The 71,592-nt window shown below is 44.6% G+C and overlaps 1 protein-coding gene, 2 long non-coding RNA genes and 1 pseudogene across 6 annotated transcripts; 1 reads left to right on the top strand and 3 right to left on the bottom strand.

Moving 5' to 3' along the window:
- Window positions 1-14,039: 14,039 nt before the first annotated feature.
- On the bottom strand, window positions 14,040-29,546 carry LOC133379824 (uncharacterized). Its single transcript, XR_009761280.1, has 3 exons — window positions 26,114-29,546; window positions 24,492-24,557; window positions 14,040-15,262 (listed from the first exon to the last, which is right to left on the bottom strand). It is a non-coding gene; the product is annotated as an uncharacterized LOC133379824 (long non-coding RNA).
- Window positions 17,918-18,036, bottom strand: LOC133382486 (5S ribosomal RNA; annotated as a pseudogene).
- CBX4 (chromobox 4) lies at window positions 27,554-40,549 on the top strand. Of its 3 annotated transcripts, XM_061615812.1 has the most exons (6): window positions 27,554-29,583; window positions 32,746-32,995; window positions 33,137-33,180; window positions 34,249-34,314; window positions 37,159-37,225; window positions 38,167-40,549. In XM_061615812.1, the coding sequence occupies exons 2-6, from the start codon at window positions 32,927-32,929 to the stop codon at window positions 39,529-39,531; spliced, it is 1,611 nt and encodes a 536-aa protein (XP_061471796.1). In that variant the 5' UTR covers window positions 27,554-29,583; window positions 32,746-32,926; the 3' UTR covers window positions 39,532-40,549. The 3 variants fall into 3 exon arrangements, with proteins under 3 accessions (XP_061471796.1, XP_061471798.1, XP_061471797.1); XM_061615814.1 differs by lacking the exons at window positions 27,554-29,583; window positions 32,746-32,995; window positions 33,137-33,180; window positions 34,249-34,314 and adding an exon at window positions 34,364-34,406; XM_061615813.1 differs by lacking the exons at window positions 27,554-29,583; window positions 32,746-32,995; window positions 33,137-33,180; window positions 34,249-34,314 and adding an exon at window positions 34,642-34,904.
- Window positions 40,550-50,694: 10,145 nt separating this feature from the next.
- LOC133382127 (uncharacterized) lies at window positions 50,695-61,496 on the bottom strand. 2 transcript variants are annotated; one of them, XR_009761804.1, is made up of 5 exons: window positions 61,396-61,496; window positions 56,301-56,429; window positions 53,727-53,814; window positions 53,350-53,428; window positions 50,695-51,829 (listed from the first exon to the last, which is right to left on the bottom strand). It is a non-coding gene; the product is annotated as an uncharacterized LOC133382127 (long non-coding RNA). The 2 variants fall into 2 exon arrangements; XR_009761803.1 differs by lacking the exon at window positions 53,350-53,428.
- Window positions 61,497-71,592: the final 10,096 nt, after the last annotated feature.

The following is a 71,592-nucleotide window of genomic DNA, read 5'->3' on the forward strand; positions in this document are numbered from 1 at the left end:
ACAATGAAACTGAGGTTATCATACTTTGGACACATCATGGGAAGACATGATTCACTAGAAAAGACAATAATGCTGGGAAAAACAGAAGGTAGTAGAAAAAGAGGAAGGCCAAGCAAGAGATGGATTGATTCCATAAAGGAAGTCACAGACCTGAACTTACAAGCTTTGAACAGGGTGGTTCACGATGGATGCTGTTGGAGATTGCTGATTCATAGGGTCGCCATAAGTCGTAGTAGACTTGAAGGCACATAACAACAAAACATATTAAAACAAAACATTTTAAAAAACATTTTTAAAAAAGAGCTTTACAGGGTTGCTGTGAGGATAAAAGACTATAAACCACTTTGGCAAATTTAATATACTATTAGAAAAAGTAGGAAGCTGCAGGGGATGGTTCAGATGAGAATGCAGTTTGCAGAGCCTACATGTAGTATACCACCACCACCCTGCAAACTTGTGCTAGCAGGAAGCCACACTTTGGATTTGTTGAAGGTCTACACGTAAAGTCCAATGTTTGTAGGTCTGAATATCCTGGTTGTGTCCCACATTTTTTTTGTTTTTTTGTTTTTTAGGTTGGGTTTTTTCATGATTCAGACCTGTACCTCCCACTCCTCCCCCAATTCAAAATCAGGGAAAAGCAGGCTGGAGATAGATTTTTTAAAATTTTGATTAATCCTTATTTATCAGCATTACATTTACATACACTCCATCTTTCTTCCAAGGAGCTCAAGATGGCACTCATGGGTCTCTTTATCTCCATGTTATCCTCTCAATAACCCTGTGAGGTAAGTTAGGCTGAGAGACAGTGACTGGTCCAAGGTCACACAATGAGCTTCAATAATGGTGATTTTAACCCTGGTCTCTCAGGTCCTAATCCACATAATTTCACTGCATTTTATTCCACGTTCTGGAAAAAAGATGTGGAAATGAATAAGCTGGAGGAGAGAGAAAATACTATTTCCCCATAACTCTAGAAATGTATGGTTCCCTTGTTAACAGACTTTTGTGTGGCACCTTTAAGGCTAACCAACTCAGGCTGCAATCCTATACATACTTAGCATGAATCCTCTTGGAATTCAGTGGGGGCTTACATCAGAATAATAAATTGTGGCAGGAATTCACACTAGAAAATGTGATAGCAGGGACCCCTTATGAACCAGGATAAGACACTTAGCTGCTAAATGTTAATAAAACTGCAGTGATTAAGTGTCCACTGTTTCTTTGCAAAGGAGGAGGATGGGAGAGAACCAAAACAGACGGAGGCAACACAACTTTTCTCCCAGGAGAGAAGCAACTGTGACAGCAGGGATTCCTTGTTCACCAAACCAAGACACTTGGTCAGCTAAGTTTGTTGTTGTTGTTATGTGCCTTCAAGTCCATTTCGCCTTATGGCCACCCTATGAATCAGCGACCTCCAACAGCATCTGTCGTGAACCACCCTGTTCAGATCTTGTAAGTTCAGGTCTGTGGCTTCCTTTATGAAATCAATCCATCTCTTGTTTGGCCTTCCTCTTTTTCTACTTCCTTCTGTTTTTCACAGCAAAACAGCAATGCTTAAGTGTCAACAATACCTTTGAAAGGGAGGATGGGAAGAAAACCAGAACAACTTGGCCGTGCCCCCGTGACCTTTCATTGGCCATGCACCTCTGAGCTCTTATTGGCCACTCCCCTGTGACCTCTAAGCAGCCCCACCAGGTCTAGTGGGCACCACCTGCCACCGGGAGGCATCTTGTGTAATGAAGGGCATTTAGCTGATGGCTAAATAGGGCAGAATAATTACATACAGTAGCCCCATTGAATCACGAAACATACAGCATTGCTGCCCATAGTGAACAGGTGTTAAAATTTTCTTGCTAGGTGGTCTTTATCCTAATGTTTTACAGACCTTACTCCAGATGGGCTGGCTAGGAATGAAGCTGCTATGGGTGTCTATCCACCTCCTTTCCAACACTCTCCTGTTTCCTTTCAGTCACTGCAAACAAGTAGAACAGAATGGGTTGTGCTATTTAATTGGTTGAGGTACAGTAAGCTCAGTAGCGATTAACCCAATCTCTGCCACATTTCTCTTTAAGAATCACCTACTCCAAAGCAGCAAAGGCCCCAGGCTGTGTGACAAGGGGATGCAAACAATGGGAGAACTGGTTTGAGAAAGGAGTGGATTGATGCATCACATTTGTGAATTGCATATGGGAGGGCAGCATGTGTCTCCTGTCCTCTCTTTCCTTGCCCGCTCCACCCAATCACAATGACCTTCCTGGCAATGGACAGTGTATAAGGAGTTAACCCACCACAATCACAGCCGTGTCTCACTAGTGGAATTGAGCCCTTACCCTCAGTACAAATCATCTGGTAATAGGTTTAGCGTAGCAGCACTGGAGGCCGGGCTAAGCAGCTTGATAGCAGACAGCACCCAAGCAACGACAGCACATGGAGGCAGGCTCCCCGGCTTGTTAACTAAATCTTTCCAAACCATAAAAGGCCCCTGTGTAATCTGCTGAGAGGATAAAAGCCGCAGGGTGGTCGCCAGGCTGGTGACATCGTTTCACAAATGGCCATGCACTGGCATTTCTTTGAGCCTGCCAATGTGGTGCTGGTGAGTGCAGAATCTGAAGAAGGAGCTGGCTGGGTGGGCTGAGACTGCCAGAGGAAAAAGCTGGGGGTGGGGAGGGGAGAGTGGCTGCACTGGCATCTCTGTTCAGGTGCAGAGAGGAAACTCGCAGCCTGACTGTAAAGCAGCCGGCAGCTGGCTTCCCCCTCCCCCCTCTGTCTGCAGGCAGCAAAACCAATGAAAAGTCACCTGTCCCAAGTCAAGTGACTGTACCTAACCTCAAGAAACACTTGGACTGATTGAAGGTGACTGACAGAGGGATTTGATGCTTCCACTTTGGCCATGGCAATGAAAACAGGTGTGTGTGGATGTGCCATGACACTAGCATGTCATCCCGTGCAAGAGAAGTGGGGCAAAGCTATCCAGGCGTGCCACTCATGCCTTAACAAATCTCTAACATCCGTACATTATTCTATTTTGCTGGATATTATAAGTGCTCTGAAGGTCCTGGGAGCGCTGTGACCCAAGGGGCTATTCCGTGACCCTCGCCCGCCTCTCAACTCCTCCCCACTCCCTTTGCAGGTCACAGATGCAACATCTACTTCCCTAGTGCAGCGCGAGATCAGCTAGTGTAGCATAGTGTCTAAGAGCCAGAGGAGCGTATACTAGCATGATACAGCAATTAACAGCCTGAATCATGAACCCAGACCCCCAAATCTCAGCTCACCCATGAACGGTGGCCTTAGTCAAGCTATCATTTCTTTGCCTTGGCCATTTTATCCGTAATGGGGGGGTGGAGGGTGTAATAGTACTGACCTGCTTTACAGGGTTATAATACTTGAATAACTGAGATGATGTATGTGGTGCATTTTCATTATTCAAGAAATGCACTTTATAAATACTAAACATTCATATCACCACAGCCGGTGTATTAGGTGTCTATATGCCCTACACTGGGAACCTGCACTGCACAGGTAGCAAATGGAATCAGGCTGTTAGTCCCTCTGATATCAGTATCATGGCTGTGTTTTACATGTTACAGCAGCCACTCAGAGACTGCAGAGAAAAGGTTCGGCAAGGTGGTGGCTTCACATGGGATGTGACATATCCAAGCAGCTCACAGCATAGGCCAGCTCAGTTGCATGGATTGTCTATATGGCAGTGCGCCATAATCCTGGTGATAACTGGTGCAGGCAAGGGAACTCTCAATGCATAGGGGTGAATCCATGTGGGTGACGGCCTTTCAGATGCTATAGCCCCCATGAAGAGTTACCCCCACATAGAATGTGTGGTTTGCCATAGCGTATTCTTTTAGCAGTTTGTCCTGCCACAGGTCCTCTTCTTGACCCTTGCCCAGTGTGGCTTCCTCAAGTTAGCTGGAGTGAGTTTGCCAGGTGGGCCCAGGGAGTGATGGATGCACCATTATGTAATAGGGTGGTGCTAGCTACACTTAAAGAGGCAGAATCCTAAAGAACCCTTCCCTAGACCTAGAGGTTTATGACAACTACCAGGAACCTCCTGACTATGCCACAACCTATTAAAGTTCAGCTAGCTGGAGTTCAAAGTGGGGCCTTTTTTCTTATGGTGTCCATTTTGTGGAATGAGATGGCTATGCGGATCATATGAGCACCAGTGACAGGGTACTTTCAATAGCTGGCTTACTGTCAAGAAATGCAGGCAGCTGCCTTACACCAGGTCAAACCATTGGCCAGTTCATCTAGCTCAGTATTGTCTACTCTGACTGGCAGTGACTGTCCAGGGGTTCAGGTAGGGGTCTTTCTCAGCTCCGCTTGGAAATGCCAGGGACTGATTGATTGGTAAACCAATTATACCTTGTGTTTTAAGGCTGGGCTTCACAAAGCAGCATACAACATCTTAATGAAGACACAAACATAATTTAAAATAATAATCATTTTTAAAACACAATTTCATAAAAGCAATCTAACTACAGTTTAATTACAAAAGCTAAAGAGCAGCACTTAAAAATAAAACCCAGCACAGCACTTTTAATAACAAGCAAGTTAAATTAAATCAGGTACATAGTGAACCTGGGATCAAACAGACCCGTAGCCAGGGAGGACTAGGAGGCCTCCTCCCCCCACAAATTTCTGCCCCCCGTTTTTAAAACAAAAAATAACGTTTAGTTTATTACAGAAAAAATGTTCTGCCCCTCTCTACTTTTTTTGGTGCCCCCTGCCCTGAACGTTTAGGCTGGCTACGGGCCTGGCACTTTCAGCATACAAAACATGTGCTCTACTACTGAGCTATGATGACCCTTCCTCTAAAAGGTACCACCCAGCTACCACAGACTAGAAGTTGACCCCCTGGCAATGTTTTTATGTAATCATGTGCTATAGTGCATGCAGTGTGTGGTACTGCTCACATGATAGGGCCATCTGCGCTTCTTTCCCCAGTCCTTGTCTACAGATACCTTCCTGGGATGTTACAGCAGAAATTATTATACACAGATTCTGGATAATCTTGAAGGGGTGTGGAGGACCCTGCTCAGATGCATGGTTTTTAAATTTGATTACACATAGCTGATGATCAGAGGTTTTGTAAGGCATGTTGCCCTTTGCATGCCCCCAAATGCACTAATTTTGTAAACACTAAAGCTTGCTTCCTATCACAGATGCTTAGTGAGTGATAAGGATCTTCTCTTTTGTCCCTGGAGAAATAAAAGTCAATGCCTAAAGAAATGTGCATTTATCTATCAGGGTTCTATGAAGGTCAAGCCCCAAACAGTCATGTTTCAGGGGTTGGCAGGGGGCAGAAGCTAGCTGTCAGTCTGATGAAGCCAGACAGGAACCCTGTCCAGGACAGGTGAGAGTCAAATTCCATAAGCAGCAACTGAAGGTCAGAAGGCCCAGAAACTTCATCAGGACCTGCAGTTCCTTTAGGCAAATTGAGGCAATTGCCTCAGGCAGCAGGAGCAGGGTGGAGTAGCACTCTCTTACCTTGTTGGCCAGACTACCCACCCAGCTGTTGCAGGGCTCTCCAATCCCCATGGTTCCCTCTGATGAACAGCGTCCTTCCTCAAAGAGAGGCATTCTGGGCAAGGTAGCCTGGGCGAGTGCCTGCACTGTTGTGGCTTTTACACAGTGGCTAGGAATTCTCTTTTTAAATTAGTTAAAAGTTTAAAGATTGTTTTAAAGTTTTTAACTAAATTTATAAGAACATTTCTAACCATTGCAGAAAAGTGACAGAGACACACTGGGCCACCTCATCCAAAATGCCTGGCTCAGAGGAAATCTATGAGCATTGCTGAAAAGGCTGCCATCTTACATCTAGTTTCTTTTAGTTAGCTCCGTGAAACTCAGTGGGATTTACTTCTGAATGATCAAGTATAGTATACACAACTTTCTGGGATTTGGTGTAGCAAACTGTGTATTTTATTGAGAAGTCTTTGTGAATCCAACAGATAACAGGCAGAAAGAAGGGGGCAGGGAATAACGCTGCAAAACCCGTGCCAGGCATCCCAACTGCATCACAATTCACTGAGCAGCTGATGGGTTCTTTCTTGCGGCTGTCTCTTCTCTCTGTTGTCAGGAGACACTTGTGCAGACCTGTTCTTCTAGGAGAAAATCTTGTAATTACGCTCAGCTGTCAACAAACTGCATCCACTTAAGCGGTAAACACTACTCAATATGCAGTGTTTAGGGCCCAGTCTTCTCTGGACCCCTTCGCCTCTGAATACCACCAAATGCCTCAGTGCTCCTCTTGCATCTCCTTCTAGCAAAAGAAAAGAAAAAAGGTCTAACATTCTCGCTCTCCAAGATCATGGAGATGTGGATCAGCAGAGATGCAGAACTGTTGTCAGCTGGACTGGTGGGGCCAGATATGCATACAATCACAGGCACTCAACACCTTGGGACACACTATCACACACAGACAAATACACACATACCACCACTTTCTCTCTTTGTGCTTAGCCCCCTCCCCCACGTCATCAGAAAATCCGTGCCAATCATCCGAGGAGCAGTGAGGGTGTGATTTTCATCCCCATCCCTATCCTTGTGGGCAGTGGGCCTGGGAAGGGGTGTGGCCTAGGGATGGGGAGGTGGGTGTTGTGTGGCCACATTGAAGGAGCTAACAGAGGCACACAGGCCAGAGGTTTCCCATCCCTGATGTAAAGGAGCGTCTCTGCATTCAAACCATTATCACACCCGGTGGGGTTCCTCCTTAGCCAATGAAATTAGCATTTTCTTTTGTAATATCAATTTCATTACATCACCATCATCATTACCACCCACCACTCAGAGGACAAGGCTTATGGCTTTCTGGCAGCAAATCTGACTACACAGATATTATCTAGTTGTGAACTGAGGTGATGCCTACAGAAATCTGAAACAAGAGCTGTGAAAATGAACCAGGTAGGCTACCTTTCCAGCATGTGGGGAGGGTGGCCTACTCATAGCCCACAACAGCCTACATGCCTTTGTGTGGATAGGCAGGGAAATTACACGGGATTTGCAGAAGTGCCATGGTGGGTTTAGAGAACTGAGTCTGCTTAATGCATGCATACAATTCATGCACACAGTTGAGGCTGCTTAATGCATGCCCTAAGGGGGACTGGGGTGGGGAGAACATGCGAATAGGACTATCCCTATCATTAGATACAGCACATTTGGGTGTTATTAAAAGGTATGACAAGTTTTCATTTTTAAACTTATTATATATTTACTTTGTTCAGAGGGGGGGAACATTGTGTGGATTTTTCACCCCATATGCCAGCATCTCAGGGAAGCCCTGATGCAGACATGCCTTTAGATGTCACAGCACCTTCTGTAGTTTTAATGCCGTCTTCCAAAACAAGTGAAAAATTGCCTTGTGACACCTTAAAGATTAACAGGATCATTGTGGCATAAGCTTTCATGGACTAGAGCCACAAGAGCCATGGTGGGTTGTTCTCAGCTGGGAGGAATATTGCTGAGTATCATCCAACTAATCCAGGCTCAGAGTAGATCCAGTGAAATCAATGAACTTCAGTGAGTCTATTCGGAGTTGACTAACACTGGATATCATCCTAAATCTATCTGTATATACAGGGCTGGCACCAGGCATGACTGGGCCCTTGGGCACCAGCCTGACCTGGGCTTGCAGTGCCCACCCACACATCCCACCTACTTCTTGCATCATCTCACATGAATGATGTGCTTGTATAGGGGAGCCCCTGCCACCATCTTGGTTGATGGCAGGCATATACGCACAGCACGTATGGCGTTCACAGGGACGGAAGAGGTAGGTGGGGCATGTGTGTGGGTTTATTGAAGACCACACTGTTTGTATTGGGGGGTGCTTGGGAGCTCCCTCCCCATGATCTGTGGGAGTGCTATCCTCCCACCCTAAGGAGGGGCCCTTTAGGGGCCCTTAGTCAGGGCCTGACCTGGCCACCCTCTGGTGTTGGCCAGGAGTGTATTCGCCCAGGGTCTCAGGGGGTCTTAGACCCCTTACCTCTTAGGGAGCAGGGTCCCAGCAGGGTCCCTATGTCTACAGCATCCTATGAGTCAATCAGCATGAAAGGAGTGTGTTTGCCACTCAGAAGAGTCTTCTAACATGCTTCCTTGTCCTTTCCTGCTGATTGGCGCTAATCAGAGCAAAAGGAAGTGAGTGAGCCACAGAGAAGACTCCTCTGTCCCTAACACACTCCCCTGTCATGCTGATGAGCTCCTAGGGAAATCCGTCTGTGGGAGAAGACATTAACTAGGATAGAGAAGCAGAAAGCAGCATTCAAACCTTGCCTGATTGTTCTATAATCTTAGAAGGTTACATAATCTTAGAAAGGAGTGTGGCTGTGACTATCATGAAGGGACCCTGTACTTCAGAATATGCCACTACACTACTGGCACCAGTCCTGTCTATATATGCAGATATGTCTATCAGTCCAGCCATATAGAGATTGTAAACAGTGGGGCCATATGGCTATAAGAAATACAATCTGTGACAATTCAAAACAAAGCTTTAATGTATACAAGGTCAGTACAGTGAAAGTCATTGTGCTTACTTTTTATGCTTTGTAAAGCTTACATCAGGGATACGTAACCGCAGGCCTGAGGGCTGGATGTGGCCCTCCAGACCTCTGTATTGGGCCCTCGGAACTCTCTCCAGACTACACCCTCTTCCCAGGTCACACACACCAACAACTTTGCCCTGTGCCTTCCTCGAGTGCTTTTGCTTGACTGGATTGTGTCCTTAAACTGTGATAATCTCCGCCATGCCCCCTCTATGATGAGCTTCTGCCGGGCCTTAAAGACCTGGCTCTTCAGGCAGGCTTTTGGGGTGGGTTAGGTTTTATTATTGTTGTTGAGATTTTTAATATTTTAATGTATTTGTTTTTATTTTGTACGTCACCCAGAGTGGCTGGACAGCCAGCCAGATGGGCGACTAATAAATAAATAAATAAAATAAATAAATAAATAAAGCCCCTTGCTTGATGGATGGAGGACAGAGGGTGTGTGTGTGTGTGTGTGTGTATAAAACCTCTGACTTTCACATATCTGGAATGTAGCCTCCTATCCACACCTGTCCCTCCGCCCATTTTTCCTCCGGCCCTGCCCACCACTGGCATGTCACTTCCCAAAGGTTCCCCATGAGACAATGTGGCCTTTGAGATTAACATGGAATTATCACAAACTGTACCTTCTCCTTTATGTGGTGATCTGGCCTCCCTGTTTACCATTTTTTCACAAGACTTTGTTGTGTTTGCTGCATTAGACCAACACAGCTACTCCTCAGAAAGTTGGTCTTCTCCATTTATCAGTGGCTGGTCAGCAAATTTTCACCATTTTTTACTGAAGAGACTCTCTGTTTCCTCCCCATTTGAAGCATCTGCCTTTCACTCTTAATTTGTGAAGCCATCAAGTGCTGGGTTTGTTCCGTAAAGTGAAGGAGCAAGTTGCATTTCGAAAGGGACAATAATTGCAAGTCAGATGCGTTTGTTCAATACTCTATTGACAGATTTGCCTTGGCAACCCAGAGCAGGGATTCTTTGTGTGCCTCTTACTTTGTGGCATCTAATTGATTTTCATTTTCATGCTCTCGCGCTCTCTTGCTCTCCTTAAATCTACTTCCTCATCCTTTCCTTTCTTGCCTGCATGATATGCGACCCACAGGAAAGTGGTTTATCCCCTACATTTCAAACATGTCTGTGCTTTAGCAGAGGATATGCCAGACAAAGACAGATTGAAGCATTAAACCAAACAAAAGGGTGGGGTTTCCTACCTGTATCTGGGAATGAATAAGGCATGTAAAGATGCACATAGCTGGGAATTCACCCAGAGTGATTAAGTACTAGCTGTTTATAGATCATCTTCAGCCTCTTATAAATTATTTTCTTTTTCGTACATTTTATTTTTAACCCCGTCATTCCTTAGAGCAACTAGTCAGATCACCAGTTTAATATGGATGTGAGGTAGTGAAAATAAATTTTAGAAATTATTTTAGAATAAACCAATTTTCTCCTTTGCTGAACCAGGGCTTATTCCACCCAAAATGTATCCATTTTTGTAACCCATTAATGATATAATTATTGAAATTTTAGATTGATTCACCCACCCTGTTTTCCCAGCATTGTATTATTAGTTAGCCACTGGACTGTGGCTAATCAAGGGTCATGTTTCTTGCAGCTGTGAAATGCTTGGGTACATAAGAAGAGCCGTGCCAGATCAGGCCAAAGGCCCATCTAGTCCACTACCCCGTTCTCACATTGGCTGACCAGATGCCTCTGGGAAGCTCACAAGCAGGACCCAGTGCCAGTGCCAGGCTATTTTGCGCCCTAGGCAAGGCTAACTACTTGCATTGTCTGTTGCATTTTTTACAAGGGTTAAAAAAACTAATCTGTATAAAACGGTGCCTCTCAAAGGTCAGTACTGCGCCCCTCTGAGGTCTGCGCCCTAGGCGGCTGCCTAGTTGGCCTAATGATAGCACCGGCCCTGGCAGGACCTGAGTCAGGAGCAAGATGCCATCTATGCTATATACTTTGGTAACTATAAATTCTCAAAGCCCTGTATAATTTCCACCTCTCAACTAGTGTAATGTAATAACTACTTCATCTGTTTTCTGTCTTGTTATACTTAAGACTGTGTTGTTTTCCTTCTCTGTCTTAAAATTAATTTATTTTTGATGAAGTTGCATGTGTTTGCTACTGAAGATTCAAGAGAATCACTTTAAAGATATTGCCTTTTGTCTGAGTTACTTTTTAAAAAGGTGTTTCATGACCAGTTATGCAGGTGGGAGCCTGCAGAATCTAGGCTGGCATGGACTAAACTGGAATTCTAGGCCCTGAGAGGCTCTGCCTGTGGCTCAACCTCTGTTCTCCCAAATAATTCTGGTGATTGCAACCCAGTTACAAGTCAAGCCAAGCCAGGGCCAGTGCAAGATACCCTGCTTCCTGAGGCAGAGATGCTGCCACTACCCCCATGAACTGTCTCCCTCCTTTTCCTTTTTGCACCAGTATTGGCAGTGCAGATGGCCCAAGGCTCTCCAGGGCATCCCATCAAATAATGTCTCACTCTGATGAAGGACCCTAGGAAATGGAGAATCCTTCCAGAGCAAGGCATTGTGGTTGAGGTAGCCCCGAAGAATGACTGTGCCACTGTTGCTTTTCTGCCAAGGCAACAGCAAATACTATTTAAAGTTTATGAGTTTACTATTGTTAAATTTTAAACTGCATTTGCCATGGGCAAAGCAGCAGAGGTGCAGGTGATCTCTGGGGCCACCTCACTCAGAATGCCTCACTCTGAGGTAGGGCCCTAAATCAGACCAAAGCGTGGGTGGCCCAGCCCCACTGGGGGCCCTGTAAGAGCACTGCTGACTGCTTTCCTGCAGCAGCCATGTTCCTAGAGCGCTAAACAGTGGCAGATGGATTATCAGATCAGAGGATGGCACACAAATCTGCCACCTTCCCAATCCTCCACCTGAGGCACAAGGTGCGAGTGTGGCTAGTGGGGAGGCTGGCCCTGAGCCAAGGGGTTGAGATTCTGCAGTGGTTTGGACTGGGTAAGTATATTCACAAGAGTGGTTCATATATACTAGAGGCAATTCTGCTGCTCCCGTCCACCACATCTTAATTGACTACAACTGGGCAACACCTTTGACAAATGAAGTGTTTATCATCTCCACTCTACAGCCTCCAAAGGACAAGTTTCCATGAACTTCTCCAGATAAGTCCTCTCATTGTTCAGGATAAGGTTCTTCTTGATGTCTCTTGATGGCAGTAAGAGAAGGTGGCTGGATTAAAATGCAAGCAGCTATTCGGATGGTTTAGTTACACATGACAAAAATGCTGCCTACCTGTCCTAACAAAGGTCTGAAGGATGCTATGTTGTGTTAGTGAAAGGAGGAAATAAAATGTAGTCCCTTTCCTATATTTCAGGAGTGGTGATCCTTATTTCTGTAAGGGGTCACATTACCTCAGCAGTAATCTGCCAGGGGCTGCATGCCATTTACCATGGGGTGGGGCCAACCCTTTCCCCCCCTCTCTGCCCTTCTCCCCCACCCAGCAGGCCACAGAGGTTTAAACCAATTGCCACAAAGCAGCTTTCTCTTCTCCCTCCCATCATTCATCAATTTTGCCTCCCCCCGAACTTTTTTTATTTCCTTTCCTCCTCCCTTTGAGCTCCCCTCAGTGCCTCACCCATGTAATTTCATAGTCAAGCTAAACCCCAGCCTTTTCAGAATGGGCCAGATGGATTTGTGTTGGATATTAGGTAGGAATCAAAAATCATCTGCCCATTCCCCCCATCATCACAGTCTAGTACAATCAGCATATTTAGCTTCAACTCCCTCTGTGATGCAGCAAAATATTATGATTTCAGTTTTCCAGAGTAGAAGCGGAGCCTTGATAGGTAAGATATATCCATGCCATTTTTCCTTAAGCCCCAACAAGGCAGATGAGAGAATGACACCAAAGACTCTTGAGCTATAAACATGCATCCTAAGCCACTAGTGGCTAACTCCTCATCTCATCTTTGGTTTTAATTTTGCTGAGCAGCACTGCTACCCAAAAGTAAGACAAAATCTATTTCCTGAAAGAACCTGAAATCTGAACAGGAAGTAAGAGTCACTCCCTGCGAATGAACACATCCCCAATTCATATATTACCCAGAAAGGTAGTACACCTACTGAGAGCCAGTGTGGAGGATGGACCTGAACCTTATAAACTTGGGTCCCAATCTCTGCAAGGACCAAATAAATTTATAGAAAGGCATACGTTCACATCTATGTAGTGGGAGTTATTAGGAACATTATTTTTGGGGGGTGAGTAAGTGCTGATCTGAATACTCAAAAGTTATCTGTGGACTATTAAAAGTGTGATATAAATTATTTTACATTTGCATGCATGGCTGTGACTATCATAAAGGGACTCTGCACTTCTGAATTTGCCACTACACTAACTAATTGGTACCAAATACCTTTCCATAAATATCCCTAGTTTAATCTGATTAACAGTAAAAATATATGCTTGTCTACTCAGAAGTAAGCCCCAATGTGTTCAATTGAACTTATTCCAAGGTAAATATGCAGCCTTTCACTCTATTTAATTAATGATCTGACCCCTGAATATTTGTAATATATTTTCATAGTCTGAATTATGAAGAGGGAAATGCTAAAAAAAACAAAAAAAACCCTATCCTGCTTGTGAATGTGGTATGGTTGTATGGGACCAAACTAATTTGTCTTTTAAAAAACTCTCTCTCTCTCTCTCTCTCTCTCTCTCTCTCTCTCTCTATATATATATATATATAACCAGTTCATAAACCTTCATGATAGAAGGAAGGGAAAGGCAGCATTATAAACCCCATTATAATCATTACTGTCAAATCATGTGCAATCAGTCCAGGAAGAAAAGCCTGATGAATATCCTGCCAAAATCCATATTGTCAGATCTGGCTTTTTAGCAATTTGAACTCTTTGAAATTGAATTATTATAACACTGAATGCCAGTCAGCTCTGTGATGTAGCTTCTGCCTATATACATTTTAATGGTGGGCTGTTTTCACCTAAGGCAGGATTACTATGTGTTATTTTTACAAAGAACCTGAGTAAATTAATTTGTGTGTTTAAGAAGGTATGAAGGCAGCTCAGTGACTGATCGCTTTTATGCTTGGCTGTTTCTAAAGAGGAAATATTGAGCTTTTTGAGATGCAGATGTCCATTGCAAATTCACAGGAATACATATGGGATGCACCTGCAGAAATGTCCTTATGAAGGGGGATGAATACAAACTCTTCTCCCACCCAGCATGCACTTTCCATCCAGATCTGAAGAGCTGGGTGTTTTTGTATTTGCATTTTGCATCTAAGCTTTCTTTCATTTTCTTGTAAACATACTTTACACAGGTAAGGTTATAGGGCATTTCTCTCCTCTGATTGAAACATTAGAAGTTTTACAAACTCATAGAGCATCCATACCAATAAAAATGTAGCATTGCTTAAGGACAGCACTGTTTGTTTTATTTAACACACACACACACCACCATTTCCTCTGTGCGCTCTATATCAGCCGCTATTCACAATGGATAATAATTCTTACATTAAGCCCCTTCAGGCCCCCAGGGAAATCAAAATTGTAATATCAGTTTGCTTTTTATTGGCTCAGCTCTGTGACAGTACAGAGGCAGGGTCTTTGTTCGGCTCCTAGCCAGAGGTATATACAAATGGCGATACCCAGCAAGCCCTTTCCTTGCAAGCTAAGCCAGCACTGCGGTTCCTGCTCTGATCGCAGTTAAAGTGATTGTCCTCCTTGATACAGACAAGCCTTCGACTGCTGGTTCTTTCCTGTTTTAAGTCTTCTAGATCAATGCGATTTGCTGATTTAATAATAGCACCCCCTTCACAAACACATATGTTTTCTCTTCAATATAAATAAAATGTGTTTGACAGCATCTACATTATGGCTTGGGGTGTCAGAAATTATCTCTTATGTTTAAAAGATCCTCACTTATGTTGCAATATACCAGAGCTTCACAGAATATCCTATATTGTAGAAACGCTAGGGCAAGATCCAGCATCACACTGGTGGGTGAGACAAAATTCCCCTTCCTCCTGCAGCACCTCCCCAATCTGCTCCAGAGGGTCTCCTAACTCGTTTTCATGAGCAGCGTGCTATAATTGGATACCACCCCCAAAATGGAATATGATCCAGCCTACCATGCCTAGGACAAAAAAAATTCAAATGGTGTTAGCCCTCCACAAAACCAACAGTGCACATAAAAAATCATATGTTGCTCTTGTAAGACAAAGTGAACTATGAATGTGCACTTCTTCTACGTTACCTTAACTCATCAAAAATCAGATTATGATACAAACTGCTACATTTTACAGAACAGAGTCAGAGGGTGCCTATACTCTATCACTTTCTATAACCTCCAAGACAATCCTATCTATGTTTTCTTGGGACACATGTTCAAGAAGGCTTATTCCCATAAGGTCTTATGTGCATAAGATTGCAGTTTTAGTTGTTAAAAACATATTAATTCAATACCAGGCAATTTGCTACTTTTTAATGATGCCCCAAACCAACTGCTTTCGTGTAGTTCTTAGGGTCAAATACAGATCAATATTGTTTCCCGTGTCATTAAACATACTCATGAACCTGTTGGGCAAAGTCCTCTGGTGAGTTGGATTGTTGAGTCATCAATACACACACAAACACACAACTTTGTTTTTCCTTGTTATCAGATCTTCATGTGACAGTAGCATCCCTGAATGCATGCTGGAAATAAAAAATAAATTAAATCTCAGTCATTTCAAAACAGATGCTGCTGCTGAGAAGCTGCTTTTCTGGGTCCGCAAGAGACCACAGCAGAAAGGAGAAGGAAGGAAAGACCTGTTGCACAAGAGATCCTCTTAATCCAAGCCATTGTGCGTATTTATACAGAACAGGAGTGGCTGGTGCCCATTGGGAATGGTAGGTCAGAAGGCAGGGAGAGCAACAATAGGTGGAGCCAGAGCCAATGACAGGTAGGGCCAGCCCCTGAATGACTGTAAGTAAGAAGGCAGGCAGATGGGTGCTCAGTTAGGGTAGTCTGAATTTTGTGGGGCAGTGCCCCATTAGCTCTAATGAAATAGCCTCCACTGATATAGAGTATATTATACATCATAGCATTTTATAACATCAGTTAAATATTATCTCCACACTGTGCAACGAGTGGTTGAGAATGATTACTGGTTTGCTCAGTCCACAACTTCACTCTCTTTCTTTCTCATAGGGCTAGAACTTATGCGCATCCAATGAAGCTGAAGGTTGGAAGATTCTGGACAGACAAAATAAAGTACTTCACACAGCACATACTTAAACTATGGAATTTGCTCACATAAGAGGCAGTGATGGCCATCAATTTGGATGGCTTTACAAGAGGATTAGACAAATTCATGGAGGATAGGGCTATCAATGGCTGCTAGCCATGATGGCTATGCTCTGCCTCCATAGTTGGAGGTAGTATGCTTCCAACTACCAGTTGCTGGAAACCACAGGAGGGAAAAATGCTCTTTGCACTCAGATCCTTCTTGTGGGCTTCCCAGAGGCAACTGGTTGGCCACCGTGAGAACAGGATGCTTGACTAGATGAGACATTGGCCTGATCCAGCAGGCTACTCTTATGTTCTTTTGTGTGGTTAAGTTGTCCAGATGGATGGGAAACTGTTTATCCCGAATAGGATTGTATTACCCCTTAAAGATCAGATGTGCAACTTGGGAATTCTTGGCTCTGCATTGCCCAGGTAACAGCAATAACCTCAAGTGTTTTTTACCAGCTTAGCTTGATACACCAACTGCACCCACTACTGGAAGACAAGGATTTTGCTACAGTTATTCATATTATGGTTGTTGATTAGACTACCATAATACTCTTTTCATGGGACTTTCCTCAGTGATGGTCTAGAGGCTTCAACTGGAACAGAAAGTAGCTGCCAGCATGCTAACAGGAGTGTTCTTCCACAAACATATACCTGTTCTAAACCAACTACCAATCTCTTTCAAGGTCCGATTCAAGATGCTGTTATTGGCCTCTAAAGTTCTAAATGGAATGGACCCAAAGTATTTCAGGGTCCTGCTTCCATATGTACCCTGGAACATTAAAATATGCTTATCAGGCCCTGATCCATGTTCCATCATTTGGGAAATTTAGATTTGTCAGACAACGGTCAGGATTCTTTTGGGAGTTGCCTCTTACACCCTCAATTCCCTTGAAAAGGTGGGCAGGCAGGCACACTCCCTCCCTCTCTTGTAGAGGGGATAAATATCAATTCAATAAATGTAATAAATATCAATTTATTTTTGTTGTGCCTTTGCTGTTTAATTTTTATCTGGCAATTCTGGAACTTTGGCTTTGTGGCATTGTGTTTGCTGTTTCCCTTTGTTTTTCTAATAGCTGATTACAGCTATTATTTTGTTATAGTTTTATTATTATTTGTGAACAACTCCAAGAACACTGCTGTTGAAAAGTGGTACGAAAATGTTATAAATAAACAAAAAAAATTCCCTCACCATGGGATTCTAGCCCCTGCACAGAGAAGTATGCTTTGTTCTTGAGACACTCAAGATATGTCACTTTGGGACAAAGCAGTTCTATAAGTGTGCCAAAATATTGAAGTGATCCAAACAGTGCAATCCTCAGCATGTTTACTCAGAAGTAAGTCCCACTGAGCTTAATGGGCTTACTCCCTTGTATGAGTATTCAGGAGTGTACTCTGAAACCCTTCCTGGGTCACTAAAAATAAAATAAAAATAAAAAAGCATGCACTATGCTTATGTTTATAATTTATACAGTGCTTTTTAGTGTTGCAAAGTGTTTGATATATGTTATCACAGCCCTGTCAGAATTTTTATCCCTATATTGTACAGGTGTGTGTATATGGGGGGCGGGGACTGACATTGAGACAGTACCTTGAAGTTCACAGCATAGGCAAGATTTGAACCAAGGATTTGTTGTTTCAAAGCTCAGTTGCTTGCTTACTACCACTGCACTAGCTCTCACCTAGATCTGTCTAGATTCCACTTTTGAACTTTCAGCTGGTTAATTTCCAAAGGAACTTTTTCAACAGATCACTCAGCACAGTTTTTTTTATCAACTTTTAAATCTTTATCAAAGGCCTTTATAACTGCTCAGTTTAATAACTTAAAGTTATCGTTTTAAAGATGCTTTTCTACCCAAATTTTTGGAACCAGGTTTGGGCCTTTATGTTTTATTGTACAGAGGTGTCATCCCCACTCCACCCCACCTCTTGTATTCTTGCTGGTGTCATTTGTTCTGGTTTTTTGTTGTCAAGTTGATTACGATTTATGGTGACCCTATGAATCTTTTTGGATATACCCATAGGGTTTTCATGGTAAGACGTATTCAGAGGCGGTTTATCATTGCCTTCCTCTAAGCCTACGGCACCCAGTGTTCCCAGGTGGTCTCCCATCCAACTACTAACCAGGCCTGACCCTGCTTAGCTTCCGAGATTAGATGAGATTGGGTGTGTTCAGGGTAGTATGGCCATTGTGTTCTGCTTTAATGACTACTTTAAAAAAAGTGGTTTAACATGACTGTCATTTGTGCCTTGGTTTTCTTTCATTAGATACCTATTTACTTTAAAAAATAAAAAAGGTGTCCTTTTTCAGCGCACACAGCTTGGAGCAATTTTCCTCCTTTATCCATCACAGCATTAACAAATGCCCCTGAATTCCACAGTTGTTTATGGGTAGGGCCAAGCAATCTTGGCATAACAACCATCATATCCTATAGCTCCTCAGCCTGCATATCTCAAGTCAAGGATTGCATCTTGAATGGTGAAAGGAAACGGGGGCTTTTAAAATGTGCAATAACAGTCTGCTGTTTAGTCCAGTCATTCATTCATTCATTCATTCATTCATTCATATATATATATACATATACATATATATATACATATATATATATATATATATATATATATATATATCCCGCCCTTCCTCCCAGCAGGAGCCCAGGGCGGCAAACAGGAGTGCTAAAAACACTTTAAAACATCATAAAAACAGACCTTAAAATACATTAAAACAAAACAATGTTAAAAACATTTTTAAAAGCTTTAAAAGCATTTTTAAAAGAGTTAAAACATTTTTTAAAAATGCATATTAACAAGCAATTCTAACACAGATGCAGACTGGGATAGGTCTCAACTTAAAAGCCTTGCTGAAAGAGGAAAGTCTTCAAAAGGCGCCGAAAAGATAGCAGAGATGCCGCCTGCCTAATATTCAAGGGGAGGGAATTCCACAGGGTAGGTGCCGCCACACTAAGGGTCCATTTCCTATACTGTGCAGAACAAACTTCATGACAAAATGATATCTGCAGAAGGCCCTCACCTCTGGAGTGCAATGATTGACTGGGTATATAAGGGGTAAGACAGTCTTTCAGGTATTCTGGTCCCGAGTTGTATAGGGCTTTGTACACCAAAACTAGAACCTTGAACTTGGCCTGGTAGCAAATGGGCAGCCAGTGCAATTCTTTCAGCAGCGGGGTGACATGTTGGTGATACCCTGCCCCAGTGAGCAGTCTCGCCGCCGGATTTTGCACTAGCTGCAGCTTCCAGACCAACCTCAAAGGCAGCCCCACATAGAGCGCATTACAGTAATCCAGCCTGGAGGTTACCAGCGTGTGCACAACAGTGGTCAGGCTATTCCAGAGCAGAAACAGCCGCAGCTGTCTTACCAGCTAAAGCTGGTAAAAGGCACTCCTAGCCATGGAGGTCACCTGGGCCTCTAGCGACAAAGATGGATCCAGGAGCCCCTCCAGACTATGGACCTGCTCTTTCAGAGGGAGTACAACCCCATCCAAAGCAGGCAACTGACAAATTATCCAAACTCGGGAACCACCAACCCACAGTGCCTCCGTCTTGCTAGGATTCAGACTCTGTTTATTGGCCCTTATCCAACCCACCACTGTGTATAGGCAGCGGTCCAGGGCTTGCACAGCCTCTCCTGATTCAGATGTTATGGAGAAATAGAGCTGGGTATCACCAGCATACTGCTGACATCTCACCCCAATGCTCCTGATGACTTCTCCCAAGGGCTTCATATAGATGTTAAACAGCATGGGGGACAAGATGGTACCCTGCGGCACCCCACAACACAACTGCCAGGGGGCCAAAAGACAGTCACCCAATGCTATTCTCTGAGAGCGACCCTGGAGATAGGATCAGAACCACTGTAAAACACTGCCTCCAATACCCATCTCACCAAGTCGGCCCAGAAGGAGACCATGGTCAATGGTATCAAAAGCCGCTGAGAGATCAAGTAAGAATATCAGGGTCGCACTCCTGCTGTCCTTCTCCCGATAAAGGTCATCCATCAGGGCAACCAAGGCCGATTCAGTCCCATAACTAGGCCTGAACCCAGACTGGGATGGGGCAAGATAATCTGTTTCATCCAAGAGTACTTGCAATTGCTGCACCACAACCCTCTTAACAGCGGCGTCACTAGCGGGAGTGTGGGGGGGGTGCGGACCTCCGGTGCGTGTCCTCCCAGGGGCATGGATGAGGTGGCTTGGCTTGGGTGCGTGCGCGCACTCGAGGCCAGCCACCCCGTCCAGGCCCCTGGGAGGGCACGGGCCGGAGGGGCACCCAGCCGGAGAAGGCCTGGGAACGCCGGCCCGGGCAACGGTGCGGGGCAGGGCGGCTCTGGGTGTCACCCCCCTCATGGTGACACCCAGGTGCGGGCCGCACCCTCCGCACCCCGGTAGTGACGCCCCTGCCTCTTAATCACCTTCCCTAAAAAGGGGGTATTTGCAACCGGTCGGTAGTTGTCACAACCTAATGGGTCCAGGGTGGGCTTTTTCAGGAGTGGTCAGATCACTGTCTCAAGGCAGCTGGAACCACTCCTTCCCGCAATGATGTGTTGACCAAACCCTGGATCCACTTGGTCAGACCGCCTCGGCAAGCTTTAATAAGCCAAGAAGGGCAAGGGTTGAGAGGACACGTTGCTGGTTGTATCATTGCAAGCACCTTGTCCATTTCATCAGGCCGCATCAACTGAAACTGTTCCCAAGAACTTGCAGCAGACGTTGCACTGGACACCTCATTGGGGACTACAGTAGATGCGGATGGGGCATCAAGACTGCTACGGAGGTGAGCAACTTTTACCTCAAAGCGCCTTGCAAACAATTCACAGTGGACCTCTGAAGGGTCTAAGACTCCATTTCCTGGAGTTGATGTCAACAGACCCCTGACAATATGGAAAAGCTCCACCAGACGGCTACTTGAGGGTGTGATAGAGGCAGAGAAGTGGGCCTTCTTCACCGCCCTCACCGCCACACAGTAGGTATGGTTATGATGTTTTACTCATGCCTGATCAGCCTCACAGCATGTCTTTCGCCACTTGTGCTCTAGCCATTGTCTGTTTCATTGCCCTTAGCTCACTGGTGTATCAAGCTGCAAGCCGGGCTCTACAATGCCGGAGAGGGCACTCGGGGTCAACCGTGTCAAGAGCCCAATGTGCCTCGCTGTTCCAGTGTGACAAGGGCTTCACCTGCTCTATCTACTGGGAACTCCCCCAGGGTATTCAGGAATCCTGTGGATTCCATTAGTCTCTGGGGGCGGACCATCTTAATCTATCCACCACCCCTGTAGGGAAGGATTGGAGCCATAAGTCTAAACTTCACCAGGAAGTGATCTGACCATGACAATGGGGTGACATCCACCACCCCCATCTCCAGACCACCCCTTCCTCCATCTGGAGCAAAAACCAAGTCGAGGGTGTGCCCTGCCCTATGTGTTGGGCCAGTAACAACTTGAGACAGCCCCATGATCATCATGGAGGCCATGAAGTCCCGAGCCGGAACACTAAAAGCAGCCTCAGCATGGACATTGAAATCACCCAGCACTATCGTTCTGGGCTTCTCAAACACCACAGCCAAGATGGCCTCCGCCAGCTCGGTCAGAGAAGCTGCCGGGCAGCAGGGTGGACGATACACCAGCAGCAACCCTAGTTTACTGTCTCCTCACAGCCAGCTCCAAGACAGAGTGGTTTCCTGGTGACAGAGATGGAAGTTCTGTAGACCACAGCAACTCCTCCTCCCCATCCCTGCAGCCTGTGCTGGTGTTGCACCAAGTATCCAGGTGGGCAAAGTTGGGTCAGATCAACTCCTCCAAGCTCACCCACCCAGGTCTCGGTAATGCACACCAAATTGGCACCTTCATCCACAATCAAATCATGGATGGGAGTGGTCTTATTGTGTACCAATCTGGCGTTAAACAACAACACACACAGGCCAGTGGGCACAGCAGATGAGCAATGAGGAACCCATCCATGAGAGGAGTGGCAGCAAGGAACAAGGCGCAGATAGCCTTGCCCTCGTCTTCTATGGTATTCACCATATCCCCATGGCTATATTTCCCTGTGCCCATAATCACTGAAATTGGGGTGGCATCACCCATGTTCCTCCGCACCAATGGCAGAAGAGGGATAAGTTGAATTGCAAGTTGTGCCTAAAAGCTAAAAAGGCTAAATACTGTGTGTGATTTACAAAGAGATCAAAAAAGGAGACTAGGTTAGAGAAAGAAAAGCAGAACAAAAGATAGGAAAGCTATGGCTGAAGAATCAACACTAAAGACTAACGTCCCAAGGCTGGAGAAGGACTATTATGTGGTCTGGAGTCTTCGAATGACTGCACTCCTGGAAGGGGAGAACCTGTATGAAGTCTTAACCGATCCTGAACCCTCGGCAGAGGATGAAACTGCTACAGCATCCTGGAGACATAAACATGCAAAAGTGAAATCTCTTCTTATTTCTGCATTATCAGATGAGGCACTAAATGTTTGCATAGGATGTAAGAATGTGAAGGAAATGTGGCAGAAGCTAGAAATATATGACAGAACATCTAAAAATCATGTAATGTTCCTTTACAAGGAATTGTTTACTCTGAGAGACAGTCTCAATACACATCTATAGAGATTCACAGGACTGCTCCATGAAGTGGAGAGGTGTGGAAGAAAATTTGATGAGATGCAAAAAGCATTACTCCTGATCCATCTCCATGAAAGTAATCAATTAACTGTTTGTGTACTAGAACAGAGAGAGCAGAATTTGAATCAGATTATATCATATTTTAAAGTTCAGGATTATAAAGGCAGACAGGAACAAACTCTGTCTGAGAAATCAAATTTCACTGCAGCCAGGAACAGCAAAGACAGGATAGAGACATGAGTCATTGCCCTAATCCACAAGAGGGCATAGACAAACACAGTAAAAGGTGTTTCATATGCAGATCTCCCAATCACCTTCAAAGTCAGAAAAGCCTGACTTTAAACAAAGGCAAACTGAAAGGAGAAAAACCGATGGGTAGACTAAAGTGAAGGATTCTAGTTACCATGTGTCTGATGAAAGGAAAGATAATTATAAAAACAGATTTTTAATTGATTCAGGATGCACAACTCACCTAATAAAAGAAGATTAGACAAATTAGATCTTTAAAAGAAGATTAGACAAATTCATGGGGGACAGGGCTATCAATGGCTACTAGCTGTGATGGCTGTGCTCTGCCACCCTAGTCAGAGGCAGCATGCTTCTGAAAACCAGTTGCTGGAAGCCTCAGGAGGGGAGAGTGTTCTTGCACTTGGGTCCTGCTTGTGGGCTTCCCCCAGGCACCTGGTTGGCCACTGTGAGAACAGGATGCTGGACTAGATGGGCCACTGGCCTGATCCAGCAGGCTCTTCTTATGTTCTTATGTTCTTATGTTCTTACAGAAAGATGTGAGTGCTGTATAAAGACAAAAGGTGTGAAACCAAAATTTCCTAAGAAAAGTGAAAGGAAACCCCAAAAGCCTCTAGAATTAATTCACACTGACCTTTGTGGGCTAAAGAAAGTGCCATCTCAGGGTGGAAATGTTTACATTCTGACTTTTATACTCAAGGTATACTATACTGCACCTGCTGAGAGAGAAAAGCCAAGTACTTCAAAAATTGAAGGACTATGTTAGAGTTATGTCCAACAAATTTGGCAGAAAGCCACAGATCATAAGATCTGACAATGGAGGAGAATATGTGTCTACGGCTATGCAAGACTTTCTATGTGAGGAAGGCATAGAGCACCAGACTACAGTTGTTTACAATCCGGAACAAAATGGGGTTGCAGAACGCATGAACAGGAGGACCCTTGAACAGATGATTCGTTCCTTGTTGGAAGATGCACAGTTACCACGAAAGTACTGGGGAGAAGCAGTGGTTACTGCCACCTACCTGCAGAACCAACTTCCTGCATCTGCAACCAACAAAACAACATTTGAACTATGGCATGATAGAACACCAAGTGTGTCTCACCTTCATGTATTTGGGTGCAAGGCCTTTGTGCACATCCCAAAACAAAAGAGGTCAAAACTTGACAACACTGCCAAGGAAGTAACATTCACTGGATATTCTTCAACGCAGAAGGGATACCAAGTAATAGATCCCAAAACTGGTGAAGTTGGAGTGTACAGAGCTGTCCACTTTTATGAAGAAAAGTGCACACACTGACCAGAAGGGACGCCACACAAAACAGATGACAGAAAAATGGAAGAAGCCAAGTTATTCTTCCACCACAGAAGGTATGACAATAATACACCTGCAGAGGAAGATGAGGAATCTGAGCCAGAAGAGGCAACTGAGCCAGAAGGGGCAGCCGAAGTGCCAGCACCCAGACGCTCTGAACACACCAACAGAGGTGAACCACCAGAGAGACTTGCTTACCTCATGAGAGATGAACTTCCAGAGCCAGAGACCTGGAAAGAGATTGAAGCCTTACCCAAAGCCAAAGCTGAGAGGTGGAGGCAGGCAGCCAAGAAAGAGCTGGAAGCTCTACACAAAAGTAAAATTTGGACACTGACCAAGCTTCCTCAAGAAAGGAAAGCTGTAGGCTACAAGACAAAATTCTATAAAAGCCAGATGCTAAAGGAAACATTGACAGATACAAGACAAGCAATCAGAAAACATCTGTATATCAGTACTTACCAGGCCAGATGTGATGGTAGCAATGGGATACCTGTGCAGAAAAACCAGCTTGCCAACCAAGAAAGACTGGGAAGCAATCAAGAGAGTGGTGAGATACCGGAAGGGCAATGAAACCATGAAACTGAAGTTAGCAGCTACCCGAGATCCCAAACTAGTAGGATATGCAGATACTCATTGGGCTGAAGACACTACAGATTGAAAATCCACCAGTGGAAACATATTCTATTATGGAAATTCAGTGATCAGCTGGGCAACTAAGAAACAAGAGACTGTAGCACTCTCTTCAACAGAAGCAGAGTATGTGTCAGCTTCTGAAGCAAGCAGACAATTGATGTGGCTGCTTGAACTTGTCAAAGATTTTGGCATCTCTATACCTGGGCCTGTTGTAATGCATGAGGACAACCAAGGATGGAGTCAAAAGGGGTGAGTTCACAAACCAAGTACATAGACATGAAGCACCATTTCATTAGATATACCTTCCACAGAGGACTACTCAAGGAGTATTGTCCAACGGAAGACATGCTGCAGACATGCTTCTCATGAAGGCATTGGGCAAAGTCAGACACTGCAAGCTGCCGTGGGCTCAACCAAACACTCGTTGAGAAGGGGTGTTGGAAGTGGGGCAAGAACAACTCCTGTTCTGGTTTTTTGCTGTTGTTTATGTTCCAGAAGGGAGATAGAGTTAGGGTCCTCCGGATGTCTAGGCTTGACTACCTTTACCTGTGATGCTCTGACTAACTTCCTTCCGTCACAGACTGATATGCTTAAGGAAGCTTATCTGCTCCTCCTCCTTCCACCCTTTCCTTCTTTGACTGTCTGAGAGAGAGGAGACATCTTTGTCTTTGCTCTCTCTTCTGAGCCACAAGGGCAACTCCCACGTCTGGGCATTGTACCTCCAACTTAGTTAGTTAAAACTAGGTATGCCTTTCTATCTGCTATGTATTTCTATAAATAAAGTCGCTTTTCTTAGTTTACTAAAGTCTCAGTGATCTTAATACAGGGTAAAAGCCTGCCACTTAGGTAAATTCACACACACATCTCAGACCATTGACAATCTCTGCTCATTTATACAAATTTACATAACACAAGTAAGCCATCAGACCAGAGCAGCTCTCATATTTAGGCAAGCAGCTGCTGATTTTGACTGGTTCTGTGATACCTGTTCTCTGCAAGCACCCTCTGCAAACTTAAGGGATTCCTGGCATAAACTGTGATGATGGCCACCATGAGACAAATTCATGAAGGATAAAGCTATTAGTGTCTACTAATCTTTATGGCCATAGGCTACCTCAAGGAGCAGAGACAGTATGCCCCTGACTACCAGTTGCTGCCCCTGGGGAACAAGAGTGGGAGAGGGCTGTTTGTGCTCTTATGTTCTGCTTGTGCACTTCCCAGAGGCATCTGGTTGACCATGATGTGAGACAGAAAGCTGGACTAGATAGACCTTTCATCTGGTCCAGTAGGTGTCTTATGTACTTATGGAATGCAGAGCTGAAAACACAGTTGAGGCAAATGGCACCACATACAGAAGTAGGGTGATGGTGGAAAATAATGCTTATGAGTGATCACATTGCAAAGAGCAGGAGGAAAAGGAAATCCCTTGCATGTATGTTTGTATTTACCTGCTATATTTATTAGACTCCCCCAATAACTGTTCTCTGGATGATATGGTCTGAAGGCACATGAGGCCACCAACTTGCTGAAGCTAAGCAGGTTTGGGTTTGGTCAGTGCCAGGATGGGAGACCACCTGGGAACATGTATGCCGCCTTGGGTTCTATGGTGAAAGAAAGGTAGGATATAACTATAATAAATAAATAAATGATATACTGTTCTTTGGGTGTTATACAAAGGAGTATTAAACCCAAGATAAAAATCACAAAACCAATCAATGCGGTGTAAAAGGAGCACTAAGACAATGATAAAAGAAGGCTAAAAAACCCACATTAGTGTTCAGCCTTAAAAAGCACAGAGTTATGCTGCAATCCAGTACACACTTACCTGGAAGTAAGTCCCATTGAACCCAATGGAGCTTACCTCTGACTAGTCATGTACTGGATTGCACTTTAAAACACAAACATTAAAAGCAGAATAGGGATCAAGCCAGGAAGAATAAAAATTATTTTGGCCATCACTGGAAAAACAAAACATTAAAGTAGGCGCCAGGTGAGTCTCACTTGGAAGGATTTTCCAAAAATGTGGGGTCATTGGTGAGAAAGCCTTTCCTTTTGTAGCTACCTGCTCTATCTCAGCTGGGGGGGGGTGTTCAGAGATTTTCGGGAAAGCAGGCAAACCTTGCAGGTACTCGATGTACCTTGATTTTGGAAGGGATCAAGTCATCAAACCAAAGAGTAAGAAATCTGAAGTGGGGAGATTTCTGAACTGCTTTCCATAACATCTCTGTCATGGGTTCTTAGAGCTAGTTCATCTGTGTATCCTTGAGGATGGATGTGTAATTATCATATTATTTCTAGCTGAACGTGGGAATGACCTCAGCGGGGGTTAAAACTATTGAGTCTAAGGCGGTATCAGGAGACACGAAAGTAGTGGCCTGGTGTTTTATCTGCTATGGCTGTTTCGCACATATGAACACATGATCACCCGGATGTTGCAGTAGCGGAGTAGGAAGATCCTGCACGTGTGAACTCCCCCAGTTAGGTATAACCTATATTTCTTTCATTTCATCTCCACGAATTGGCTGAGGGATTCTCCTGCAATTGTTACGGCTGTCTGTCTGTCTCTGACAACAAAAGTAAAAGGAGGCTTTGTTGCCGGGGTAGGCAGGGCAGCGTCTCCCCTTTTTAGTCAGGCGTTGCTCGGGTTAAAAAACCTTGCCTTATTCACTGCGAGAAGTAAGGGATTCGCAGCTCTTCCCTGCTACTCAGCTGCTCTGCCCCTCATTGTCCCAGCGGACTGCTGCAGAGGCAGAGAGCGCGGCGAGCGATCGGCGTTCGCTTCCCTCCCCCTCGCTAGCGGCACACGTGGCTGCCAACCCTGGCTTCATTTGCATGCGGAAACGCTTAACTCTTTCCGTTCCTGAAGGGTTAGGAACGCAGCTGGAAGAGAACAGATAACACTGTTTGGATCCACGCAAAGGAGACTTTCCTCCTCCTACACACCCCTGCCCCACGCAAATACTTTGCCTTTTAAAGAAATTTTAGAGAATCTCATGGAAATTAATGAAAAGCTTCGAGATCGTTGGCTCAGTCTCGTTTCCTGCTTCCAAGCCCGAGTTAAAAAGGGATTGTTTCGGAACCTCCCGCTGTGCGCGCAGTCCTCTTTAACGGCGAGTCTTCTGTGGTTCAAAATGAATAACTCAGAGTCACTGCAAGCTTACTGCTACGCCCCACTTTATTCCAGAATAGCTTCCTGATTCTGACCCGTCCTATAAATGGATTCTTCATAAGCCATTCTTCCAGAACCCAACTCACTTCCAAGAAAGACGCCTTTCCCCTTCTGCCTTGCATGCAACAAAAGCCTTATCTCAAGGAGATTCTGGAGAGTTCAACAGGACTCCGGAGGAGTGAAGCCCGCCGTCTTACCCTGGAGGGCTGATTTCCGCTTGCTGGCTTCGCCCAGGAGAACCTGCCTCTAGAGAGGAGCCACCGAAGACCCAAGGGACTCAGAACTACATCGGCTTTTCGTTTTGCTTTAGCTGAATCCTCCCGGTGGTGATAAGCACTCTAGAGTTCTGTGCGGCAGGCCGAGTAGGGCTCGCTCACCCAAGTAAACGCAGTTCAGATCCTGGTGCCACAGCCACTTTTAAAAAACGGCTCACTCAGTATTCCCAGATTTAGGATTTGCTCCTCAGTTATCAGTATTTCGAATTAAAGAAATTGAGCTTTCACTTTAGAGATCGGTCTTTGGATGTAGCCAGATCCCTTTAAGGAGCCAGGCGGCGCGCGCGCGCGCGCGCGCGTGTGTGTGTGTGTGTGTGTGTGAGAGAGAGAGAGAGAGAGAGAGAGAGAGAGAGAGAGAGAGAGAAACTGTTACTAACTGTACTTCTCTAGGCTGAAGTACAGTTATTATTTTCCTGTAGAGATGCCCGCATAACAGTTGTCTGGTATGCTCAGATGGCTGGGCGTTTCTTCCTTCCTTCCTTCCTTTGGCTCTTGGGTTTTAGTTGCGACTGCGAGCCTCCCATTTTCCTAAATGTCTATTTCCAAAGAGAGGAGCGATGTGGCAAAATGAAGTTCCCGGCTTGTTTGTGGAGCCCCGCTTGTGTGTCAGGCACAGATCGAGGAACTTGCTTTGTCGGTGAGATGAAGGGACGTGGGGAGAATGCTTCGGATGATAAGTCTTACGCAGCAGGCTCGCAAAAGAAAGGCGGAAAGGATTCTGGCAAAGCCCCTATCTTGCTGGGGAGCCCGTAGCAAAAGTCACAAAGCAGCTGCTGTTTAGCAATCGAACTCCCCCACGCGAGATTCTCACGCGGGTTCACGAATATATGGACCCATCCCTCTCTTTAAGCTCTGATTACCAGGTGATCCTGAGTTGGGAGAGCATCTGTATCTTTAAGAGGGTCATAGAATGAAGAACTGGTGTAAGTTTTCCTGTCACTGTAGCGCTTTGTAGCAGGAGAAGCTGCGCCTGGATAAATTCTCCCTCCTAGCCAATTCTTAAAGATTCTTGAGGCGTCTGCACCTGGCAACCCTATTCCAGACAATCACCTACTCTCCAGTGGAATTTATTGCTGTTTTTAAAACACGCAATTCCCCCAAATTCTTCCTCAGTCTAATTAACTTTCTCCGAGTTATTTAATCACCTTCTCTTCTGCTCAGTTCCATTACCTTGTCTCTTCTGGCCATCGCAGGCCGCAGCAGCTCCGGCTGCCCCCCCAAACTCAGCGCAGCTATGCTTCATGACGTCATGCCGTATGTTTATGTCGCAATGCCAGCGTAAGGTTGGGCTTCTATTGAAGCGGGTGGAGAATCAGGAAACTCCTACGACCGTTTGCCTCCAACTACTCCTTATTGCCTGTCCGATTACAGTTCACTCTGGGTGGGATAACGCACCTGGAATGAAGATTTGGGGAAACAGACAAATGAAGGTCTGGGCACGTACGAACACAGAGGGAATTTGGGCTCTGACAAGGTAAAGGTTGTGAAATCAGTGGGCAATCAGTTTGTTAGAGTCTGTTCTCCCATTTGATTTGATTTGGCGATTGGGAAATTTAGGATTTGAAAGAGGATATTTGCGCATTCTCTCTCACCTGCAATCATTACGCCAAGTGAACCGTCTTCTTTCTCTCTCCCCCCCACCCCGTTCTTTGATTTCAGGCTGCGGCAACATTGTCCCACCTAACCAAAAAGTAAAGGAATGTTCCTTTACTTCTTCTGCCGACAGTTGCCCCCTCCCCCCCACAGCGTAAAATCACTTCAGGAGAAGAAACCATGATCCTAAAATGATCCAGTCACCATCTCGAGAAAAAGCACCGAATTATGTTCATTTTAAAAACACACACAAACCAACAACAACTAGATTTTTAAATGGCGCATAATCCAAGAATGTATTGTGAGGAAAAACACTTATCCCGCCCTACTTAACCACTTAAAGCATCCTAACTACTATTTAGTGCTCACGATCAAGAGGTTTAAAATGCTATCAGAGGGTGGTTTCTTCCACTCTTTTAATACGTGATCTATGTGGAAAGAAAAGTCTATGATTATAGAAGCAAGAGGTGGTAGTTATTCTGAATGAAAGCAGAATAGCAGGACGTGATCTTGTACGTCCATGTCCACATAATGGAGTATCCTACTACGCACGCACGCGCCACACAAACACACATTCGCCCAATGGAATTAAGGGTCGCCACTGCTTAGAGTAGAACAGATTGGGGACTGGCGATTGTATCCTCCTATTATCCAAATACAGAGAATGTATAACTTTTCTCCACCCCACCATGATCCGTGGATCGGGATCCTCAGCCTACAGGGTAGTTTGGGGACTCCGCTCGGCTGAAGCGGCGCTAAATTCCGCCAGGCATCAGTAGGGGGCGCACTAGCAGGCAGCGGAGCGAAGACGTGATTGCTCACTTGATGCTAAAAATCCAGCTAGCCACACGTGGAATATGTATATATTAGCGGCCCGCCTTCCTGCGATTTTTAAGCGAAAGAGCGTTAGTATTAATGGATAAAAACGATCTGGGTCCAGCCATCTTTCCACGGTGCTGAATAAACAAGCTAGCAAGCTGCTTCTGCTTAGCCCTCTGCCAGAGCGGCCACCTTGCCGGAGGACTCTTTTTGCCAACGCAGATTTGGGATCGTATGAAGCCCGACTCCCCCCCTCCCGCTGCCCACCTCTCCCACTAGTTTAGCGCCAGCGCGTCACCGGTACTCCGGTTTTCAGCAACACCTCACGCAATTGGTGGCTACGAGGAAAGAACGATTCCTTCTGTGTGGAAAATCCGCCTCCTTACTTAGATTACTCCGCTTCTTCTCAGAACTGAGCTCCTAGTACCGCGCGATGTAGACGGAGGACTCAGCACCTCGCCCCGCGCTTTCCTGCTGCGGCCTTCCTTGACACACGACGCCAGCCCCGAGAAGGGGGAAACAGAAAGAGTAGCAAAGTGATTCCTTCTGACATCGACAGCGGTGGTGATAAAATTAGACAGTGACTCCATCATAACTCAGCAGATTACACGGACTGTTTCCTAAAAATAAGCCACCACCCCACAATGCATCAGGTACTCCCTGAGGCGTAAGACACTCCTGGGCAAAGGTGTCGGTGGCCTTCTCCGTCATGGTTTCCCTCACAGAAACCCAGAGGTGTACAACTTTGCTCACGTCTCTGAGCTCCGCTTAGAGGAACTGCCCAGCCTCTTGAAACTCTCCCCATTTACTTTCAGTAATGATTACTCTCGAGTAAATCTGACTTGGCGCTGCTAGCTACCTAAAGACTTGCCCTGTTTCCTGCCCGCTTTGTGTGACAATCGACAAGGAGAATTCGCCCCTAGAGAATATAATCTGGTTCTTTCCTTAGACTGTCCCGCAAGATACCCGACCCCCCTACACGCAGTAATTCCGGATCTGAGGGGCAGATCCGCCTCTGTGATGGACTTCTTTTCAGTGTCTGTCTAGATCCTCCTGTCCGGGGTTCTCCTCCTGTCATCTTCCACGTAGCCCTGATTCGATCAAGAGCTGGCTGGCTCCCATTGTCTCCCCTTAGCGATCTCGGGCATACATGTCACTTCTTTACTTTTCCTTCTTCCACGGTGACGAGGGTTACATTTTTGCAGTGCGTTCCTGAAGTCTTCCATTGGGGTTAAGACACGAGAACTTTGACGCGCCCCGAACACATACACCTCTCCTTGGCATCGTTCCTTTTCTCCGCATTGACAGCATCTCCCGCTCACCTTCCGCTCCAGCTAATGTTTTCATTTTCTCTTATTTTTCAACTACTGCTCTTGCGCTCGTTGGATTAATTAAGGAGACAGAAGGCTCCTAACCTTTAGCCGAAGCACCTCGTTTTAAAAGGATCCTCTTGTTGACCTTTTCTTTAAAAGGGGTCACTGAGATCCAAGATCAGAGTTTAAATCCGACAAACCCTAAGGCGGCATTCATTCTCAAAAGAGGAGCTACTTTTCTGTCAAAGAACCTAAGCGGACCTGTTCCTCAGCTCTTTGCTCCCCACCCAAGGGCGTTTGTAAACCTCTCCTACTACGTTGACCCCGTTTGCCCGTTTCTCCCAGCTAGACCTGGCCTCTTTCAATCTAAAGGGACATTCCGTAATAGAAAAGGCCCCTCTCCCGTTGCAGACCAATTCCACAGAAAATACATTGAAAACGCTGCGGGTGAGCCTTGTTTCTGTCACCATAACCCCAAAGGGATTTGAGGTGCTGCTTTGTAACTTTTCAGCCCTCCGTTATTGAAAACCCGGGGGGTCCTTCTCCCTGCACTAGACTCTGTCACAGGGTGTAGCCAGCCAGGGGACTGCCGGGGGGTGGGATGCGGTACAGTGGCCACTAAGCTGCTGATGTTTACAGGGTCTGCATTCCATCCTAGAGCTGTTTGCCCGGGCCAGCTTCTAAATATTCCAGGGAAGGGGGCTGACTGAGGGCAGTTTGCTGAGCAATGGAGCAGTCAAACCTTCTCCCTGAGTCGCACACACGCACACAGATCTCCTGCATTGGAAAGGGGGAGGGCAAATCCATCTCCTTCACTCCCGCCTCCCTAACGTTCTCTCCGTTTCCCCTCCCCCCCTTTCCCACCCCTCGACAGCCTCGCTCCAATCCTCTGGTCGCTTTTCCTTTGACAGGCAGCGAGATCCCCGCCCCCTCTGACGTCTCTGGCAGGATTTGCATGAGTTGCGCTGCTGCAAGAGGCTGGAGATCAGTTGTCTGGAAAGGCGAAGTGGACGGAGCTGCTGTCTGCGAGACGCCAGCGCCAGTTTTTTTCTCCCAGCCGATTGCCCCCCCCGACTCTCCCCCCCACCCAAAATGGAGCTGCCGGCAGTGGGAGAGCATGTCTTCGCCGTGGAAAGCATCGAAAAGAAGCGTATCCGAAAGGTGAGTGAGCGAGCGACGCTCCTTGAAGCTCAAGGGTGGAGGACGGAGGAGGGAGGGCTGTTGGTCTGGGGTAGACTGAGCGGGGGGGGTGTCTTTCTGGAACCTGACGGCTTTTATCTCCCCCCCTCCCCTCCTTTGCAGGGCCGAGTGGAATATCTCGTCAAATGGAGAGGATGGTCCTCCAAGTAAGTCCCACGAAGGGAACGGGATGACAAGGAACGTTCAAACGGCTGCCTGGTCTTGAACGCGGGCTGCAGAGTCTGCCCGATCGTGCCCCCCACTAACACGCTCTTGCATGCTCCAGCAGTCCGGAAAATGCCTCGGTGTTTAACGCATGCATAAGAAAAGAGGAGTGCATGCATTTTTTGGGGGGGGGGAGGCAGAATAGAAAAAGGAGGCAAAGGGGTGCAGAGCCAACAGCTTCAGAGAGAGAAGGCAAGGCGGCGACTGATGTTCAGCAGTTGCAGAAAATGGCTCCTTTCCCTTGGAAAGCAGGCTCCATATTGCAGAACCGAGGAGACCGGAGACCGCGGGTGCAGGGGAGGGAGGAAGAAAAACCCATAATACATTTTTTAAAAGATCCGATTTAAGTGCTTGAATCTAGTCGGGGCAGGAGAGACCAGGGGCAGGAGAGACCAGGGGAAGGCGAGCGCTGTCACCGGGTTGCTGCCCTGCTGGCGGGGAGGGGGCTACGTTTTAACTTGACCTGCCCCTCAGTGCTGCTACTTCTGCTGGATCGGGGCAGACGTAGCTATAAGCTACACGGGGGTCTGGATGACAGAGCCTAGCAAGGAGGGCGAAGGAGCTGGACTGGGTTGGATGCAGAGATGGCGGAGGAAGGGGGCTAATTTGAGGGGGGCGCTTTTGGCTAGCTCCCCCACGGGAGCGGTGGGGCTTGAAAACCCTTCCCCTTTGCATGCATGGAATTCCTCCGGAATAATAACCGCGCTCAATAAACAAGATTCTGTCGTTCTCCCTCCCGCCTAGCATCCAGCCCTTTCCTTCTCTGCCCATCCCCCTTCTCTATAGCGGCAGTCCTGAATGCGCACTTTGAAATAGGTCCTAGAAAACGGGAGGGGGCGGCGGCTAATTTAGCGAATCTCTAAAATGGCCCCCTGGACGCAATTTCCTATATGGGTGTGTGTGGATAAGAGTTCCCATTGAGGTCAGCAAGTGATCATTATTGCTCCATATAATTAAGTGGTGTTGTGTTTTGTGATTCTCCCCCCCCATCCTTTCTTTGCTTTATAAAGATATAACACGTGGGAGCCGGAAGAAAACATCCTGGATCCCAGGCTCTTAATCGCCTTTCAAAACAGGTGAGACCTTCTATAGTGAGGGGGGAGGGGTGTTTCTGTCTGTCTGTCTCGCTGAGGAGTGTATAGCCTACAAACAGCCGCTGCAGCACGGGGTGAAGTTTTTGCTCGGGAAGTGGGCAGGCTTGGAGTTGGTCGGGGAGTGAAGAGCACCTTTCCTCTGATGCTGTTGCCGCAGGTTGGAGGGAGCGTGGCAGCCTTGTGCAAGCGGCGCTGCGCGTTAAGGAACTTCACTTTAACCCTTTCGCCGCTGCAGCGCAGGGCTTCCTTTCACGCGCTTGAGTTGCCTGCCTCGGTCGTTGGCGAGGCGGTGTTTGATCCTGATGGAAGGGACCGGTTGCGCGTGTGCGGTGCTTACCAGATTTGCTGCTCTTGCGCTTGGCATTTTTGCAAGCCTGCCTGGAGGAATTGGGGCTGCGGAACTCTCCATAAAAGTCGGAGCCCCTATGCAACCCTAATAGAGCCCGAGGCTGCCTAAGCTGGGGAGGGGGGTTGTTCGACCCCAGCGTACATGGCTTGCTGTCTCTGTCATGGATTCGGCTCCCCTTTTTGCGTGCTTTGGTTTCCTGCAGGATTTTGACGCAAACCGAAGTGTAAGCTTGGAAAGAGTAGGAGACGGCAGGCGACAGCCAGGGGGACTCGGGTTTATGTTTTTGTAGTGACTACGCCTGGCACCTCGTGGTGCCCCTTCAGTCGGTGCATTTGCTACCTTGCTTGAAGACTCTGAGCGTGAGGCAGCCTTGTTGCTGTAGGCCTCGCAGTGTGCCCGAGGTGGCAGCGGTGGTGGTGGTAGGAAGAGGTTGCATCTCCAGGTGCCTCAGCTGCGCTGCTTGGAACGACGGGCATTGCCTAGCCTTTGTTGGGCCGCTCTGGCCAGCCCTAGAGTGGAGATGAGAGGGTCGGGAGCCGCCCCCTGCCTTTCCCGCGCTAGATTGATAATTTGGTTACTGTGCAGGGAAGGCAAACTGGAGAACGTCTTTCCCTCTCCGTGGAGTCAGTCAGTGAGCAGCCTTGAGACAGTGGTGGGGGAAGGAGCGCCTTACGTGAATCCTAATGAGTTAATTAGCATCCAGGGCAATTCCTGCTTTCCAGCAGGGTTTCCCTCCTCCCCCCTCCTCCTCCTCCCCCTCCTCCTCCTCCCCCCCTCCTCCTCCCCCCCCCTTTGCAGTGCATGGGTAGGAAGTTGAATGCTTGCTGCTGGTTACCAAAACACTGCAGCGTGGGGAGTGAGTGTAGGGGAGGGGGAGGGGCATGCACAGACTTCCGTCTAGCATCAGCTTTGTCTAGGATTTGCTGTCACACAGGCAAACTTACTGCTATTACACAAGATCTCCCTGCAAATGCTAATACATGCTTGCCCCTTTGTATGTAGTGGTTGCATATTGCTGTTCTTAATGCTCCTTTTTAAGAGAAGTGAAAAAAGAAGAATGCCTTCTAATGGCAGGGAGAGTGCCAGCAGAAGCAACAGCTTAAAAGTTAACAGTCATGCTAGCATCCCAGATGTCCTAATGTGTTGGTTTGGAAGTAAGCCCTCATGGATTTCAATGAGGTTTTTAAATGACTGTAGTCTAGGTTTGCAGCAATATGGTAACTTTGTTTAATTGGAAATAAACCCACCTAAGCACACTTTCCTGGGAGTAAGCCCCATGGAGCCTACTTTTGAACAGACATTTATAGGATTGGGTTGTCTGTTCAGTGGGACTTGTTTTCTACTAAGTGCTTTGAATTGTGTTTGTTTTGATGTTTTAAAATTAAAATGTATGACAACATGGTACGTGGTGTGCAAATCAAGATAAGGCCCTTGGAAAAGATATACTTTCAACCCAATTTAAAGTGCTAAAATGATCCCGTGAGAGACTTGGCCAGAATAATTCAATGATTTGTGCTGTTGCAAAATATCAGATTGGCTGGTTTCAAAAGGTTTTGCTTTTTATGGCTGTAAGCAGTGTTGGGAAAAATTATGGTCTCTATGAAAACTTTTTTTTTTTACAGACTTGCCTGGGAATTCTTAGATCTTGATATAATTTATTGGTGCTATAGATGTAGGGCATTTTCATCCATAACACTTAACACTGCAATCCTATGCATGCCTATTCAAAAGTAAATCTCATTAAATTCAGTGACGCTTACTCATTGAAAAGTGTGAAGGACTGCATACTAATTTTGTTGGGTGGGGGAGTACTTATGCCTATAATTCCATTATAAAGCCTGACTACTTTGTACATTCATTTTAAAAAATTGTTCTTCCTCTTTCTACCCTTCCTTAACATTCTTAGTTGACCTTTGTACTTACTGTGTATTAATAGTTTTTACTGTATGGTTTTCTATTTGTTATAAAATACTTTGATTTTTTAAAAAAATAAATAAATAGTGGTACAGAAATATCTGAAACATTTACACATGCAAAGCATGAAAGGTGCTCTTCAGTGTTGTGTGAAAAATGCTCCTAAAATTGTCTCCCACCCACCCCTTACTTACCTGTGCATTTCATTCCTCTCTACTGGAATAACTGATACTAAGCAGAAGCTTGAGGAAGCAGTATCTGCCTGCTTGTGCTAATGCTTGCGACCTTTTAGTGTTTCATCTTGTTGCCCTTTGAAGTGTAGGTTCCTCCTTCTCCTGCTCCGTAGTAAAAATGCAGCCCAGTCTTGGGCTTTTACTTAGAAGTCACACTGTGTTCAGTGAGGCTTACTCCCAAGTAAGCGTGCTTAGGATTTCAGCCTTTGTCTTGTGCTCATGATTAACTGACATGGAAAAGGACACCCTTCTCTCCCCTGTCCTCTGGTGGGCTGTTGAAACAGAGGTTTCCTAATTGCATCATTGCTATTGATTTTTATATCTCTCCAGGGAGAGGCAGGAGCAACTTATGGGGTACCGCAAACGAGGACCAAAACCAAAGCCATTGGTTGTTCAGGTAAATCTAGTCAATCCCTTTGCTGTTTTCCCCCCAAAATGAGATAAGAAAATACAGTCAGACTGATAATCTTGAAGTGGAAATCTTGCTGAGCAAGCTGAGTTAAAGAAGGCTTTATGAGTACTGGTTTTGTTTTTGTTTAATTAATTAATATCAGCTTCCTTGTGTAGTGCCTTTCCCTAGGGAAGATAATTTCATCTTGGTTTCATCATGCTCTGGGAGATGGTGTATATATGTGCACGCACACACACACACACACACACACCTTGTTAACTGTAAACGGCAGAGGAAGCCCTGCCCACTCCTTCTCCCTTCCAGCTAATCAGCTCACAGACTAGGACTTCACAGTTCTTTTGCCAATATGTGTGGAATATGTTCTAATACAGCTCAGCAAATGTGGGCCACATCTTGGATTACCATGACTGAGCCTTCTGTGTCCGAAAGAAATTGCTTTGTTGTTCCTCTGAAGTACCAGAAAGAAAATTGTTAGCTTTTGCTGTCTGTCTTAGTTTCTGTATTTGGTCGCCCAGTTGGCTATGAAGTGCAGTTCTTGGTTCACTTGTGGAGATCTGCAATGCACAATGTCTGTGCCTCAGCAGGAAGTATGTAATAGAAGCCATAGAGTGCTTTTCACAGCACACGCACCCCAGCTTTCCTGCTTGCATCCTTGACTCTCTCCCCACATGTTTCTTTTGCTCTAAGCCTCCAAAGGACAACTGATTGAAAGGAAGTTTTGTTCCTTCTAATTTCATGTCATGCTCAGTCGGTTAGGGGAATGATGGAATGAGGTTGTTGGGCTGGGATTTAGAACATCTCTTAATAACTGTTGCTGTATGAATTCTGGGTTTTATGGAATCTGTTTTAATAGGCTTGGTAAGAGACACCAACTTGCCTTCTTTTTAAAGCCCTTAATGGACTCTTTTCTTTCACCACCCTTGCAGTTGCCGTCTTTTGCCCGCCGCTCTAATGTCCTCACTGGCCTTCAGGACCCTGCCATGGAAAACAGGCCCAAACTGGATCTTGGCAACTCTGGTAAAAGCCAGCAGCATCAGTATGAACTCAATAGCAAGAAGCACCACCAGTACCAGCCTAATGGCAAGGAGAGCAACATAAAATCTCACAGCAAGGGGAAATACTACTACCAGCTGAACAGCAAGAAGCACCACCACTATCAGCCAGATCCCAAGATGTATGAACCCCATTTCCAGCCTAGCAACAAGGAGCCTCAGCAAGGACAGGCTTGCTTGGACCACAGCAAAAGCCCATTGATGTCCCATTCAGACAAATGGTCTCATGGCTCAGCCAAAAGCTTGTTAAACCCAGTAAAGAATCTGGGTGGTACAGAAGGAAAGAACGGGGCAGAGAAGAACCTCTCCAGTGGTACAGGGCCGCCGCCACCACCTCCCCGGGATGGTGTGACCAGCAATGGCATTGGTGGCAAAATGAAGATTGTCAAGAATAAAAACAAGAATGGCCGCATTGTAATAGTCATGAGCAAGTACATGGAGAACGGCATGCAGGCCGTGAAGATCAAGTCTGGAGAGCCACCCAAGAAGCGAATGGCTGAGGACAGGACTACTAAAAGAGGGTCTGAGGAGAGGCAGGAGTTGTGGAAAAAGCCTGGGGAGGAGAGATGGCTGGGCCGTGACCCCAAAGGAAAATCTGGGACAGAGGCAAGTAAAGTGCCTGCTGAGCTTGGGACCAACTTCCAAAAGACTACAACCCCAGGCAAAGAACCGCCCATTCCTGAGCAGCAACCTTTACAGCTCACCACCAAGCCAAGCCTAGTCCCATGGTCCCTGGACTCCAGGCAGCAGCAGGAACACAACTCTGCTTCTGCAGTAGGGTTGAACCTCTCACCCAGCTGTGGTGGATCCCGGAAGCGCTGCCTCTCTGAGCCCCACGGGGATAAGGAGAGTGGCAAGAAACGTCTCACTTCCCGGAGCATCAGTGCTCCCACTTGCCTCGGACCTTCCACCCACGAGAGACCTGAGTCCCTCATTCTTCCTGCCTCCCAGCCTGAGGTTATCCTGCTGGACTCTGACTTAGATGAGCCCATAGACTTGCGGTGTGTCAAGGCTCGTGGGGACAGTGAGCCTGGCCTAGTGCACATTAAGCCAGAGACTCTGCCGGCACCAGCAGACAAACCAGTGCCAGAACCTCAGAAGCAAGTGGAACACTTTGAGGTGGAGGAAGAAGAGGAGGAACCCATGCAAGAGTTCAAGCCTTTCTTTGGGAATATAATAATAACAGATGTGACAGCAAACTGCCTGACTGTGACCTTTAAGGAGTATGTAACAGTGTGAGGAGGCCCTTGCACAGGCTCCTGGCACTCTCCCTTGGCAGCCTGACACATGACCCCCTCCTCTAAGGTATTGTTCTACCCAGAGAGTAACTCTATGGTGCCATGTTCAGGGCAAGTCCTGCAAATGTTGGACATGTCCCCCTCCGCCCACCCTGGAAGAAGCTAGGATGGGGCACGGTGATTCTGCTTTGTGAGAGGGTGGGCTTCCCTACTGATTAGTTCCTCCTGGGTCATCTCTGTGCTGTAGGGATCTTGGGCATCAGGATGTGGTGAGGGTGGTGGCTTCTTCCCAGTTAACTCAACGGGAGAGTTAAATAGTATTATATTTTAACAGTGCTAACTTGTTGAGTGGTTCTTGCTCCCGTTTGTATGTGGTGTTGCTGAAAATGTATTGTTTGAGCTGAAGGCAGGCCTCCCCAGGTGGGCCATGCAATTATATTTATTTGTAGGTATTTATATAATGAAATATAAAAAAGCCTAGATTTATGGAGTTCCCTAGATTTGCCCTATATATATATATAATTATATTAAATACATATATTATATATATATTAAAAGCTATATCAGAATATTTTCTTTTTCCACCCTTTTTAAAAGCTACTTCTGGTTTTGTTTTCCTTGCCCTTTGTTTTCATAAAACTGCAGAACCATCTTTTCCTCTGGTATATATTTTTTGATACTGTTGTCAACACATCTTGTTTTCAATGTGCAAAAAAGAATTAATAATCATTATCTAAAGCTAAACAAGCTATTATAGAAACTGCTGCTACTAGAAATGTCTAAACTATAAGCTTCCAATTATTATGAATTGCTTGAATGTAAATATTAAATGGAGATGTTGAAAGTGCATTTGATGTTCTCCAGCTAGCCTAGGTCTAGGTTGCAAAGACTGGGTGAAAAGTGGTGGGGGTCTTAACACCTAAGGGGCACCTGTCGGTCTTTGGGGAGTAGATCCTGCAGGAAGGAAAACTGTGTGTCTTGCAGCCATTGCAAAGGATTATAAACCTTTCCAAAAACAACAGGAAGTTTTGAGTACATTTATTACAACTTTGGGCCCTACTATTGTGCATGTGATCTAAGCATATGCTATTATTCTGGGTCTCCTGTCTTAATCTGCAGGGGATATTTTGGATGTGGTAACTTCTCTGTCGGTGCCACGTCTTGGATTAGATGACCTCTGAAATTCTTTCCCAGTCACTAGCTGAGAGCCCACGAAGGGAGCACTTGCACCTGGTGGGCAAGCTTCTGTTCTTCTTTAGTTTTCAGATAATTTCAATGTTATCTGGTGCAGATCAGAGGGAGGTACCAAATGGCATCATTCCTGACATATGATTATCCAATTCATTTGCATGTAATGGGTTGGAAAAACAAATTTTACAGAGTGCTCCATTGATTAGCTTCCACATGTAGAACTGTGGATTTTTCTAAAAAAAAAGTTAGCTGTAACTACTTAAAGAATCCTGGATATAATAAATAATTGGGGTAAAATGATAGTGACAAAAGGTCACTCACTCACTCACTCACTCACTCACACACTCACACACTCACACACACACACACACACACACTCACACACACTCATACTTTTCCTCATATAAGGATTCTATTCCTTAAGAAACAGAACGTTCATTTTAAGCATTACAGATTGTAAGGTCTTTGCTAGGGCTTGCGTGGAATGTTAACTTTACATAGATTGGCCTTATCAAATATCCAATGACAGTCACTTGGGGTGCTCACCATTAAACAATTAAAAAAACTTCCTGCCAAGTCAGTGGGCTGTTACCTCTTACTATGAAGGTTACCAGGAAGGTAGATTGCCAGACTAATACTTCCACAAGAATGCAGTAGAGCTGTAATAAATCGTGTTGAATGTCACTCTGAAGCTGTGGGTTTCAGAATTAAGTGGTGATCATAGAAAAAATGAATGCATTTCCCTCCGCCGCTGCCCCCCAAGCCATAGAACACCCAGAAGAGCCTTTCTCAGTTTGCTGCCCTGAAGATGTTGCTGGAGTACAACTCCCATCACCCTAACCATTGGGTATGCTGGCTGGTGGTGATGGAAGTTTTAGTCCAAAATATGTGGAGGGCACAAGGATAGGGAGGGGTGACCTAGAAACTGTACTGGTTCTGCCACTAGATGTCTTGAGTATAAAGCCCTTGTGGGCCTTACCAGTAAAATATGTAAAGGCAACAGCTCTCCAGGGTCCGAGACAGGAGTCCCATGTGGAATACACTTGGAGGTGCCAGGAATTGAACATGCGAATTTTGGCATGAAAACATTGTTCCTTACCACTGAGCTAGGAGGTTGGTTTGGAGGGATCTAGAAGCCCATATAAGCTGATCTGCAGCCTAGGAAATGCTGATATCTGAATTCTCTTCAGACCACAAAGTTTTGATTAAAAGTTGTTGGACTTCAATATATCCTGTGGCTGTCCTATACATGAGAGGAGTTGTCTTCTAAGACCTTGGTGCCATTGCTTGAAGAACTATTCAAAAGGTGTTTGGAATCCAATTGGAGGCTGTCATTTTCCTCAGTGGTGGTGGTAGTGGAGGGAGAAGCGGGATAGATTACAGTTCACTGTGGCTTGGTCTCATCATGTTGCCCTCTTAAAACTCACAGGTATGCCATAATTAGATCATGCATGCTTAAGGTGGGCTTTACTTACTGCTGTGTGAGTGAGAAAATGAATTGCTTTGTGCAATAATACTGGTTACCTTTTGTATAGTCAAAAATATAGAATACTAAGTAAAATCCACTGGGAGTAAGCTCTGTTGAACTCAGTGGGACTTCAGAAGAAACCTGCATAGGTTCAGGCTGCACTGCATGGGTTTCCAACTCTTGCCAGCACCTAATGGAGAAGGAACTGAGGACTTCAGTCATGTCACAACACTGAACAGCAGTTCCTGACAGCAGAACAAAGTATTTTTGAATAAGCAAAATACAGAAGAACAAATCTAAAATCAACAGGGTTGGAAGAACAAATCTAAAATCAACAGGGTGACAGTTCTTATGTAGTTGTTGGCTTAATGGAGCTTTTTAAAGAAAAACTCTCAGTGCTGGGAATAGATCTGGTTTCCTCCAATGAAAAATTGTAAAAATCTTGGAGGGGAAAGCCTGAAATTTTTTTGCTTTTTTGCAGTGAAAATGCTGTGGCCCCACATGTTTCTCATGAATCTTTTAAATTTATTCCTGTGTTAAGAGTGAAGAGAGAAATTTGGTTTGGCTTCTGAATTTCCTACTGTTGAGCGTTGTTTTTTTAAAAAAATGGATGGGCAAACCTGATACTTCTCAACTACCCCTTATAAGAAACCTTGTATTACAGGTGACTATATCAACAAGTCTAGGGCTGTTCAAACTGAGTTGTCTATTTTTGTCTAAAACAAAAGATTTCTCAAAGTATAAAAATTTACAAAGGGATAATATAATACAACTTGGCCATCATAGCTCAGGCACTGAGCCACACTTCCTGTATCACACAAACATGTCAGTGGTTATGATATGATTCTTCCTGTTCCTCTAGTAAACTTAATTATATTTAATAACTTTAATCATTTGTGGTTAGCAGTTTGTGCAAAATGCATTATCACTAGTAAATTAAAAACAACTTAATTGCAACATGTTTCTACCTATTGACCAAGCCTGTGCTTCTTTCAGATTTTCTCCCCCCCACCAAAAAAAAAATATCTAGCAACTGTCCTGGATAGAGAAGAATCTAAAACACCGAGCTTTTTGGCAGAGTATCTGTGGGTGTTTTGGGGAACGCCATTTCCTGCTAGCCATATCTTGCATTAAAAGTACACAAGAAACTGGCAGCTTCAGGTGGAGCTGATTTAGCAAGTAGGCAAAACGGATGGGGCACATCCGCTCTTCAAATAGCAAAAAAAAATGTATTTTTAGTGCGTGATGTCTGCTGTTGAGCTTTGCTCAGTGGCAGCTGGAGTTTCATGACTATGCAGAAGTACTTGTGTGAGTGTAGCAAAGAGCTTGTGTAATTCATGACACACGTGACAAATTGGGAGGTATGGTGGCTGGCAGCACATGTTGGGTTTCAGCTGGAGCCTAGGCTAGTTTTGAAAGCTAGAGGCTAATTTTTGAGATCATAAATGGGTCTTCCATTGATCTACTAACTTTCGTCTACTTGGCTCTTTTGTGAAGTTCAGAGCCACTTACATGTGTCTCTTAGCCCCCCATCTACCCATTGACTAGACAGAACTGCCAGCGCTCTCTGGAACCACGTGCACACAGTTGTGCATGCAACATCTCTGCAAGCATACTTGTGGAATTGGTAATAGATTCACTGTGAATCCTAACACAATCCTATTGTGATCATAAATGCTTACCCTACTTAAGAAGGGCCAAAGGGCCCTTCCTATGTTTTCTGCATAGGAAGAGTGACCTGCTGGATTCAATGAGAGTCTTGAGCAGCCTTTCCCAACCTGGTGTCATTCAGATATTTTGGTCTACAACTCTTACCAGAACTGTAGTTCTGCACAATCACAAGGGGCTCATGGAAGGTCCTCGCAACATGCATCCTCTGTCCCAGTAGCTGGCACACATCCAAAGCCCACCACAGAAAGTCCTCATACATTACTGCATAGTTACTTCACAGGGGACAGTGAAGGTATGTGTAGTTCAGTCCTCTGGATTGGCTTGAAGCCCTGTTGCTGTGACTTTGAACAGAGTCTGTGACCTTGAAGACGGTAGACAAATGGAGTAGATTGGACAGTGCTGAATTTAGGAACTAGCCAAGTAAGCCATGGCTTAGTGCTTCACAATATGAGGGGCATCCTGATATGTTGGAGATAATTAAAATAAGAACATAAGAGCCTGCTGGATTGGACCAATGGCCTATCTTGTTCAACATCCTGTTGTCACAGTGGCCAGGCAAATGCTCATGGGAAGCCCGCAAGCAGGACATGAGTGCAAGAGCACTCTCCCCTCCTATGGCTTCGGGCAACTGGTTTTCAGAAGCATACTGCCTCTGACTAGGGTGGCAGAGCACAGCCATCATGGCTAGTAGCCATTGATAGCTCTGTCCTCCATGAATTTGTCTAATCTTTTAAAGCCATCCAAGTTGGTAGCCATCACTTCCTCTTGTGGAAGCGAATTCTGTAGTTTATGCGATGTGTGAAGAAGTACTTTATTTTGTCTGTCCTAAATCTTCCAACATTCAGCTTCATTGAATGTCCACGAGTCTAGTGTTGAGAGAAAAGCTTTTATCTACTTTTTCCATGCCATGCATAATTTTATACGCTTCTATTATGTTGCCTCTGACTCACCTTTTCTCTAAACTAAAAAGCCCCAAATGTTACATCCTTTCCTCATAGGGAAGTTGCTCCACCCCCTTGATTGTTCTGGTTGCCCTTTTCTGAATCTTTTCTAACTCTACAATATCCTTTTTGAGGTGAGGCAACCAGAATTATACACAGTATTCCAAATGCGGCTGCACCATAGATTTATACAATGCCATTACGATATCAGTAGTTTTATTTTCAATACCTTTCCTAATGATCCCAGCATGGAATTTGCCTTTTTCATAGCTGCTGCACACTGGGTCGATTAATTATTATTACTGATTTATTATTATTGAGATTGCTTTGACTTAAATAACCTTTCATATAAAATCCACCACCAGATTTCTGAACCTTGACCTCCCCACCGCAATCCACACCCAGTCCTGACAATTTCATTTCCAGGGCTGCTGGATTACTTGCATCATCCACATGTTGTCCAACTTCACCTCAGGCCTCAAGAGGAAATAATGGCAGCCAGCTTACCACATAATTTCCCCGTAATTCCCTACTTGCCACTTTCCCACCACTTTTCTTTGCTTTAATTTGTATGGTATGGGGCCTCTGAAGCTTGACATGGCTTAGGGCCTCAGCATGTCATACATGCCCCTGAGATCCGAGCTGCTCTTCTCAAAGCAGAATTGTTTGGGTTTTTTTTAATTTGTAGGCATCTTTTGTCCAAGTAGCTCAAAGCAGCATGCAGTGTTCAAAAATATATAACAATATAATATTGTAGGTCCTCCATTACCTAGCCATCCCCAGTTACTATTCAGTCATGTATCTGACTGGTTGGGGGTAGTGTGCAACATTGTTTAATATGTTTTTAACCCTTTGTTAAGGTTTTTTAAAATGTTTTTAATGCTGTTTTGTTTTAATGTATTTTAAGATCTGTTTTTATGATGTTTTAAAGTGTTTTAGTGCTTTGTTTGCCGCCCTGGGCTCCTGCTGGGAGGAAGGGCGGGATACAAATTAATAAAATAAATAATAACTAAGGGAAAAGATGCCCTGTGCTGCTCATGTTGATCTGCTGCTTCTGCAGTGTATGAAAATGCTTTAAATGAGTGGGGTGTCTTCTCCCCCCTTCCCAGCTGCATGATGTAAACAAAAGTGAATGCCAAGGGCATTCCTCCTTGGTCTCTGGCTCTCATTTCTGGCACTTCCTCTCTTCTTCCCAAATGAAATAGTGGATTATCTGTCCAAACATATTTTCTCCTACAAATATTTGTGCAACAGAGTTGACAGAATGTTGGAATTCTGTGTTCAGCATCAGCGTTTTAGCATCCAAAAATCTAATGTTTGGGCTTTTTTTGACAATCACAAAATGTGTTTAAATTATTAACCTTGGTTTATGTATTTATCAAATTGTCAGCTATTGCTTACGACTGCCAGTTTTTTGAATGTCTCTGCTCTTGTGCGCTTTAAGAGCAGCGTGACATGCAGAAATTTAGCAAAGGAAAAATTTTCAGACATAGTGATGGTTTTGTTATATGGCTTCAAGTTGATTTTGACTTATGGCAACCTTAGGAATGGGCGACCTCCAACAGCACCTGTTGTGAACCACCCTGTTCAGATCTCGTAAGTTCAGGTCTGTGGCTTCCTTTATGGAATCGATCCATCTCTTGCTTGGCCTTCCTTTTTCTATTCCCTTCTGTTTTCCCGAGCATTATTGTCTTTTCTAGTGAATCCTGTCTTCTCATGATGTGTCCAAAGTATGATAACCACAGTTTCATCATTTTTAGCTTCTAGTGATAGTTCTGGTTTAATTTGTTCTAACACTCAATTATTTGTCTTTTTTGTAGTCCATGGTACCTGCAAAGCTCTTCTCCAACACCACATTTCAAATGAGTTGATTTTTCTCTTATCCACTTTTTTCATTGTCCAGCTTTCACATCTATACATAGTGAGAGGAAATATTTCACATTTTTACTTCAATGGCAGAAAAATTAAATTTTTGCCTGTGAGAATTCTGTTAAAAACAGGAAGTAAAACAGGTTGCAATCCTAGTATAATTCCTTGAATTCTGTGTGTGCCTACTTAACTACAGCTGCACTAGCAGGATTGGTAACTGCTCTTGTATTGTGGGAATAAGACCTGGCCTGTGCCTTTTAACATTAACCTATAAAACTGGGCTCCACAAGACTCTGGTTTCATTTGGGTCTTCACATGTTATTGAAAGGAGCCACCTTGGATTCATATGTTCCATGTATAATGAAAAGCATCAAGCCTCCTTTTTTAAAGTGCAAAGTAACAAGAATGAAAGGAGTAGATGCTTAAGAGAGATCTTACTCTATTAGGATCAGTGCTTATCAGTATAAAGCAGAGAGTCACATTTATCCAAGTAGATGAGTTGAAAAACATGAGAGTTGCAGCGTTCACTATGATGCACTTGCAGCAAATCAGACATGTCAACATTTATTTAGACAATTTATATACTGTTTAACTGCAATTGTCTTAAAGAAGTGTACAAGAGATATAATGCAAAATAAGTAAAAATCGGGTTTAAAACTATAAAAGCATAACCAAAACAGAAGGCTTCAGTTTTTCACATATTTAGGCTTGTTTTTCTTACTATACTAAGCTCTTAGTTTTGTCCTGCTTTCTTTCTCTAAAGGAAAATATCAGGGTATGAGGAGGATGCCCTTGCTACACTTTGAGTAGGTGTATTTTTTTGCACTCCTCCATGACCCAGCTGCCAAAATCTCCTCTCTATGCATCTATCAAAGGTACAAGAGCCCTGTACACCTCTGTATCTAGTTACCCTAATGCCGGGAAGTTTAGCAATTGACTTGATTGCAATGAAGCCCTGAAAGAACATAATTGCAGCGGGCGTTCTTTCAGGGTTTGTGCAAAATAACAATAGATCCTGAAGGACTTGCCTATCAAGCCTACAAAAGAGATCTCTCCATTAATAAATTCTACTCACAAGCTTGTGGATGAATGAACCAATTTATTCCTATTTCCAAAAGCAACAGTTACCTCTTGGCCAAAGCAGAAAACATGGAATCCAAACACACACACTTAAGGATTATGTTCAACTGGGGGGAAGGAGGGGGCTAGAAGTATGCTTCAAATTTCCAGTCTCATCTGATTTCACAGCGAGTGAGAGGGAGACCAGTTGCACTACAGTGGCTGTCACAGGTGAGTGCTAACAAACAATTCCATACCCAAAGAGGAAGAACAGAAATGATGTGGAGGAGTTGATGGTGGTGTGTCTCTAGCATTCCTTTTATCTTGCACAGGTAAGTTAATGTAGGTTGTTTCAAACTGGGGTTATAACTCTACTATGATTTCTTTCTGGAAGAAAATAAGGGCATTTAATGCATTTTTGAAAGGGAGATGGGACAGTTGACAACCCCTACCTACCTACAGACCTGCACACACACCAGCTGCCTTCTTTCCAGCCTTGATGCCTTGCTTTTCCCAACATTCAAGATGGTGTAGAAACCGCATAAAAAACAAACGTGTTTTTAATGCATCCAACACTGACTGGGAGCAAGGAGATGGCAGGACAATTATTTCTATATTGGTGCTAAGTGGCAGGGCACTTTGTGGGTTGGTACCAGCCATGGAGAAGAGCAGCCCCCAACGATTCATGTGCAAAGGAGCTGCAATCTGCCAACACAACGTATTATCAACATAATTGATTGTAAACATATATTGCTATATTTAATCCATTGATTTAAATGGAATTCAGGCATGCCTAATTTTTTTCTGGATTGTACCCAATGAATGTACTGCAGGACTCGGATATGAGTAGGGTTGGCTCTGGAATTTTTTTCAACCCTCTAAAAAGGGTGGGGAATCTGTGGCCCTCCAGATTCCAACTCCCATTAGCCCTGGCCAACATAACCAAGGGTCAGGGATGATGGGAGTTGTAGTCCAACAGCACAGGTGACTTGCCCCTACTCTACAAGATGTGCAGTGGATTTTTCTGACCACCCTTTCCCTATCGGCAAGACACCTGCCCTTCCTCCAAAACATCCCTCAAAAATGTTTGCAGTCTGTAATCCCAAGTACAATAGCAAAGTGCAGGTGTATTAATGAGTGGGTTAGGAACTCTGCTGGTGGGCCCTTCAAACTTCCATAGGCATTGGGAGGTGAGAGTTTATGTGGGGCTACCAGGGCCAGTCATGGTTATATACCTGGCAATGTGTCTCAAATTGCCCTATTCATGCTTGTTTATAATAGCAAGCCCTGTCTGGAATATATGTAACGTATCCACATGTGTAAATGTTTGTTTATTTATTAACTTTATATCCTGCTCTTCCAGCAGGAGCTCGTTATACTGCCCCTTTCACAAAGCTGTGGTGAGGAGGAAATGAATAATGATTTTAGCCAAGCACAGAGCTGCCCAATAATGTCCTTCACGAAGACTCAAAGCTGAATGAACAGTGGTTTATACCCCATCCTCTTCATCTGGATTCTTTCTTCCAGCCAAGACAATTCTTGAGCTTTTAGTTCTTGGAGCCCAGAGATAGACATGGAAATATTTTACTCTTATAAGTAGGGAAAACAATTGCAGGCAAATGGGATGAGAACTGCTTAAAGCTGCTTAGACTCCTTCAAGGCCACTAGCTTGATGCAATTCTTGACTTCTTTCTTCTGAACAACTGGTGCGCACTGCCCATGGATGTATCGCAAACTGCCTTTGGAACCCCTCTGTTTCAAAAGGAGTTTGCAGTAAACCATGGGTTTGCTGCTTGAGAAAAACAACTCTAAAGCCCCATTTGGATCATGGAACAAATGTTACTGTTCTCTTTAAAGCTTGACTATTGTATGTAAGTGGGCAACACTAGTTGCCTTTGAAGAAGTTGAAGTACCTCAAAGTAACAGTTGGAGTGTTTCCTTCACTTTTATTATAACAAATATTTTTCCTTGTTATTCACATCACCGATTTAGGCCAGCTTGACATTTTCACTTTCTTGCTCTCCATTAGCAGAGTATTTGACACCATCCTGTGCAGAAGAAATTGCAATGCCCTCTTCAGCACTGCTAAGAGTTCTGCAGATACATGCAAATCTAGCAGAAGGCATTTCTTCCTCATAGCTGTATTCTTCTTGTGGAACTTCAAGCAAGTTCTTAATCCAGATCCATTATTTTCATGCCATAGACAAAGACCACCTGATACAACCCCTTACAAACCAGAAGTGGTGTGTCTGAATTGTCTCTTGCTTTCAACATATCTATTGGCCATACTCTGAAGCCTTAGAAGCAAGTTCCACTGAGTTCAGTGGGGCTTATTTCCTAGAATCTGTACTTAGTTTTGCAGCTTGCTTCTCTGTTGCTTGACTACTTCAGGATTTTGGATATACTCTTAAAATCAAACACTGTGATGGGTGAGAAACCTCTTTCAGCTTGAGGGCCAAATTAATATATAGCCATCCCTCCAAGGGCCAAGTAGGCAGGACCAAAACTAAGGGGGTAGAGCCAAGCAGGTGTCTGACAAAGTTTTTATGACCAAACTGGAGCCTGAAGGCCTCAAAGCACAAAATGATCTGTAGCAGCACACATTCAAGGCCACCTGCTAGTAGTATGAGCCCAAGTCCTACCATGCTTTCATGAAGAAGGCCTTCAAAGCCCTGTTTGAGATGAAATCCTGAACTAACCTGCCTTCAACTGTCAGAGCGGTCAAACTCATCTCAAAGAAACACATGAGTATGGCATGCTTCACTCAAGGTGATAATAAAAACATATGACCTCTCCGGAACCAAAATCTTGAGAAGGAACCAAAATATTGATGAACTGGCCCAAGACCAAATAACCTGCAAGTCAGTTTCAATACTGAACTAGGTGATGAGAGGAAGTTTTGATACTTCAAGAATGTCAGTGACCAATAAAATCAGTCCACTAAGTATAATAAAGAGATGACCTTTTATTCCAGTAGCTCTATAGGCTATAGGTTATGACAGTATGTATAAACAGCTAGTATAATCTCCAGGCAAAAGAGATGCTGGCCATCTTAGCCTACCAATTGTTGGAAGTGCTGGGATGCAACGCAGCTTGCTGATGGGTTTGCATGTGGAGGGGTAGACAGAGAGGGAAATCTCTACGTTTCCTAGGCTTTTTTGCTGACCTAACCTGTTCTGACTTTCCTTTAGGTGCTAGACTGATACTCTTAGGATTGCTAAGAGTCATTTTCTGCTCCTCCCTTCTTCTTGTCCCATCCTGCAAGAGGAGACATCTTTCCTTTGTCTCTCTCCCCCCTCAGAGATGAAAGAACAAGCATGGCTCTTTGCATTTTCAGCTTAGTTGGGGAAGATCCCTAGTTCTGGTTATCAAGCATGTGTTTTCTTTAATAAATGCCAGATAATTGTTTTCCTAAAGCCAGAATCTCAGTGTGATATCTTTATTTTCACACCAACCCTGTGAGTTAGGTTAGGTGACTGGGTCAAGGACTCCCAGTGCGTCACTGCTAAGTGAGGATTTCAACATGGGACTCCCTAACAATTCCACCACACTGGATCATATGAGTGGAAGCCCTGGTCTGCAGAAATAAGATACATAGCTAAACCTGCACAACATCTAGCATACATAAACATAACTATTTGAACACTGCAAGATGAAGATTCTTTGCTTTTCCTCACCTCTGATGGATCATGGCCTAATGCATATTTTTCAAAATTATTCTGCTTCTGACTTGATGGGTCATGTACCCTTCAGCTAATAAAGAAAGGAAGGTAAATGTAGGAATATGCTGGTCACAATTCTGCATCACCATATTGAAAAGGAAATTGTCACATCTAACAACGGAAATACAGAATACAGAATGCAGCATGGCTTCAGAGACAACTTTGAAGATTTTTTTTAAAAAGGTTTTAAAACCCCTGGCTTATAATCATCAACTACTAGATGTAGACCTAGAGGAAATGAGTTCTTGTCTCTGGAATTCCTGCATTTATTGGATGGGTAATGTCCTTGAGTAACGTACTGTGGCTCATCTGACAGGGGTGGTATGATGGAGATAATCTACGTGGTAAGCTTGGAGTGCAACTTGTTATGTATTCACCCTAGGGAATAAAACACTGGTGATTAGAGTAAACTCTGAACAAAAAAATATTCTGTGTGTACTATAACCAAAAGCAGAGAGCACTTAGTGAATTAAACTGATACCAGATCTGAAATATGCAAGCTAATATGATCATTCAAAAACAGGTCAGTACTCGGAAGATGGGTATCTAATTGTTTAGATGTGGAATGGCAGGCAAGGTTGTGTTTCAATGTGTCCTTGGCTCCTGGAAGCTAGGAAGGAATGTCAGGAGGCATTGCTTTCAAATTGTTCTGCTTCATACATCTTCTGAAGTACATCAGTGTAGCTAGAGTGCTGGCCTGACCCTGTGAAGGAGCACTTTTGTAGAGTCAGGGCAACACAGCTGTTCAAGGTTGCTTTACTATCAGCCTTTAAAATGCAGGGTGTGTTTTGTTCTTCAGGAAAATGAATACTATGTCTAGAACCTGGCAGGGGCTTTTCTTTTTTGTATTTCTTATTAAACCATCTTGAATCTAGGCTGATTTAAAAAAAGAAGTCATCCTATGATAACTTTTGCATCATGCTGTCCTCCATTCAAAGACTCCTTTCTATATTTAACATGAATAGTTTGTAACAAGCAGAGGAGTTCCACTTCAAGGTTTATTATTATTGTTATTATTGTTGTCCCTGATACTGAGCATTGTTGCCAGTCTCTGACAGGACCTGTTGGTTTTATTTTTTCCCCTAGGGGCAGTTCAGGTAGTTCATCAGATATGAGTAGGGGAACATTGGCTTCAGTGAAAGACAACTTGTTCACTGTGGTTGATCTTCCCCTGGAATATGCAGTGCCAGGTCCAAGCTCCACATTAGGCAGGAGAATTTGTTTTAACTTTAATGAATATGCATCAGGAGCCTCTGAATGTGATTAGAGCAGGTGCTCTGCTGGGAAAGAATATTTAATTTTCCCCCCATGGCATTTTTGTGATCTAAATTGCCCCTCCCCATGGGTCTAATAGTAACTGGGGGGGGGATAATTTAGATTGGAGGAAATGGCATGGGCAATGGATTCAACATCTTCCCCCAAGCATTGTTGCTCTGATCAAATGTGAAGCCTTCTACTCCTGCTTCATAAAGTCAAAACAAAAAGACTCCGGCATCCAATCGCTGGTTTTCCCTGCAATGCATGGTTTGTCCCCCAAGCACATGCTGGATGCATTCTAAATGCGCATCCTAATTTCCCATGGGACCAGGGCTGGCCTAAGGCATTTTGATGCCTGAGGAGAAGCAGCAAATGGTGCCCCCTCCCCACCCCATGTCAAGATACATAATACCCAAGAACAGCCAAGTTACTTTGGCATTTGAGCAAGAAAACCCTGCAAGAACTTCATTCTCTCTCCCAGGCAATAAAAAAGTGATAAATAAATAAATAACAAGCAGCTTGTTGCCCTTTCATGAAAGCTAAATCTTCTACCTTAGGTGGTTGTTCACTCTGCCTAACGGTAGGGCCAGCCCTGCGTGGGACAACAGACCACACAATATAGGTTTTTATTTTTCTTCTACCTGAATATTAAAAAAAAAAGTTTGTCAATATGGGTTGGTGCACTGGAAGGTGTCACTTCTCTCCCACGTTTTGAATTCCCTGTGAACAAAAGAAGCACCTCTTCAATTCACCAAAATAACAGTGGAAGATGAGTCAAATCAATATTGCTACATGATGTCCAAAAACAAGAAATGGCATGCAATTAAAGGTTCCCACTCTGCATCATTTAAAAAAAATCTTTTGGCTGGTTTTGATGATCTGGCTGTAGGGATGAGGAGCCTGTGGCCCTCCAGGTGCTGCTGGACTCCAAGTCCCATCAGCCCCAGTCACCATGACGAATGATCAGGCATGAGAGGAGTTTAACTCAGTAACAACCGGAGGACAGCACTTTCCTTACCACAGTAGTAGGGTTTGAAGTCCACGGAAGATTTTTCTGCTTTTGACCACGTGCACAGGTGTTGGTTGCCCTTGCCCTTGCTCCTGAGCTGTTTCAAGAGAGAGCAAGGCACACAAAATTTTTTCAGTACTGGGAGAAATCAGTGGTCTGTGAAACTCAGGATTCTGTCTCCCATTTGGGGTGCAGACTTTGTATTTTATGTTGTTTATTTATTGTATGACTGTGCAATGCTATTCTAGCCTTGTGGCTTGCAAAGCAGGGGGTGGATTTTATACGTAATAGCAACCAGCAATTATTTATTCACAGTATAATGGAAAAGAGTCCCTGAACAGATACCATTGCAGTCATTCATTTCTACGTTCTAACAGGAGAAGTAGCAGATGTGAAAGAGAAATGGCATGGAGTTCCCCCCTCTCCATAATTCTAAAGTTATGATCCTATATGCTCTAACCTCAGAGTAAGACCAATTGAGCTCAGGGAGTAAGCATGCATATATGACTGGGCAATTAGTCACTGAATGAGAAGATGTTCTATGTAGGGTTGCCAGGTTTATGGCCTGAGCTGAGACTGAGCCTGTATCTTTAGGAGAAGAGAAAGTCAGCCAAGTGCAGGTGTTCTTGCAACACAATAATGGGAAAAACCATAAGGTGGAATTCTCCCTTTCCCCTGCACAACTTTTAAAGATACAGAAGACCTCTTGGTTGCCAGGCCCAGCCTCCAAGAGGTCTTCTGTATCTTTAAAAGTTGTGCAGGGGGAAGGGAGAATTCCACCTTGTGGTTTTTCCCATTTCAGAGTTGCAAGAACACCTGCACTTGGCTGACTTTCTCTTCTCCTAAAGATACAGGCTCAGGCCGTGAACCTGGCAACCCTAGTTCTATGCATCTTCTTTGTGGAATGTTTCTTTTCTGTGTGGTTTCAGAGTGTAATAGCTGTTTGTAAAGAAATAGAATAAAATGAAACACCCACCCATCCCCTCTTTCATTGTATATTCCACAACTGAACTTAGCTCTCAGCTGTCAAAATCCAGGAAGTGGTCAATTACATGTGTGCTTCTGCAACTCCACCATATTTCTAAAGCTATTTTGGAGATTTGTTGCCAAATTGGCCCGGAGAATGGCAGATATTTTTTATTTGTTTACTTTAAAGTTGGCTGGGAGGGTTGGGGGGACTTATCTCTTTGGTTTCTATAAGTGATAAATCCTCCACACCCTCCCCAGCTAACTTTAAAATATTATTTGGAACATCACAAACCTCTTGTATGGGCAGAAATCAAGTATATGAGGCTCCAGAGCCTATATTTGATTGCACTATTAAAAGATATTTAGATTTGGGGGTTTTGCATGTAAAGAAAAAAAACCCTTGGAAACATGACAGAGGCAGAGTGTAGCTGTCATTTTGTGATTGTATGTATATTGCATGGACATGAAAAGAAAGGCTGTAATACCCAAGGGACTGGTTCTTTTAATTAAAACCTAATGGTGCCCATTAGAGAGCTGCTTAGGAGTTGGGTATGCTGGAGACAGATGAGAAAGCAGCCAAAGGTGCAAAATGAGGGCAATTTATCACACAGGTCAAGCTGTTTCGCCAAGACTCCCAAAAGCACAAACTACTGCCCCAGATGTGCCCAATTGCAAAATAAACAGTACATTTTGCAGGGCAGTTTTAGGTTGCTGCAGAAAATAATTCCATGCATGTTGCTGCTGCTGCCATCTGGGATGCTAAGCTTTCTCCTCCCACATTTGCTTTGCTGTAGGTAAAACCATTAGGCTCACTTTGTTTGGCTCATGTGACCAGTTGGTGACATGCCAACTCAACACTAAAGGTGCCTAGAAAGTAACTCCCTGAAGACCCAGGGCCATGATCCCTTTGTGACATTAAGGGTTCTGGATACCCTTGGATCACTCCGCGAGTGCACACAGCCATCCCTGCAACTCCTATTACTTTGAAGAAACCCTCTACCCGTCTCCTGGCTTCTGTTTTTTGTGAAGCTGTTCATCTCAACAATAAAGCTCAACAAAGCCGTTCTCTCCCCCTCCTTCTACCTCCACCCGAGTTCTTTCAACATTTAATACACATTAGGCCAAAACATTCTCTCCAGCTCTTTCTTTTCTGATTTATAGCAAGTTGTCTAGGGCACACTCGGGCACCATTGCTTAAACGATGTAAACACAAGCAAGTGTTAAGGCCTACTAACTGTTTCCAAAGTCCTTAAGCACTTGGCTACTTCTCATAGTGCTCCAAAGTGACTTGATATGAAAGTTTCCAAGACAATTTCAAGTGCTTAACCCATGTTAAGGGAGTCCTCGTAGAGGTCAAGGCACCCTAGTGTTCCTCAGAACCAGAGAGATCAAGATGCTAGAAAGGAAAAGGAAGCTATCTGGCCCTGTGTTTGCTAACTTCCCCCACTCCCCTGGCATAGGTCTTAGAGCTTTAATAGTTGCAAAAGGGGCAGCAATTCAGAAGGTGCAGTTTGTACACCTCTCTTCTGGCAAGGAAAAGTTACACCTGATAAGCTTCTGCTGTCATGTTAAAGCCCACAAATCGTCAATCAACAGACAGTGATAACCACTTACCTGCTCCCCTGAGAGTTCCCTCTTAGGCTACTTCTTTTTCCCAAAGTGTAAAGGCAGACTTTTAAAATGGCATCAATTTCAACTATTTAAAAGTATGAGTTTAATGTGGTTTACAGCTATTGAGAATACCTGGAAGAAAAATAGGATGTCAGTGATGAAGAAGAAGATGAAGTTAGCAGATAGCAATTGTATGTTAGGGCACACAACCAAGTCTGGGGGTGCCCAGTTATCAAGAAAGAGTTCTCACACCTAAAACTTCAACCCCAATCCCTCCAATGCTGCACCTGCTTAAGCTTTTATGCTCCTTAAGGCCTGGCCTTTCTGCTGGCTGATTTGCTGGTCTGTGCACAGTATATTTTCCTGCAATGTTAGCAGTGGCCTTGAACTAGAACTTCTGGCTCCTTCATTCATGTGCTTATCTAGGAAGTCTGATCTGATGAGCAGATATGCTAAGTTTGGTGCTGGTCTTGTAGACTTCAATGAGCTGCCCTTGAGCAGGTTTTAAGAGCAAAAAAGATAGATTTGGTATTATCTCAGGAAGTTGCATTTCTAGCACTTGCAAACTATTATTTCTTCATGCTCGCAACCTTGTGATACAGAATAGATGAGATATCAAGGTCAGCTTTACTATTGGGAGTAGAAGCAGTCCCTTTGAGTAGCAAATCCTAGAAGAAATACCATTTCCTATCTCCATCTTTGGGTATAATTTTTAATAAGAAGTGAAAAGAGTGTCATTTTGACATTTTGCTTCAGGTACAATAATGTCCAAAATGGGTCAGTAACGCTTAGGCACATTATACATTTTTTGTCCATGTAAAAATGATTGAGGTACTTAACCATGCAGGCCACCATAATGTATGAATACAGCAATCATGGATATGGCCACAAACAATGTACAGTATGTGAACATGTTGACAGTCTCCCCCCTCCAGCTAGTGGGATAATGACGATTGTGATGGCCATCTGTACAATTACACAGTCGACACATTCCATTTGCCAAAGCAAGTAGATACCAGCGAAAGGCTGGGGCTGCTTACTTGGGTAACAGCAACAACGTGAATTGACCCCTAGCCACTGCCATCTGTAACAAACAGTTATCAACTTTGGTCCAGTCTAAGTAACTACCCATAGTCATGCAATGCATAATTATCCAAAAGAATTTATTGCATGGGATGTTTTGATGGCTACTGCCACTAGTTTAAGTCACTTCTTATCAGAATTATATACATGAATGGAAGATAGGGCTACCAAGGTCTACTAGCCACAATATATGAAGCTGGAACACAGTGGTGTAGTAACAAATTCAGAAGTGTAGGGTCCCTTTATGTTAATCACAGCGACATCCCCTCTCCCCCTTTTTTGCTGCAGGGTTGAGAATGAGAGCCTTGATAATGCCTTCTCCCATATCAACAGACATCCCTAGGAGCCAGTAAGCATGAAAGGGGAGAGTGTTAGCTACTGACAAGAGAAGTGGCTGATTCACCTCCTTTTACTCTGATTGGCTTCAATCAGCAGGAAAGGACAAGGAATGTTAGAAGACTCTTCTCAGTGGCTAACACACTCCCCTTTCATGCTGATTGACCTGTAAGATGCTGGAGAGATAGGGACCCTGCTCGGACCTGGTTCCCCAACCAGTAAGGGAGACCCTCCCAAGACCTGCTGGAACATCCATATTCAGAGCAGAGTAGCCAGAGGCAAAGGAGGACAGGGCTCCTGCACTTTTCATTGTTGTGAGGAAGAAGGGATTTTGGCAGGTGTAGCTTGCCATGGATATCTGCTGGAATCCCCTCTTCTACACAGTGATGAAAGGTGGGGGAGCCCTGCCCTCTTTTGCATTTGGCCACCAGAGACAGTACAAGTGGGAATTGCAGCACAATATCATCCCTTATTCTCACATCTTGAGTGATCCTGTTCAAGGCCTCAGACAACCTGGAACAGGAGCCTTGTAGGTGAAGAGGTGTATGTATATGTGTTCAGGATTAGGACACTTTCCCCCCCTCTCCTCCTGTTCTCTATGGTGCTACAGCCTGGGCCCCAGAACGCAGCCCTCCAAATTCTCTCCCCAGGAAACATCCCTCCCCCTGCCCCACCCCTTACTGGCCCTGCTCCTGGTCCTCCTTGAGTACTTTTGCCTGGCTGGAATATATCTTTGACCCATGAGAATGCCTCGTGTATGCATGAGTGCATGTGTGGGTGGGTGTGTACTTAGCCTACTGGCTAAGAGTCATATCCGTTGCTCTGCTCACTTTTGCTTCTCACTCCACCCATCACTATCTTGGGCCCCCCAGAAAGCTGCCCATGAGGCAATGTGGCCCTGGGGGTAAAAAAGGTTCTCTGTCACTGTGCCAGAAGTTTCAGGTGGTGCTGGCTGCTACTCCTAGACCTGAGCATTTAATGGCAATATCATGGGGAGCAGGTACTTTTTCCTTTTCTTGTCCTGGAAAGTTCTTACAGAGCACATCCCCCAGCTCTAACTCTTTTGCTATCATCTCTGAGGAATTTCAGCAGGTGAATTCCCTCTTAGAATAATACAATCATAGAATAGTAGAGTTGGAAGGGGCCTATAAGGCCATCAAGTCCAACCCCCTGCTCAATGCAGGAATCCAAATCAAAGCATTCCCGACAGATGGCTGTCCAGCTGCCTCTTGAATGCCTCCAGTGTCAGAGACCCCACTACCTCTGATGCCATTGTCGTATGGCTCTAACAGTTAGGAAGTTTTTCCTGATGTCCAGTCGAAATCTGGCTACCTGTAACTTGAGCCCATTATTCCGTGTCCTGCACTCTGGGACAATCGAGAAGAGATCCTGGCCCTCCTCTATGTGACAACCTTTCATGTACTTGAAGAGTGCTATCATATCTCCTCTCAGTCTTCTCTTCTCCAGGCTAAACATGCCCAGTTCTCTTTTTCTCATCCTCTCCACTTTCTTTTCTCCCCCTCAGCTGATACCTCAACACTCCACATATCCTGGAAGCTCACAGTCCTTGATAAATCCTTTAATTTTTTAAAAGTGTTTGGTTGTTTGTATTATTTATTTATTACATTTATATCTCACCTTTCCTCCAAGGAGCTCAAGGTGGGGTACATGGTTCTCCTCCCTTTCCATTTTATCCTCACAACAACCCTGTAAGGTAGGTTAAGGTGAGAGGCAGTGACTGGCTCAAGGTCACCCAGTGAGCTTCATGGTTGAATGGGGATTTGAACCCTGGTCTCCCAAGTCCTGGTTTGACACTATAACCATTATACTATGCTGGCTTTATTTTATTTTAGTTTTATGAACCTGTATACTTCTGCATACCTAAAATGTAGAAATAACTGTTTTATTTTTTAGTGGCCCTGTTTTGCTTTCAAACAGGTAGGTACTGAGCCATCCAAGTTTACTCTTTTTCTTCTAATTGCCATGTGTTGTAGACAAAGAACAGGGGCTAGCTTCTGATACTGTTTTAATTTTTTGCCTGTTTTTTTAAAAAACTTCCCTGGGACATCTGACTTGCCACCATTAAGAATTAATAGGTAGCGTTCTTTTGGAAAGATTCCATGTAGCACTACAACTTGTGTTATATAAAAATGGCACTGGTTGTTTTTTAAATGTCCTGCAAAATAGTACACTTCCCTTTGTTTCTATGGCTGTGTGCTATTTGTCTCTCCTACACCCCCCCATATCTGTATGTACATTGTTTTTGTTTTTCCGTCTCTCTAGTTATGTCTCAGTTTGTGAAGAATGATAGAGACAGAACCAATGGGGAGTGACAGATTTAGACTAGAAAAACCTGAGTTGTAATCCCCACTCAGCCACGAAGCACACTTACTCTGACCTTGGCCTAACTTCCATCTCTCCTAACCTCCATCTCAGGGTTGTTGTGAAGATAAAATAAGGGATATGCTACCCTGAGTGCCTTGGAGGAAGGATAATATAAACTTGTAATTACAACAATGGGTTGTATTTAACTAACTTTATTTAGAGTCGACTCATTGAAACTAATGGCCATAACTAATTTAGGTCAATTACTTTCATTGGGTCTACTCTGAGTAAAGGTTGGTTGACTACAACCCAATAGCCTAAACATTTTTTTTATTCTGTTACTACAGGAATCTCAACCAATAGCAAAGCACAGAATTGCTGCCTAAGATTCTAATTTCGTAGCCAGGGTTCAGCTGCTCTGATATTGTTTGATGCATGAGGACAGAGGCTGACACTGTGACCCACAACTCATCAGACTAAGCAAACATAAACTGATTCAGACTCATTGATTTAAACAGTTTAAGGCTGCAACCCCATCATGCACACTGACTTGGGAGGGAGGCAGGAAGGGAATCCCTTTGGAGGCTGCATGCATAGGATCAGGTTGCATGTGATCTTAGGCTCATAACTTTAAATGTTCAAATGTTATTCAGGAACTTGACAGTCTCTCTCTCACACACACACAAACTACCACCACCATGCCTTATTCGGAATCTACTTAGTAACATTTAATTTCTGGCTTCTCTGAAGAACCAGCATTTCACAATCAAACACACACACTTACTTTTAAAGACTCTTTTTATAGAAAACGTCAGATTACAAAACCCCTCATCAGGCATCTACAATTAAAATTTTACCAATGACTAAATTTAATAAAATGCATCATTAACTAATACATACACACACACACACACACACCCCAAGGATGGCATGCACTTTTACAAATGTGACTAAGTCTACAACTGCTTTTAAAGTTTGGGTACAAAGCATTCAGGGAAGAACATATGATTGTGAATGATGCAAAGGGATTTGCTTTCATAGGCCAAGCCTTTATCTTGTCCCACTTTGCACTATAAGACAAAATTCTAGCTGGGTCTGGTATGTGTAGCTGAGTGACTCATTGCTCTAATGAAAACAGAGGTTTGGCTTCCTTCCACATGGCTTTGCTTCGTCATTCATGTTGGTGGTTTGTTTGTTTGTTTGTTTGTTTTGGCGGGGGTGGATTCTGCATTTAGAAAAATAATTTCTACCCCATATTATGCAGCTACTAGCAGTGAGATCAACACCCAACATAAACCAGAAACTAGGAATAGCCCCAATAAACCAGTAAGTTAAAATAGAAAGAGTATTAGACCTTAGTCCAGATCCTCCACATTCAGCCATGAAGCTCTCTGGGTGGCACTGAACCAAGCATTATCTCTTAGTGTAGCCTCTCTCACAGGGTAGTTCTAAGGGGAACCTGGTGGACATCATATATGCCTTTTAGGGGGAAAGGTGGGATATAGCTAGGGTTGCCAGGTCCATGGCCTGAGACTGATCCTGTATCTTTAGGAGAAGAGAAAGTCAGCCAAGTGCAGGTGTGCTTCTAACACTGTAATGGGAAAAACCACAAGGTGGAATTCTCCCTTCCTCCTCCACAACTTTTAAAGATACAGAAGCCCTCTTGGAGGCCAGGCCCGGCAACCAAGAGGTCTTCTGTATCTTTAAAAGTTGTGCAGGGAGAAGGGAGAATTCCACCTTGTGGTTTTTCTCATTACAGGGTTGCAAGAACACCTGCACTTGGCTGACTTTCTCTTCTCCTAAAGATACAGGATCAGTCTCAGGCCAAGAACCTGGCAACCCTAGATATAGCTGAGATGAGACAGCTAAACAGAAATCTCTTCAGGGAGGATAATGTAGTTAATTGTTGTTATCTTTATTACCAGAACACATTTATTGAGGGGGCAGGGAATTGCAAGGTGGGATATTTTAAAATCTCTTCAGTCTTTCCTCTTCGTTTTTGGTGCTCACAGTCACAGTTCTGTACCCAAACAGTTTCTTTATCCTTCTTTGTGTCACTGTAGCACAAGCAGCCCCCCAAAACACACATTTTCCCCTTGCTGTTCTAAATAGGTGCATGTGCATGTGCACACACGCATATGCACATGCACACACACATACACAGTCTTATAGCAAATCTTAATAATCAAAAGCTTACTGCAGAAAGCTATCAGAATAACTTCTAAAAATCATTAAACAGTTCCCATCACTACTAGCATGCAAAGAGCACAAACTAAAAGTATTTCAAAGCCAATACCAAGACTATCAGAAAAAAATCCAATAGCAAGTCAGCAAACAGTCCCAAAAGCATCTTTTGCTTGCTTGCTTGCTTGTTTCATTTATATCCCACCCTTTCTCCCAGAAGGAGCCCAGGGTGGCAAACAAATGACAAAACACTAAAAACATCTATAAAACCTATTAAAAAACAAAACATCTTTAAAACATCATAAAAAAATGTCTTGAAGAAAAACATTTTTTTAAAAAAACGTTTAAAATATATTTTAAAAATCTTAAAAATAATTCCAACACAAATGAGGTCTGGGATAAGGTCCCTACTTAAAGGGCTTGTTGAAAGAGTCGCTTCAGTAGGTGCCAAAAAGAGAACAGAGACTTTTCTAATATTTAAGTGGAGTGAATTCTAAAAGGTAGGTGCCACAACACTAAAGAATAGATTCCTATGTTATGTGGAACTATCTCCTGATGAGATGGTATCTGCAGGAGGCCCTCACCTGTAGAGCACAGTGATTTACTGGGTATATAAGGGATAAGACAATTTTTCAGGTGTCCTGGTCTCAAGGTGTACGTCTCCAGGGACTCTTCTGCTCTCTCAATGACACCTAGCAAATTGTATCCATCTTTCTTCCACTTTTGGGAACAAGTCCTTGAGCCAGTCAACTTCATCCCCTGCCCCAAACTGCAAACCAAAGTTCTGCCCCAAGTCTTTATCTGGAGGCATCTTCTTCAGGACTAGCTGGCCTACTCCACCCAGGTTGGCGGTAAGAAATCTTCCTCTCTGTTCACGCTGACCATCTCCATGGGCCCAAACAGAGGCAGGTAACTCTCCCAGTGCCTCTTGCCCACAAAACTCACAGGATCCTGGGTGATCCTTGCTGCTGGAGCTTGCTTATTACAGGAACCAGATCCCACCTTGTAAGACCATCATGGGGCACCCAAGGGGCAAAGTCACTTGAGGATTTTATCTCACTCATTTCTCCAGGTGCACTGGCAGCTCCTCTCGCAGATGCACACATGGCTCCTCCTGCAGTTTTTCTTGTACAACCATTTCTCCACACGCTGGCAGCTCCTCTCTTCCCCCTTCTCCTCCTGCACTTTTCCTTCCACAGCTGGCACATATGGATCAAAGGAATCAGCAGCTCATATCCTGCCTGTAGTTCACTCTTCTCTGAGGCACTTTCTTCCTCCTTCTCTGGCTTGTCCCTCAGTCCTTGGGGCTTCACCTCCATCTTTCCAATGTCTTCCCTGTCCTTGGTCATTCACCTCTTCTTTCCACACTACTGACTGCAACTCTTTACAGTCCAAGCCCTGCAGCTGCCCATCCACTTCCTTTAGCCATCCCAGTATGGGTGCTCTGCAGCTGGCCTCCTGGGTCCCATGCAGCCCCTTGCAGCAGCTGATGAGTCAGGGCGCTGGGTCTCTTTTTTCTCTTCAGAGATGCTCTTCAAAATCTCTGCCATTTGTTGCTGGTCCTCCTGATACTTGTTGTGCTGTGTGTGTTTGTGCTTGCTAAATTTCGTTTAAAGCAGCACCACAGCAAGCAGAGTAACAGCAGATGTTGAAATGTGAGTGTGCCAGCGTGTGTGTGTGTGTGTTTACCTAAGAAAGCAGGCTTTTACCCTGCACCAGCATCACTGAGACTTGAGACTTAGTAAAATAAGAAAAGCTACTTTATTTATAGAAATACATAGTGGATAGAAAGGCATACCTAGTTCTAACTAACTAGCTAAGCTGGAGGCATAACGCCCAGGTGTGGGAGTCAGCCCCATGCTTGGAGAGAGCAGAGACAAAGGAAAGTCTCCTCTCTCCCGGACAGTCAGAGAAGAAAGAAGTGGAAAGGGCAGAAGGAGGAGGGGCAGGTAAACTTCCCTAAAGACGTCACAGTCTAGCGACAGAAGGAAGTCAGTCAGAGCATCACAGGTAAAGGTAAACAAGCCTATCCATCTGGAGGACCCTAGCTCTATCTCCCTTCTGGAGCACAAACAAAAAGAACAAAACAGGAGTTGCTCTTGCCCCACTTCCAACAATTCTCCCATTGCCTTTGCTGCTGGTCCTCCTGTTGGAGGCCTCCATTTTCTTAATCTGTTGTACTTGCTGCTGGAACATCAATTTCATCTGTTCTAAGAGTATTGCTGTTACTTCTTCCATTTTTAGTCAGGCACATCTTGCTTCAAATTCTTCCTCCAGGAAAGTCAATCCCATGGTTGACACCAGTGTTGCATGCTCCCAATCTCTGAGTGGTGAGAGATTTCCAGTGGTTCCAGTGGTTACCCAGGGTTTGGTATCCTTGGAATGAAGGTCAGTGGAGGCTGTGGTGTCTTTAGGATATATGATTTTATTTACATATATATATATATATATATATATAGCCTGACCATAAAATGGAAGGGGTTCACAGCATTAACAGTCCAACAGTCTTATTCCCCCATTAGGCTTCTAGGAGAGGTTCCCAAAGCCATAGCTTTATATTCAGCACAGAGATAAAATCTCTCTGTCTTTTCAGATGCCAGTTCCACACCAAACTAAGACACACACAGGCTACCTTTTTGCCCTAGGATGGAGGGGCCTACCCTTCTTGGAAGAGTGTAATCAGCCAGTTGTTCCTATGGCAACACATCTTCTCCTGACCAAGTCTTTAGACATGTAGATTGTGTACTTGGCAAACCCATTAACCTAACAATGGAACTGGTTTGACCAGTTCAGCACATTCCTTTACTATCAACTCCATCTCTGTGGACATAGAATTACAGGCTCTGAGTGTACCCAAAGACATCATCCAAACCAACCCCTCACTCCTATAACAGTATCTTCCATTATGTAGTTGGGGACTGAGGTCAAGACTTAGAAAAGTACCCAGGATGGCCATTGGGTGAATTCATAGCTGGCCAAGCCTAGTCCAAGTCCAATCATATGATGCACTGTTTATCACACCAATAAAATGTAAGCTAATCCTGTTTATAGCCACTGGCTTCACATCAAGAATCTTGTTCTTGAATGTGTACATTGCTATGTCATTAAAGGCTTGCTTAGTTTGCAAGTTTACTCTCTGTTTACTCTTAGTTTACTCTTTGGAAAGTAGCTATAAAATGCCTAGCCACACCATCTATATATAGAGAGAAGTGTTCTCAAGACATCTTTTAGGTAATGGGAGTTTATAGTTTTGTACAATTTTTACTTATTCTGTTGATATATAAATATCATTTTTAAATTGTGGTGTATAAGGAAGGGATCCAGAACCACTTTGAGAATAGCTGATCTTGATTTGAATTCTTAGTAATGATATTGATTCCCAAAACAAGAACAAATGAGGATTGTTTCATACATTACAGATTAAAGAGTAAACACTGGAGCAGCTACATGTGTCTATTTTGTTGTGACTAAACATGTTGTACATGTACTTGGTTGTGAGTAGGCACAGTGGAACAGATGTATCTAACATATTAGTTTCATTATATTGCAAACTGCTTTGTTGAGACTATTTGTCTAAAAAAGTAGGGTATATATAACCATTTCAAATACTGTGGTATATATTCTTACCTTCATATGTGAATCAGCATCCAGAGGTCAATTTGTATCTTTATAAGGGTCAATATATATTGAATGCTAAATGCTCAGATTCAGAGCTCTTCTTCAGGTCAGGGGGCAAATAGATAGTGCTTTGCTAAGAGTGTACATATGGCTGATGTTTTCTCAGCCATGTGTACAGTCAATACCAAGACGCAGGAAATCTAGCTGAACAGCACCCTAGCAAGATGTATATTTCCATAGAATCAAAGAGTTGGAAGGGACCTCAAAGGCTGCCCTAGTCCAACCCCTACTGATGCAGCAGAGAATCCATTGCTACAGCATTCCTGCACTGATTAGATGTTGGGGAAATGTGGTTCAATTCAGACTAGTGGGTTGAGTCTGAATGGGGTTAAAAAGGGCAGAGAGGAGATCTTCTGGTTCCTGGGCTGCACCTATCTTTTGATCTCCTGATAGCCCTTTCTGTATAAACTGATATTCTTAGGATGCTGACAACCTCTTCCAGCTTCTTCTTTGTTCTCTTGAGGGAGAGAGAGAAGACATCTTGCCTTTGTCTGTCTGTCTCCTCACAGCATGAGGGCAAACACTAGATACCTAGATGTACAATGAATTCCAGGGAAGGTGTGCTATTTAGCAAGGATTCAAACACACACAAAGCTCACTCAGGTGCTTCTTTGCAACTCTGCAACATTCGATGACCATCCTTTTAAAACATCATCAACAACAACAGCAACATCCACTCAGAATCACTTCTGTGTGACTCAAACCTTGCTTTTAGTATATTAAGCACTTGTTATTTCAAATAATATTTTTCCCAGTCATTTTATATTTCTTTATCTAGATATACAAATACACACACACACACACACACATATACATACACATATATATTAATTCAAGGGAACTAGCTACATTCTTTGATTATTGCAAAAAGGTGCGTTGTGCTTCCAGATATCTAAAATCTTAATGGCAGATGTTGTTCACCCTGTCTTGCCTAAAATGTAGTTTGGAGGAAGTGTTTACAGAAGAGAGATGATGGCCTACATGATTGTGTCTACCAGCTTTGTCACTGAGTATGGCCTTAACATCTAAAACAGGGATGGAGAACCTGAGGCCCTCCAAACATTGATAAACTACAGATCCCATCATCTCTGGCCAGTGGCCATGCTGGCTGGGACTGATGGGAGTTGCAGTCCAACAACATCTGGAGGGTCACATGTTCCCTACACAGATCTAAAGCATCTGTGCAGTTTTCTTCACATGAGAGTTGATGGTCCAAAGACTACTGTCAGGTTGAGTAGTCTTTGCATTCCTACAAGAGCATCTAGCAACTGTGCTAGCTTTGCCTGTAGGCATGGCTAATGGCACACAGGAGTGGTTTCTGCCTGCACTGTTCCCTTTGCCTGGTTAGTTTATTGGTCCCATAGATCACAGAAGGCAGAAAGAGAATTAGATAGTAAATCGATATTGGGAATCACCTGAGATCCCTCAGCAAACAATAAGATACCTCCATCCACTTCCTACAGAGAACCCACATCTTTCTGACAAACTCAAATTTCAGATTTCTCTCACTGTTCTGAATTGGTCAAATATCCATGTCCATAGGATATGTGTGCATGTGTGTACATATATACATCTACATGACTATTCCAGCTCTATAGTCCCTTGAAAATACATTCTATTATTTCCACAAAGACACACAGAACGACACCTTGATCCATATTTTATTTATATTCCCTGCCCCCATTTCGACTCATACACTTTAGCCTTAATAAAAGACAAGAGACTCTTTATAGTCGGGGGAAATGTTCCCTTATATGCAATCTGAATCAAGAGATGTAAATGGAACTCTGTAATATAGGGCAATTCGCATCAAACTCCTCAGACGAGACAGCTCCCCTTTTAAATATAAATCCCTCAAGATCATAATCAGCGATTTTTGTGTAATCCATAACTCGGTTTAAACCTGTGACGGAGTGAATCGACTTCTATCAAAATACGGTCGACATTAGTGAGTTGATGAGGGGGCGATATGTAATTGACCAGAGAGCTGCCATAAAACTGGGGACGTGACACGATGAGAATAACCGAAACTCTCGGCCCAGAGTTTTACCCACCTCAACGCGAGACCTGGAAGGGGGGCGTGGTGGTATCATCACAAATCAATCGGTTAAAGTGGCATGGGATTTGGTAGGCAACTGACTACTTCCTTAGAGGCTTGAAGAGCGCTGTGGGGGCGGGTAGCTAGGCATTTTTTAATTTTCTAAATAGGTAGAAAAACTAGTTCAACAAGGTGACAATATGTCATGCAGTCCTGATGACGAAGGCTGCCTTTCCTTGCAGAGTCCAGAGCTAGCCAATACAATCGTAAACTCACTTCTTTGGACGTTCCATTGAAACGGAAAGAGGATTCAGGGATCATGCTTAAGATCACTGTGACGTTAGAAAACCCCGCGGGGGCATCAAGTTAGAGAGAAATGTCCAAGAACAGAGATCTTAATATTGCAGACAAAACGTGCTGGAGTTCAAGTTTGAGTATAAGCCACTGATTAAGAAATCCTCCCCCTTCATCACATCTCCCACATCACCGCTAGCTGCGGGGAGGAGAATGTACTCTGTACAAGTTCAGAGGTACTCTCTTTTTACCTCCCATGTTCCAGAGCTTAAACCCTGAGTTTCATCACAGCTTCTAGGGATGGAGCTGGCACTCATATGAATCCTAAGCAGGGTGGTGGTGGGATTTGCAGAAGGAATCAGCCTATGCTGAGAGGGATGAGGATCAGCCACCAACCGAGGTTTCAACGTGCTCAGCTCATCAAATGGGTTCCTCGGGACCACGTGGACCTTGCGCCTGCGCAAAAGAGTCCAGAATACCTTTAATCGCTGACTTTCCGCAGTTGCCCTTTGCAGAGACTGTTAACAAAGACCTGAGTAACTGCTGTTTCTGGTGAGCTCAGGACTAATTTAGCGCAGGTCACGCGCGTATCTATGATGGTCGGTTGCTGCCTTGGCCGTCCATACCTTGTTGTTAGCCCTGTGGATGATCAGAAGCGGCTTGAGTTGTTTTTCTTTTTACTGTCTCACTCTCTGCTGAAGAAGGGGGAAGGGCCAGTGAGCTGGGACAAGGCAGCCTATGCCCGGGACGCCCCTAAGTGCCCAGAGAACCGCCTCAGTAATTAACACTGGTCCGATGGCTATGAGGAGAAATGATGCTTGGAGCATCAGCAAGGCAAACCTTTCAGCAGCCTCACCTTCTTTTTGCAAGGCAGTGCTTTGCCTGCGGGGAAAGGGATTCCTGCAGTCCGAGGAAATCGCGCTGGGAAAAGAAAGTCCAACTGGCAGGCAGGCAAGCGCCCATTTTACCGCCTCAAGTCGCGGGCGGGAGCGTCTAATATTGAGAAGATAGTGTCAGCCCAACTCAGGCCGCATTTAGTCAAGAGGAAGTTCCACTGATGTCCTTGGGCTGACAGCCTCTTCCAGATGGGCAAAGCATCCTGAAGAGCGGTGCAGCGCAATCCTATGCGTGTTCCTCCCCTCCTCCTCCGGAAGCAACTTTCACCTTGCTCGACGGGACTGACTCCTGTGTAAGTGTGCATAGGATAGTAGCCTTCTATGTTCACTCGAAAAGTCTCACTCGAGTTCAGTAAGACTAAAGGCTACAATCCTATACTCACCTATTTAGGAATAAATCCCATTGAAAATTGTGTGCCTTACTTCCGAATAAACATGTATGGGAGTGATCTGTTAAATTGCAGGTCAATTATGTTTAGTCATCCCTCCTGGATTGAGCGAGCCAGTACGATGTTGTGTTCAGAGTCTTGGACCATGATTGGGGCGACCTAGGTTCAAAGCCCCACTCGGCCACGAAGTTCACAGGGTAACTTTGTGACAGCTGCACTCTCTCAGCCTAACCTACCTCACAAGGCTGTTGGGATGGTAACATGGAGAAGGAACAACCATGTTTGCTTCCCTGAGCCCCTAGGATGAAGAGCGGCGGCATACAAATAAATTAATAAACAAGATCCGTGAAACTAACGGGCCTTATAAGAAGATACGGTGAGGTGCGTCTTTAGAATAATTCTTTGGGAGGCCTGTTGAAATCGACGGGATTTACTTCCCTGGAAACATGGACAGGAAGATAGAGGAGTTCATATCTTACTCCCCACACTGAATAAAAGGGTCTCTCTCTGTTTCCTAAAGGGTCAATGATCAACCAGCGGATTTGAGCACATCACCGTGGATGTATCCAAGCCTCCTAAACAAAGGAACAGAGACAGAGGCAACTGAAATCGTTTGTGCAAACCTTTTCACTGAACCTGTTCAAGCGACTTGGGGATCGTGGTTGCGTCCCATAACCCAGTGATCGCCTCGGGAGGTGGGGTGTATTAATACTTGTGTTTCCTTTCATTGGCCCCAGAAGTCTCGAAATCCCCGCCACCTCCCGGGGCGTCTCTTGGGAGAGAATAACGGACTCTGTCCTGGAATTCAGAATTTCCTCTACGCGTCTAGCTGGGCGCAAAAGCGCCATTGAATTCAGTGGGGCTTACTCCTCAGGAAACATGTATAGGATTGTTCCTGCTGTGTCAAGCCGTGATATATATATTTTTTTACCTCAAATGGGATTTGCCTACCCAGTTTCCAGCCTCACAGCCAGACTCCCCCCTGCTCGTCAGTTTCCCCTTCAGACACAGAACACGGACGTTCTGTGCTGAAGCGAAGGTGCAATCATCTACGATTGGGAGAAAGCAGGGATGAGATCAGTGCAATGTGTTCCCAAGTCATATCCTGAGGCTCGGGTGGAACTCCTCTGCTTCAGCGCAGCATATTTGTGGATGCGTCTGCCCCCCAGGGAGGCAGTCCCAGAGCTGGACTATTCAGCCGAACCTTTCCAAGCCCACCTGGAAGGCGGTTTCATACCAAAGCTTGACAGGGTGGAGAAGGAAATAGCCGAAGGACGGGATCTGGGGAGACCGAATGTCGTAGAGAGCTCGACTGAGGCCGTTCCACCAGCAGCCCAGCCTTGCCGCCGCACAAGGGCTCCCACACCTGCATTGCAACACTACGGACCTCCTTCCCGGTTTCCCTCAGTGCTGACAACACTCTGCAATGCAGCATTGCAAAACGCCCCATTCTCTTTCCGTTCCGCTTTCCACTTAAAGGATGAACACCCTCTCCTCAATTAATCCGGAATCCAAGGCTGCTAATTTCAGGTCGCCAGTCTCCCCCCTCCCCCCAAAGCACCGCTCTTTCCCTCCCTCACAAGATTTCTGCAAGCTGTAGCGGAATTCTTGAATCTGTTGCGCATCACAACACCCTGGAGGCGAAGTGTCCCTCTCTGACTAGCTAAGAAATGAGTGGCCATTTCAAAAACGGCACGGGGGTGGGGGAGGCGAGCTTGCACCGCGTGTTTAGCGCACGTGTGTGTGTATCCAAACCCGCCGGCCCCGCGTGTGACAGGCATAGGGATCACGAAGTTTCAATGGAATCTTTGCAGAGGTGTTGGTGTTGGCATGGGCAATATAGCACAATCGTGCAAAAGCACGCAACCTCTCTCTCTCTCTCTCTCTCTCTCTGTCTCTCTCTCTGTGTGTGTGTGTGTGTGTGTGTGTGTGTGAAATAAATAATCCTGGGCACTTGTATGGCCGCACAAGAGAAGCAGTTGGTCTGGTTTGGAGACACAAGAACAAAACAAACCTTTGATGGCATTCACTGGCAAGCCATCCCCCACTTTGGCAACTGAAGGGTGTATGTG

The sequence above is a fragment of the Rhineura floridana genome, chromosome 3, assembly GCF_030035675.1.
Source record: "Rhineura floridana isolate rRhiFlo1 chromosome 3, rRhiFlo1.hap2, whole genome shotgun sequence".
Lineage (NCBI taxonomy): Eukaryota > Metazoa > Chordata > Lepidosauria > Squamata > Rhineuridae > Rhineura > Rhineura floridana.

Bases quoted from the DNA above. Each gene is read 5' to 3' on its own strand.
- CBX4 (XM_061615812.1), top strand. From the start codon at position 32,927: ATGGAGCTGCCGGCAGTGGGAGAGCATGTCTTCGCCGTGGAAAGCATC. The intron at 33,181-34,248 runs GTAAGTCCCACG...TGCTTTATAAAG, and splicing joins TGGAGAGGATGGTCCTCCAA to ATATAACACGTGGGAGCCGG. The intron at 37,226-38,166 runs GTAAATCTAGTC...CCACCCTTGCAG, and splicing joins CAAAGCCATTGGTTGTTCAG to TTGCCGTCTTTTGCCCGCCG.